The sequence below is a fragment of the Tenrec ecaudatus genome, chromosome 10 (genome assembly GCF_050624435.1).
Source record: "Tenrec ecaudatus isolate mTenEca1 chromosome 10, mTenEca1.hap1, whole genome shotgun sequence".
In the NCBI taxonomy this organism is placed as follows: domain Eukaryota; kingdom Metazoa; phylum Chordata; class Mammalia; order Afrosoricida; family Tenrecidae; genus Tenrec; species Tenrec ecaudatus.
In genome coordinates this window covers 152,604,142-152,667,701 of record NC_134539.1, presented here as the reverse complement: position 1 = coordinate 152,667,701, position 63,560 = coordinate 152,604,142, and the positions used below count along the sequence as shown (strand labels likewise).

Sequence of the window (63,560 nt, the reverse complement as noted above, 5' to 3'; positions counted from 1 at the left end):
GAGAATATAAAAGCCTTGGTTAGCAATAAATAGCTCTCTCTTTCCACATGGACCACCAAATGGGGCTGAGGTGAGCATGCTACCATGAGATGTGTCTGACTCCATTGTTTCAATCTCTCTTCTATCTCTCATGCGCTCTATGACTTTACTATAATCTTTACTTATTCTCGCTGTACAATTGCGCCTACCGGACCTGTGCTGATGTGTTAGGGGCTGGTCCACCCTGACACGGAGCCACCCTCCTGACCAGTGGTAGGGCTCAATCCTTTGCGGCGGTGAGTGAGTCACCACATCTCACTGAGGGTTTCTTTTGCTTCTGATGACCTTGAGCTCATGGGCTGTAGAAATGTAGGCAGTGGCCTACAGGTGTGGTTTGGCTTTCCGTCTGCTTTGCCCAAGGTCCTACCAGCCTCATGAAGGAGCCCTGGTGGTGTCGTGGGTTAGGAGCTGAGCCGCTCAACAGGTCAGCAGTTCAAAACCACCAGGCACGCCATGGGAGAAAGACGAGCTTGTCTATTCCTGTAAATATGTACAGTCTCAGAAACCCACAGAGACAGCTCTGCCCTAGCCTAAAAGTCGGAATAGACTTGATGGCGGCAGTTTTTTTTGACCAACCTCATTACTTATCAATCTACTCCCCCCCATAGTAACAACACATTTATTATATCATCCAGCTGAGGATATAAACACAAAGCACATCTTAGCTTAAGGAGAGAAACAAAACAGCGGGTAATCCTATTCCTAGATCCCTACTCGACCTTCGCAGTAAGATGAAGCGAGTCACTCACTGTGGCCATCACCCCAGTCTTTCTTGCCGCTTACAGGCTTCTTCCCCACAAGCTGGTTTTGTCCTGAGGATCCAAGCCACTCAAAGTCCAGTGACAGCAGCACTGGTAGCCAGTCTGATGGCCTAGTATCTCCCCAGGTAAGTATCCGGATCGCCAGCCTCCAGCATGTCCTTCCCAGCAAGGGCTTCAGCCTCAATATCCAACCCAACACTTTCATTTCCTGCTTCATGGGTTGCTTAAAGCTCAGAGATGATTTAGTTGGCCTGAGCGCCAGCATTTCCCGCCAGGGCCTGGAGACCATCTTTGAAATGCCGCTGCAAGCTTTGTAGCAGCCTACGGTTCAAGTCCAGGACGGGCCTCTCCACGGGACGTGAGCTGTTGACCCACTTGCTCTCTGGGTCCCAGATGTTTGTCCCTGTGGGAACTTGGGGAGTGTGGACATCATCATCTACTGCTCATTCTGCAGCATTCATTAGCACGTCGGTGACACCGCCTTGGAGCACAAGGGTAGAAATGGTACCGTCTTCCTTTTCGTGCCTGAAAACAACCCCCGGGGGGGTCTCTAGCTTCAGAGGGAGACGGTCTGGGCGATGCCCATTTCTTCAGGAACAGGAGCAGCCCATCTGGGAAGAGCGGTGGCACCGGCTGGGTGACATCGTCTTCTGAGATCGAATTCAGTCCCACTAACGGGACGTTTGCTTGCATAATGCAGGACCACGCCTGGGACTTTGCCACCTGTTCCTCTGACCCCCGCGTCAGCACTGGCTTTTGCTTGCACATCCATGAACTTCTCTCTGACGAAAACCCATCCGTTCCTCAGCGTCTGGATCAACACCGTTCCCTTCCACTCTTGCCTTCGTGTCTGTTACCACGCCCATCGAAAGGGCAAGGGTGCACGGCCAGATGTTTGCATCTTGGCTGGATGTTGGCTCCCCTCCGGTTCCTTCTTAAAAACCACGCCCTGTTTACCAGCCTGCTTTTACGTTGACCTGTTTCCCTGAGGCTTCTGCGCCTGAATCTCATTTGGAATGTAACGCAGCTTCTCATGGTAGAGTGCCCATCTCCTCCAGGCTTTAGGTGGCCAAGGTATCTTGGTGCCTCCCTGAGCCTGTCCATGGAGCTTCCCCTGGCTGGCTTAGCCTTCATAGGCCCGGCTCCAGGCAGAGAGCTTTGCTCTGGCTCCACACCTGGCAGGGAGGCATCAGCTCCTGACCTAAGGAATTGTTTACACCACACCCCTTCCTCCAGTCCCGAGCGCCCACATCCACTGCTAACGGTCTGCATTAGCCGTTTGTCATCAGATCCTGTTCACGGTGTCGACTTTCAGTTCCTTTTACATTTCTGACATCTGGAGATTTCCTTTTCTTGACTTTGATTTCAGTTGTGCCTTATTAACCCATGTGGCCTCTTAAATGGAGTTTCTAGGGTTGGAGCAGGAGGCGAATGGTCTTCATGAGCCCAGTCTGCCATATTGGTGGAGACTGGGACGATGGCGGATCATACGGAAAAGAGACTGACTGCGTTGGGCAGAATTCTAAATGTATGCATGTATGTTTCCGTGGATTGTTCCTGTCTTTGATCACTCCCATTTCATTTATTTTATAAACAGTTCCAGAGGTCAGATTGGGAAAGCAGGGGAACAACATAGGAACAGAACTGACGTGGTTGGAGAGCTGTCTGCCCTTGTTGGGAAGACGGAAGCCCCCAGCTGCTGCCTGTACTGAAGAAATGACCCGGCGGGACACGACCTGCGGGGACCATCGGCTCTGCTCATTCTGGGCCTGTCAGATGAGTACTGAGTAAGATATTTAAGACTAGGCCCTATACGTTTTGTTGTCCCATCCAGGATTCAATCCTTTATACCATATTTCATCAGATATGGGAAAAGAGGAGCCAAGTTATTGTCTTACAGTGAAGATGGGGAATGCCAGCATGCAGGTGGAGAGTTTTGAAGGACAGCGAAGGTCAGACTGTGCGCGTGCATCTTGGGAAGAGAAGAAGTTTAAGCCCTCTTTGGAGGTGTCACCGGAGTGCTTATTTCCAGGTCCTTGCAGCTGTTTTTTGGTTTTTTTTGTACTAGCAGCTTAAAGAGAAACAGATGCTTTTGATGTGTAACGGGATCATATACCTGACCGAGACACAAGATGATTTCAATGGTCCAGGCCAATTCTAAAGAGATCGCCCCTTAACTGGGCAGCTACTATGTTCCAGTCACGGGGCCACGCACTTTGCTTGTATTATTTTACTGATGTCCTATGGCGGCAACCTGAGAATCGCTATGATTATTTTATCTTCCATCGCAGGACATGGAGGGCGAGAAGGCTCTAGCAACTTACCGACCGGCACCTGCTTGGCAAGTGAAGAGCGTCAGGTGGGAGTTAGTGTGACTCTGCTGAACTGGGTTGGGAGTCTGCAGCACGATCGATGGCATTCGATGACTCGTATACAGTCAGGTAGTATAAAAATCAGGTTAATGGTATGCCATCAGGGAGAACTTCCCCATCGGGATGTTTGGCCCAGAGTCCAGGCCCAGGCTGGATGTCGGGTTAGAGGAAGGGAGAGAGAGTAAAAGGTTTAGACTAGGGACACGCGGGAAATCCTCACCCCAGAGTTCCAGGTACATTGCCTGCTATAAGGTAAGCATTTTGGTGGTGGTGGCGGTGACGTGCCCGAGGCAGAGGATGGAGGGTCCCCTCTATTGGATGTGATCAACCCACACGGGAGGATCAGAGGGTGTCGGAAACATTGCCCTGCGTTTGCATGAAGGAAATAAGCAGCCATCTCTTCCCCTGCCGTTATTCCATTTCCTGAAGTACCATTTGCTTCTCCTTCCCCTTTTTCTAAATGTGACCGAAAATCAGGAAGTTGCTGAGAGGTTGAAAAGGAAGCAGCTGAGAGAAAGAAAAAAAAAAAAAACACCAAAGGGCGTTGACAAGAGGAAGGTGGGGGCTTCTCCTTTCTGTCGCAAACACCTGGCCTTCGATTTTGCCGGAGAAACAGGACCATGTGGCTGCCCCCAGTGCTGCTCCTCCTCGGTCTCCAAGGTGAGTGGGGCGGGGGGGTGGGGACTTGGCATTTCAGAGGGCAGGAGAGCGGGTAGAAAGTCAGCCCGTGGGTTAAGCCAGAGGTGAAATGCCGGCAGAAAGGAGACGGTTACACCCATTTGACCGTTTTTTGCCTCCTTCTATACATGCGAACACTGTTCTCTAAGTCCTCCCAGCATGGACTAAACAGCAAGTCGGTACCACGCCTAATGCTTATATCTAACATTTACCCCGGAGAGGCTCAAGGTTGGATGAGAGAATTAAGTAACTATGATAGTGGACCTTGCTAGGGTCAATACGAGGCTATGTGGAGCTGACTTTAACAAAGATGCATATACATCTTGGCAAAAAGCGCACCACAGGGGCCCTTCAATCTGAAAAAAGGGAAATGGTCCCCAAAGCGTCATTGCAAGTCGGTCCTGAAGGATGAATGAGTGGCTGTATACAAAAGTGGAGAGAGATTTAAAATCGTGGAAGGTGCACGAATGAGCCAAATAGTTCTGTTTTCCCAGAACTTAGATCAAAGGGGCGGGAAAGCTTCGTGCGGAGGACATACTGAAAGGCCGCCAAGGCCCTCCTAGGCACCTGCCTGCAATCCTTCCCGGAACCAGGGGTGGAGCAATCAAGAAAATAGTGTGCCGATTGGAGCTTCAGAACATGTATTTAAAAAAAGGACATAATTCTTGATTGAGTGAGGGAGCTATTGAATGACAGGATATGTAAATTACTGGCCAATAAAACTGTTTGGGGGAAAAAAGTTGCAAGTGTGAGAATACACATTTTTCTGTGGGAGATACTTTCAGGGTTCAACCCCGAGGAAGTTCTTCACTGTAGCAGAACGATGTTGACTGCGCCAGCGCCTCCCTCATGAAACAGGAGGATGCTGCCCGACACGGTGACCAGACTCTTCCCGCCCGGATGGCGGCTGGAAAAGACAGAGATGGAACCGGGTAGGATTAACTGGTGACATGAACGAGAATAGTGCTTCCTTCTTAGCCAGAGGACAGAGTGGACTGGGTGCTCTTAAGATCCCCGAGGGACGTTCAGTCGATGAGCCCAGACTCAGAAAGACACGGGCGGTGCGCAGTCTCAGAGGAGGAAGGTGCGGATGGCGGGCACTTTGTGAAGCACCCTCATGAGTGACATGGGCACCCCAACAGTGGTGACTGAAGCTCTTATACTAGCTCCTAGAAGCAGGTGATGTTAGACCGGAGCATGTGCACAGGTGCAGATAAGAGATAGGCGGTCACGACACATGGAATCCAAGAACAGGAATGGGAGTAGCGATGCCAGGAGGGTATGGGGAAGGTGGGAAGGTGAGGGGAGGAAGGGGGAACCAATCACAATGATTGACATATAAGCACACCCTCCCCCGCCAGGGGGACCAACAACAGAAACCATGGAGGAATGGAGACATATGTTAGCGTAAGATAAGAAAATAATAATAATTTATAACTTATCAAGGGGTCATGAGGGTGAGAGGGGAGGAGGAGGGAGCTGATACCAAGGGCTCAATAGAAATTAAATGTCTAGAAAAGAATGGTGGCAATATATGCATAAATATGCTCGATGCAATTGATGTATGGCTTGGTGTAAGAGCTGTACGAGTCCCCAATAAAATGGTCTTCTAATAATCATAAAAGCAGGTGGTGGGCATGTCGTCTGAGTCCACATTCAGGGGTGGCATGTTGGCGTGACATCTCTTGTGGTGAGAGTACTTAGACCATAGGAATCGGCAAAGGTCACAAAGCAAGGCCGCCTCTCCCCTCCTCCAGAACAGCTTTCCTGACAGACCTCGGCTTGTGGTGCCCTTCTGCTTAGATCTGGTCACTGTCACCTAAATGTCCTAGCCTCAGTGCACTGAACCGGAAGCTGGAAACCTCTTCCCAGCTGTCTTGGGTGAAGCGGGCTGAGCACTCCAACGCCACAGCCCCACCTTTCATCCGGGGTAATTTGCAGCTGGGGCTCCCTCCGGGCTCCCCTTTGCACCACAGTCCCTCCCCACCCTCCTCAGCCAGGTGGGTGTTACAAACGCTATTGGGAAAATGGTCATCACTTTAAATCTACCAAGGAAATGGCGAGGGTTGTATTGACAGAGAAGGAGGGAAGAGTGTTAGTCCAGGCAGTCAGAGAAATAAATCCAGGGAGACTCGTGTGTATATGAAGGAGTTTTCTATCCAAGAACCATTGTGTATTGAGAAACATCCCAGTCCAGATCAAGTCCACCAGTCCGATATTAGCTCATACGTGCGATACCAGTCTATAAATTCCTCTTCAGACTCATGCAACACACGTAAAGATGCTGAATGCAAGAAGGTCACAGGCCGGTGGGTGGGAAGTCTTTTGGATCCAGTGACAGTGGAAGCATCTCAGCACTGGCCGTGGGTCTCCACGCGGATCCTCCAGCTCCAGGGCTCTGGCTCCATCAGCGTAGCTCCATGTGGCTTGCCCACACGAATGTGTAGCAGAGAGAGTGTGTCTGGCCTCCAGTGAGCTATTTAGCCCTTTCATGCCTCCAAACGAGGTCAACAAGCTGTGACCTGATTGACGGGTTAGATTCCACCCCTTCACAAGTTGACAGATTGTGTAACTGCCACAGACGAGGAAGAGATGAAAAGAAAGACGGAAACATCGGGGGCCGAGGAGAGACAGGACAAAGGAAGTGAACCGTAGGGCCATGTGGAGGAAGGCAGTGAAGGCCGACATAAAACAGACAAACGCCGACTTCCTATGCACCCCTCCGTCCACGAGCACTTTCCAGTCTATGATGCCACCTGACCCTCGGGCAGCGCTGCCATCCAGGCTTGCCCCAGCGATAGCATTATGTCCATTTGATGGGTCAGGTGGTGAAGGGGGCTTAGCCTGCGAAGTGTCAGCTCAGAAGAATTGCTGGCAAGGGCGTCCCAGGCCTGCCTCCTTCCAGCACTTCTTCCCCTGGCCCCGAGGGTCTTTGGAGGAAAGCGAATCTGGCAACGTTCACACACCAGCCGGTGCTGGCTGCTGCTCCCTCTGCCACATCAGCTGGTGTGCCCACTCTAAATCCATTGCTCTCCAAGATCCCTTCACCCTGGAGCCTCAGGGGAAGCGCTGATGCCCCTTTCTCCTTATTCCCCCCCTCCCCCTTTTTTGGTTTCTTTTCCTTAAAAAAAAAATCTATTTATTTATTTTAAAAATCATTTTATTGGGGTTCATACAAATCTTATCACAATCCATCCATTGTGTCAAGCACATTTGTACATTCATTGCCCTCATCATTCTCAAAGCATTTGCTCCCCACTTAAGGCCCTGGCATCAGCTCCTCATTTTTCCACCTCCCTCCCCGCTCCTTCTGCCTCATGAACCCTTGATAATTATAAATTATTATTTTGTCCTGTCTTTCACTGTCCAATGTCTCCCTTCACCCACTTTTCTGTTGTCTGTCCCCAAGGAGGGGGTTATATATAGATCCTTGTAATCAGTTCCCCCTTTCTAACCCATCTTCCCTCTACCCTCCTGGTGTCGCCACTCTCACCACTGGTCCTGAAGGGATCATCTCTCCTGGATTCCCCGTGTTTCCAGTTCCTATCTGTACCAGTGTACATCCTCTGGTCTAGCCAGACTTGTAAGGTAGAATTGGGATCATGATAGTGGGGAAGGAGGAAGCATTTAAGAACTAGAGGAAAGTTGTATGTTTCATCATTGCTACACTGAACCCTAACTGGCTCATCTCCTCATCAATTCCCCGTGACTCTGTAAGGGGGTGTCCAGTTGCCCACAGATGGGCTTTTGGTCTCCACTCCCCCTATTCATAATGATATGATTTTTTTGTTCTTTGATGCCCGATACCCAGTCCCTTTGACACCTTGTGATCACACAGGCTGGCGTGCTTCTTCCATGTGGGTTTGATTACTTCTGAGTTAGATGGCCGCTTGTTTATCTTCAACCCTGTAAGACCCCAGATGCTATATCTTTTGGTAGCTGGGCACCATCAGCTTTCTTCATCACATTTGCTTATGCACCCTCTTTGTCTTCAGTGATCATGTCGAGAAGGTGAGCACCATGGAATGCCAGTTTAATAGAACAAAGTGTTCTTGCATTGAGGGAGTAAGTAATTAAGTGAAGGCCCGATGTCCATCTGCTACCTTAGTACTAAACCTATAAAAAATATATGCACATAGATCTATTTCCCCATCCTCATATATAAATGTATTTACATATGTACATGCCTGTATTTAGACCTCTTTAAGTGCCCTTTGCCTCCTAGCTCTTTCCTCTATTTCCTTTTACTTTCCTCTTATCCCACTATCATGCTCAGCCTCCATTTGGGTTTCAGTAATTCCTCTCAGTAACATTGCCCTTGATCAAGCCCTATCAGGCCGCTTACACCCTCCTTGCCACTGATTTTGGATCACTTGTTCCCTTGTCCCTGGGTTTGTTAACAGCATTTCCTTTGCCCCATTTCCCCCTCTCCCATGTGCCCCCAGAACCATCGGTCCTGTTGTTTTCTCCTCCAGATTGTTTATCCAACCTATCTTATGTAGATAGACCTGCAGAGATAATAATATGCCCCCAAATAAGACAGAGCAAAACAAAATAAAACAACAAAAAATCAATGCCAAAAAAGAGAAAAGCCTGTAAATAGTTCAAGGTCTGTTTGTTGGCCTTTAGGAATGTTTTCTGGTCAAGTGTGATGGGGTGCCAAGCCCCGGCCCCAAAGTCTATTTTTGGTACTTCCTTGCTCTGCTCCCTTTGCTGTTCTGTTGCACACCCATTAGTGTTTTGCCTTCGTGTGGTGGGATCAGATTGGGTGCCATTCCCTCACTGTGTCTGTAGTATTGTCCCCTGTAGGGCTATGGGTCAATGAGGGATGTCATGTTTCATAGAGGGCTTGGCCATATGGTCCTCTCTGTGTATTGGGTGCTCTGAGTGGGCATATCGTCCTCCAGGCTTGGTGGGCCAGGATGTGCTCCAGTCTCTCTTCCTCCCCCTTCATTTGCTCCCGTGTGCTCTGATCAGACGTGTCCCTCTCCTCTGAAGTAAATTCTTCAGGGGGTGGGGAGCTTAATGACCCCTTTTGAATGTCGACCTGGGATGTGGCTTGCTTGTGTCTTCCAGGCTGCCTGCCTCTGACGGGCCCAGACTCTGTGACGGGCGCCCCAGGGGGCTCTGTGAGCGTGCAGTGTCGGTATGAGGAGATGTACAGAGGGTCCAAAAAGTACTGGTGCCGCGGACTGTATGATCTATCCTGCAACACCATTGTGGAGACCAAAGGAGGAGTGGGGAAAGAGAGGAATGGCCGTGCGAGCATCCAAGACCACCCAGAGAACCTCACCTTCACCGTGACCATGGAGAACCTCACCGCCGATGATGACGGGCCCTACTGGTGCAGAATACAGAGCACATGGATCCTGGACATGCTGGCGTACGACCCCTCAGTCCGGGTTAACGTGTCTGTTTCTCCAGGTGACAGCTCCCATTCTCCTGCCACCGAGCGTATGGGTGTGACAGGACGAGGGTGGGGGCGGAGGTCTCGTCCTCAGGCTGGTGCTGTTCAGCTGAGATCAGGGAGGATGTTGACTGACCCGTCAGCCTTGGGATAGACGAGAGAAAGTATAGCTCTTGACACCCGGACTCTCAAAGGGTCTGACTCCCACGCCATTGCGTTTGGAGGTCCCACCAGGCTGAGCCAAAGTCCTTTACACTGTGCCTTGGGACAGCCTTGTCCCAAGGAAACCAACTCTCCCAGGTCTTTGGCTGCTCACAGAACATTCCCTCCGCCCTGTTGCCCTGACATTGACCTCCCTTGGGAAAGCTTCTGTTTAGTAGTCTTCTTGAATGGACGCGCCTCTTTCCCTTACACCTCTTAGGCTCTGGGGCCGGGAAACCAGGTCCACATTCTCCCGGCCCTCCATCACAATTTCCCACTTCTGTTTTTCCTGACAGTGTTATTGACATACCCTTCCCATGTCAATGGCATGCAATTTACATGTCAATTCAGTAGCTCAATCATATTGCAAGAGGTGTACAGTCATTGCCACGATCAAGTTCAGAACGTCCCCCCTTTTCCTCTTAAACTTACTGTCATTAGCCCCCCAGCCCCCGCCCCGGCCCACTTCTCACCTGCTCTCTGGAGAATTTGTGTCCCACGGCCACGCTCATTGTCTGCCTCTTCCTGCCATTCCATCTCCTGGCGTCCAGGCCACTCCCTGACATACAGGGACCCCCGCAACCCTTGTCATCATCTTCAAACCGAAACTCACTGCCATCGAGTCCCTGCTGACTCATAGCAACCCCATAGGGCACAGAGTCGCTGCAACCACTTCAAGAGCAGGGCTCAGTAGTCAAGGCATCTGCTCAGAGACGGGAACAGAAGAGGGGGGGTCACTCCCAGCCAGACCCAACTGTAATACAGCCTCACCAGTCACTATGGAGGAGGCCAAGAGCTCTGGGGCTCCTGGGAGCCCCGAAACACCCTCTAAGCCTCAAGACCCTGGTAGTTCCTTGCCCCCAACACCTCAGATGGAGAGCTACTCAGAGAATGAGGATCTTACTGTTGCCGGAGGTGGCCTGGGCTGGAACAGCTCGAGTCCCCGGGCCCAGAGCCCAGGGGCCTGCTCAGCAGAGGCAGTGCGGGCCGGAAGCTCCACAGGAGTCAGATTCCAACAGGAACCTTTGAGTGCCAACAGGTGCCTTTGAGTGCCGGTAACAAAGCAGTAGCCTGATGTGTGATTTTTTTTTCCCTTCTGCCCCAGGGCACACCATCCTTGCAGCCACACCTCCCACCTTCCTCCTGGGGATCGCTGAACAGAACCTCACCTGCGGGATGTTCACCCACCACCCACAGTAAGGGCCCTCGTCCTGCAGACCATAGTGGGAGGGTGCTTGGCACCTTATGGAACCCCCTGGGGTGGGGCCTGGTGGCAGCGCCCATGTCCTGAAACCGTCATCCTGTGCTGACTTCTGCCCAGCCCTGGTCCTGGCTTCCACATTCTCCAAGGCTGCCGGTGGATTTTGGACCGAAAGTGCCACCTCTACCGTAAGCCCCTGCCCTACCGGGCAGAGACAAGGACACAGGCCAGAGGCTGGTTTGGGGTGCACATCCTACCCCTTAACCCGCCCCTTCTCCTTTCTCCACCCTGGTTCGGAGTTAGGGTCCTGGTTTGAAGGTTCCTAATCTTCAAATGTCTCCGCTCTGCTGGGGACCCCGCTACCCGGAGCTGCTCTTGGGGTGTCTGGGGAGAAAGGCTGGCTCCAGGCTGGAGTTTGGGTCTGGGCTTTCTCTCCTCTCAAAGATATCCAGACAGGGGGGGCTGCTGCCCGGCCCTGTTGGGGGGCCAATGGAGGGGCCAGGACTTTAAAGTCAGGATGAGGACTGGTTTCAAGAAGCTGATTGGCTGGGGGGAGGGACAAAGGCGTGGGCTCGGACATGCTCTGTGAAGCAGCAGATCCCCCGCCCCTCTCCTTTCGTTACTCCTCCAAGCCTCCCTGAAGAGAGTCCCAGGGCAGCTCTTGATTGAGGAGGATGGGGGCAGGGCCCCAGAGAGGGGCTTCCCTGAGGCAGATCCCTTAATGCTTGTGCTGGATTTACATACGTAGCTCAAAAGGAGAGGTGGGGGAGGAGGGCCTTGGGGTTTCACCCAAGGAGGCGGCCTCTCTACCTGCCACTCTGTCCCCCACAGGTCCCTGCTCTGCAGTGTCCACTTCTTGCTGCTGGTCTTCCTGAAGGTGCCCTTGTTCCTGAGCATGCTCACTGCTGTCCTCTGGGTGAGCAGACCCCAGAGGACCTCAAGGAGGCCAGAATCAGCCTGACCGGACGGTCCTTGGGGTCCTTTCCCAGGCATGGTCTGTCCAGGGGCCAGCTTTTGAGACCAGCCGGGACAGACTGTTGGACCCCGGACCCTGGGCAGGAGGAGCATGGGCTGGACTCTCAGGGAGAAGGAGGGATTGGGTCCTGGTGGAGATTGTTTTCTGTACCTGGAGTCGGGCAGGGGAGGGGATTGTTCTGGATTTTGGAAGTTGGGGTCAGGGGGATGAGGGTCTCCTGCGTCCAGCCCCAACACTTGGGGTCCTCCTTTCTCTTCTCTTGCTCCCTCCCAATCCTCCCTGACAGGACACAGGGGTGGCTCTCCCAAATGCCCTAGGTGCCAGGCAGGTAGGATGAAGGGGTTGTTAAGGAGACAGCAGCAGAGTAGCAGACAGAGGGGTGGGGTGGGGACTGCCGTCTGCTGGGTGTGCCTGTCCTCTCTGAGGGGCCGCCATTGGCCAGTTGTCACCACATGGCATTGTGGGCCCACTGTCTGCAGCCATCCCCATTTTCCAGAGAGGCCAGCAGTGGAATTCCCACACTGTTCCCTGTAGACAGCATTTGTCAGCACTAAACATGTCCACCATCCAACGAAACTCATGGGTGGGGGCATGGCCCCGGGGAAGGATGGAGAATTCAGAGCCTCCTTGGATCTGCCTAGTGTTTATGTCTGGGGTCATATGGTGTCCCAGAGGCTGGGAGCTGACCTCACAAGTGCACAGATGGGCCTTTGGAGGTGACCTGTCCTGGTTGGCAACCAGTGCTGCTCCCTGACCTTGAGACAGGTGGTTCCATTCCTCCTCAGGTCTTGTTATTCCTGTTAGTGATGGCAGTCACCGCTCGAAGCTTCTCGCACATGGCACTAATCAACCAGGGCTGCATGTTCTTCGACACTCATCCCATGAAGGGTGACCTTGTCTCCATCCCCTTGAGTCTGGGTGGGCTCTGATTGTGTCAACTAATAGACTAGGACAGTGTTTTTCAACTCCTTTTCCATTACTGGCCCCCTCCCCAGTAGCCTTACTCATTGCAGAGGGGAAAGAGGAATTTCAATAGGTTTTGATAAGGTCATAGTCCTAGAGCCGCCACACCATTTAAAATCTTGACCGGGAGACCATGATCCACGGGTTAGCATTAAAAACAAAAACAACACCCATTAAACTGTACACTGCACGTTTTGTCAATGGCCCCTGAGGTATATAATTACATCTTCATAAAATTATTTAAAAATATCTACAATGATTCTTTAGAAGTAATTTTATGCACACCTAACACTCGCTAGCAAGGAGAGGATATGTAGAGAAAAACAGCGAGTGTGGACCAGGGTGCGGAGTTATTGAAACCTGTGTGCGTTGCTGATGGGATCGTAAAATGGCACAGCCACTGGGCAGAAGCGTTAGGTGGATCCTCGAAATGCTACCCTCAGAATGGCCATGTGGCCCGGCAATTCCTCCTCTAGCTGTCTCCCCATGTCCTCAAATAGATACTTGTATACCAGTCCTTACTGACGCATGATGTAGATGTACCACGCTGAACAGTTGGAAACCACTGGAGTGCTCCTGCACCGATGAACGGGCTGACAGAATGGGGGGTCTCCGTATGATGGGGCATGACCCAGCCAGCAAAAGGAATGAAGTTCTGAGACATGCTACAACCCGGATGCACCGTGGAGACATCGAGTCGCATGAAAAGTCAGACACAAAAGGACATCTCGTAGGATCCTACTGACAGGAACTATGTAGCACAGGCAAAGGCAGAGACAACAGCCCGTTAGTGGTTACTGGGGACTGTGGGGAGGGCCAAGGGGGGGTTCGTGCTTCAGGTCTGGGCGATAGAAAGTTTGCAAAGCGTGGCAATGGTAGCGCAGCCTTGTGACTAAACACTGCCATTGAAGCGAGCCCTTCACCCTGGTTACAGTGTCAAACTGGGATAGGTCTATGCTTCACGGCAATACATTGATTGACTAGTTTTCTTTCCCAACGTCCGACGATCAGTGGAACTTTATATCTATAGACGAGGAGGGAGACTTGGGACAGATGATGGCCCCCAGGTCTTCTTTCTCGATTCACTCCCAACTCCTAATTGCTAGACGGACTAGATTTATTTTTCTCTAGTGTTGGATTTAGAGTGACTCCACGTCCTCTAGAGGGTGTGGGTCCCTCTTTCATATGGAAAAAGTGACAATGTAACACTTACCTGGAGGGGAGGTACCATGGTCATGAAGGTGGTCTTCCCAGGGGGAGACTCATCCATTGCATCCCGGATGTGCTGACCCCTGCGATCTCCCCAAATGTGGGAAACTCGACGGCATAATGTGTGATCGTGGGGGACTGCATTTGCGTTCTCCCATAAAAGAAACAAAAGAGTGACAATGTATCAACGAAGCCACCCCAGAAGAGCACCGGAAGCTCACAGACGTAACTACTACAACAGAGGACGGTCACTTGGAATCAAAGGTCAACCTTGCTTCTCTCAACCCCGCCCAGGCAGGGGCGGCATCATGATCCCTGAGCTCCTCTGCGGTCACGGTGAACTGGTGGCATCTGTGGCGGCCCCTGATGGACACTTGACCTCCTCACCCTCTGCTCTGACCCTGTGGTCAGGAGTTGGCAAGACTCCCAGCCCTCCCCTGACACCCCCAACTTTCTGTGGGTCTCCCACCCTGGCTCAGATCGACACTGCATGGTCAGAGGGCCCCACTCAGCTGGGCACTGCTGCAGGGCCATAGATGGAGGCGAGGCCTGGAAAACAGAATCCAAAATACAGGCCTGGCAACTCCCTGGGGACCAACCAGACCCTCTGATCCATCAGTCGCTCCCCAGAGCCGCTAGACCTCTTTAATACACATCTCAGTCTTGCGATTGCCAGGCTGGACAAAGGTCTGGCCTTTGGTCATTCAGAGTGGAAACTCAGGCAGGTGGATGCCTCGTGGTAAGCAATGCTCCAGAGAGCCCATTGCCCTCTTACTCTGCTGCCTATCTTCCTTTCTGCACCTGAGAGCCTCAGAAGAAAAGTTCTCACTTCTAACCACAACCTAAGAACATTTGTAGAAGCTCTTACACATCACCTGCCTGAGTCCTGGCATGATGGAGTGAGTCAGAGCTGGGTCCCGGGCACCTGTGCTCCTTAAAGGGGACTCAGGATTCATGCACCTCTCCCCTATCTCTCTGTCTACCTATCTACCTACTTTCTATCATCTGTTTGCTATGTATCTGTTCATTGTTTTCCATCTCTCTATCCTATCTAGCTAGTATCTTTCCATCTATCTTTTATCATCAACTATGTATTGTGGGGGGAGAATGGGCCAGCCCCCAACAACTTATCACGGGTTCGATAGGCACAATATATAATTAAAGTCCTAGAGAGCATGAGGGATAGAAGAGAAATTGAAATAATGGAGTCAGACACATTTCATAGTAACATGCTCACCTCAGCCCTACTTCCTACTTGGAAGGAGAACAAGGGGAAAGGGAACAGGGGAGGAGAGGGAGCCGAGGAGAGACCAGGTAGGAGCCCAAGAGAGTTCTTGATTGCTAAACCAGGCCAGTACAAGCCCACTAGTTACAGGTAAAGACATATGTCATAGGAAAGGGTCGTGCCATAGGTAATACAGCAAGGCGAGGGGGACAATCTAGGGACATACACGCAATATGAAGAGGAGGGATTGGGGGTATACATGTGACAAGATGGGCGAATCCTAGATTCAGAATGTCAGCTTAACTTTGGATGTCACTGAGGTGGTTTGACCTGCTCTCTGGATCTCCATAGAAACCATTATCAGTAGAGAGTAAACTCCACCTACAGGGACCAAGCTAATGGTCACAAGTCTTTAGGGGGAAGTAGCCCATAGCCCTTAACAGCAGGGAGCAGGGGCGCCTACCGTAGTCTGGCAACTGACTGCTTTCAGGGAGGTAACTTGACAATCATTTACCATTAGCTGCAAGCAGTGTCCTATGTCTAACATATATTTGGGGGAGAAGACTTGGGAGAAATCTTTCTGTTTCCCTCAATGTATCTGTCCTCTATCAATCTTTTATCTGTGAGTCTATCATCTGTATATCTACCCAACATCCATCTATTTACCTATCATCTGTCTATATTTCTATCAGTCACTCATCTACCTCTATCTATATACCTATGGATGCAGTCATCCATCTGCTCGGGTTGAGAAGCGTTATCTTAGGAAACAAATGTTATTTATTTCCTTTGTTTTTATCTTCTTTCCCTAACACCTTAGTACCTATCAAACAGCAGACACATACATTTTATGTATTCTATGCGTAATGTAAATATGTCTTATATATGTGTAAGTATAAATGTGTAAGTTTTATGTGTAAGTATATTTATGTGTAAGTATAAATGTGTATATATATATATATTCCATGTACAATCCAGTGATGTTAATTCCTTTCACCATGCTATGAGACCATCACCACTGTGTCTCAATTTCTCCATCATCCTGAACAGACATGCAACAGTGACTTCCCCTCCCCCCCTCCGCACCCCTGGTCTCTGCCAACACACTTTGGTCAGTGTAAGTGGGGTTCCATCTAAGTGGGGTTGCATAACCGTCCTTTGGTGATGGGACGTTCACTCAGTGTATTGTTTTCAAGGTCCGTCCACGTTATAGCTCCATTTCTCATTCTGGCTGAGCAGTCTTCCGCTGGGGGTATGGGCCACGTGTTGTTTGTCCATTGTTGCACACTGAAATAGCTAAGGTTTATTGTGCCAACCTGGCTGATAAACACATGTGGGATTAATTGAAGGGCAGAGAGATAAATGGCTCTATGAGCCTCACCTTTCTGCTTCTCAGGTCTCTTGCTCTCTGATGGTTGGACCAGGGTGCAGCTGCCTTAGCCAGTTCCCTGCTTCAGCTGGCAAGACTCACTTCCTGAAAGACATCCCCAAAGAGAAGCCTCATGGACCAGCGTGTGGAGCAGAAGGTGGAGACCCCTGCCAACTCAGAGATGCTTACACGTCCACTGACTCGGCTTTCCTCCTGCAGTCGGCATCATGCTGTGTGTTTTGTGAGATGGAGGAGGACTTTGTGGATTGGTGTCGGACATATGGGCTAATGTTGGACTTGTGGGTTTGGACAGCACTGGGTTGGGATGCTTTCTTGATGTGCACTTACCCTTTATATAAAACTCTCTCATACATATGAGCTTCTGTGGATTTGTTTCCCTAGTTTACCCAGACTGACACACAAGCGCATACAGTTTTTGTTTTTTTAAATCCGTAAAGAACTACGTGGATGACTAAACAGACCTTGCTGTTTCCCCTGATGTGTCTCCTTTCCCTTCTTCGGATCTTCTTGGCCTCCTGCCCCAGGCCTGGGGTTCCAGTTCTGAAAGGCCAGTCCCCAGGGTCCCATCTGCCTTCCCTCTCCCCTGGGAGATCAAATACCAGCCTCCCAAGCCTGCCCAGAGACAAATTGCCTTCGATTGGGATGAGCATGTGTTGTATGTTCCTCAAATGGACTTCCTTTTATTTTGTTGTATAGTTCCTCCCCTGTCTCACAAACTGGGGGCAAGGCCGGCCATCCCTGGGAATGTGGGATGGGGGTTTTGATGTATTCTCATGATTTGGGGAAGGAGAGGGCCCAGGCCAGCAGGCGTGTGGAGGCATGTAACGGGTGGCTGCCAGGAAACCTTGGCGGGAGAGCAGTGAGCCTGAAGAAGGGTCCTAGGAGTGGTGGAGATGCCCCGGCTTTGCACCAGCCTGGTGAGAAGTCTGCGGGCAGGGAGAAACTGCCCATACTTAAATCCCCTTTCAGGAGACTCCCCTAGGGTACCCCAAAATACTCTGCCTGCCCTGGCTGCTCTCCCTCCCTCCTGGACCAGCTCCCTGCTAGAAGGCCTTCCTCCTGGGTCTGAGTCCCCCTGAGCAGAGGCCCATGGTGGGGACACTGTTAGCCTCCTTTGGCCTGGACAGCAGCTGCCAGCTCACTCCACTGAAACTGCCTGTGCAAATGGCCCCCTCCGTGGCTTTGCTGGCCTCTGCCCACTTCCTTCAGCAGTCCCTTCCGTCACCTGCTCTCTTCACCCCCACCCTCTTCTCGACGCTGTCAGTGTCCTCAGTCTCACTCTCGGGGCGCGGGAGGGGGGGGAACGGGGGGGGGGCGCGCCTGGCATCTCCTCGGTTTTCTTTGATGAGCTTTCATTTGGGGCAGTACCCCTTACTCCAGGCTCTGCACCCTTCGGGGACCTGTCCCCCCTGCAGCGCTCAGTCACTCCGATGCTGCCTCCGTTTTCATCTCCATCCCCGGCTGGCAGTTTGGGAGTACGGTGTCCTGTTAGCAGCTCTGACGTGCCCCACGTTAAATGCCCATCACCTCCCCCTAACGTGGGTCCAGGAGATTCGAGAGCCTCTCCATAGTCCCAAGTGCCCCCTCTGAACTCTTGTGCCTGTACTGGCAGTCAGGACCCCATAAAGGGAGGGGACAGGACTGCCAGGGAGCACCAGTTTGTTCCTCCCTCCCTCTCCTGCATCCTCGCTTCTTTCTATCTTCCCACCCCCCTTCTCTTTGCCTTTGCTTTCTTAACCGTTTTATCAAAGCACCCCAAAGGCTGCAAATTCACTGCCATTAGTGGATCTCGTCTCACAGCTGCCCTGTCAGATAGCGTGGAGCTGCCTCTTGGGGTTTCTGAGGCTGTAAGTCTTTCCAGGAGTGGAAAGCCTCATCTGGCACTCGTGGGGAGGCTGATGGTCTCGAACTGCGGACCTTGTGGTTAGCAGCCCAACACACGCCACCAGAGCTAAAGGAAACGGCAGGATTTTAAAATGTACAATCTGAGCTTTGCCGCCGTCCCCCCCACTGCACACTTCCGTGAGTTTCAACTCCTGCCACCACCACAGAAGTCAAAACCACCCAACCCGCACTCCCCCAGCCCCCAAGGTCATTCACGATGGATGGAACCCCCTTGACAGCAGGCGGCCAAGCTGGTGGGGCTCAGACCGCTTGCTGGTGGTTTCTGTAGACTGCGCGATTCCAACGGTTTTCCAAAGACCCGAGTTTCCCAGGTCTTTGCAGCGCGGTTCAGTCCTGCTGTGCCCGTGCGCCCGCTCAGTGGCCAGCTTGCGACCTGCCTGCTGGCCCTCAGGGAGATGTCCTCTTTGCGGTTAGACTGCAGCCACGGCTGGGGGGTGAACCCTGTTCCTAGGACCAGGCCCCCACCGCCTTGGTCCCCTTCCTCTTTTTCGCTGTCCCTCCGCTTTACTAAGCCTGATGTCCTTCTCCGGGGACTGGCCTCTGGTCAACCCGAGACAGAGTCTCGGCATCCTGGCTTCTAGGGAGCATACGGGCTGTACTTCGCTTTGGTCTATTGGCGGTCCATGGCGCTCTTCCTCTTCCTCGTCGATGCCATGATTCGAGCGCATTGTTTCTTCTTTGGTCGTCTTTATTCCGGGGGCAGCTGTCACCGGCATATGAGGTCTTGCGGAGGAGCGAGCGGGGAGACACGTGGGAAGCCCCGCAGGAGGTCAGGCGAGAAGGCAGAGCTCCCGTGGAGGAGGGCTGGGGCTGCTGCGGGTCACTGCACCGTACCCAGATGACACCGCAGGAGAGAGTTTACTTTCTCCAAAACCCGACCAAGGGTCACTGTGGGTCACTGGCAGTGGGTTTGGTTTCGTGGTTTTTGGGTGGAGCAAGAGGGGCACAGAGGTGGGGACGGGGGCTATGCAAACTAGGAGGAAGAGCGCAATTTCCTGCCACAAGCCGCCCCATGGTGGCCTGCAGCGTGGTTTGGGGGTGCCCCGCAGTGGGGCCTGTGAGGACGTGGGGGAGCTCCTCCTCACCCAGCAGTGACAGAGCCCCAGCCCCGTCTTAGATCGTCTCCTGCAGAACGTGGTCAGCTCCCCCAGCTTCCCACCCTGGCCAGGTCAGCCCTTCCTCTGCCCATCTGCGGGCAGGACTAGAGGAAGCCCCACTGCCCACCATGGCCCAGCTTTCTCAAAGAGCGTCTCCCTGCTTCTCCTAATTTCTAAAACCGGGAAGTAGCCGTGGAGACGCTAGGGGGCGAACAAGAGAAACTCAAGGGTGATCAAGCAGGCTCAGCGTGCTCATTTCTGAGGTTGGCTTCAAATCTTTGGGGGGTGGGGTGGGGATGCTTTGGCACCTGTTATACCACGTGGCTGCCCCTGGCCCAGGTGAGTGGGGCTTGGACTTCTGGAATCGGAACCCCTGGGTCTGGCTGGTAGGACCAATCCATTGACCCACTGTGGTGGTTACATAATCTGGTGTCAACCTGCAAACGAGTGGAGTCTAGCCTGCCAATCAGGTCGCACCTTGATGACCTTATCTGGAGGCGCCACAGAAATAAATAGCTCCCTAGATATCTCTCTCTCTCTCTCTTTCTCTCTGTGCTTTATCTTCCTGCTGACAAGACACATTGAGCTGTGCTGATAGAACCAGAGCCCTGGAGCTGGAGGAGCCATGTGAGGACCCCTGCCAGTGTTGAGGTTCTTCCACCATTGCCACTGGGTCCACAAGACTTTCTACCCACAAGCCTGTGATCTTCCTGCATTTGGCTTTATTGCATGGCTGCATGAGTCTAAAGAGGAATTTATGGGCTAGTATTGGACATATGGGCCAATGTTGGACTTATAGACTTGATCTGGACTGGGCAGGGATGTTTCTCAATATACTTTTGCTCTTTTATATAAAGCTCTCTCTTATACACATAAGTGTCTCCTTAGATTTGTTTCTCTAGTCCACCCTGACTAACATGCCCATGCATGCAAGTTTATTAATAAATGCCATGTCTGTTTTCTAACATGATCTGCGTTGGGTACCAGGGAAATAGACAGAAACAAAAGCACCTCCTGTTGGAGAGAATGCTTCTCTACCTCTCCAGGGATGAATGAATGAGCCGAGGCTGGACTGGGCCTTGACAAACTTAAGGAGCTTCACCTCAGACCCTCTTGGTCATGAGGAGTCAGGTATCTGACTGGCTGCTGTTGACTTGCAGCCAGAGTTGAGAACAGGAAGGAAGACAGGCAGCAGAACAAGGACGTAACAGGTTCTCTGGAGTGTTGATCCCCTCTCACCCACTGGGCTGCTGGAGTTTCTGCTCTGGGAGAGCCCAAGACCAGGCTGTTGTTAGCGTAGCATGTGCAATCCCTCGGAGATGTACAGAGTCATTTGGTGGCATCAGGGCAGGGTGTGTTGGCCAGAGATGAGAAGGTCTTCATTATAAGCCCTTGATGGGTGGCTGGCCCCGGGCACTCAGAGAACTAGGGAAGAAGGACCCAGTGGTTGCTCCCAGCTTTGCTCCTGGGTGAGTTCAGCTGGGGCTTTTGAGGACTGGAACCACAGGGATGGAGGGCAGAATGCGGAGAGGCTGTCTTCTCTCCCATGAAGGAAACAAGAGGATCACATTGACTTCTGCATCAAAGATGCTGGATGCCAAACTCTGACGTGAAGATTTGCTGACTGGGGACACTTTCATGACGTTGTTGTCTACATGTGGAAGTTCACCCAGGTGGAAGGGCTATGGATGCTGAGCTGACAAAGGGGTGACCAGTAATAGCACATCTGCCAGCAAGTTGACATTCCCATCACCGGCCTCTGAGGTTCTGTTTTGCACCAGAGAGGGGCATTCAAGAGCTGTGTTTCCCCAAACCACAGGCTCTCGATAGCAGCACTTCTCAACCTATGGGTTGCAACCCCTTTGGGGGTCAAGCGAAACTCTCACAGGGGTCGCTTGATTCATAACAGTAGCAAACTGACAGTTATGAAGAAGCAACGAAAGTAATTTTATGGTTGGGAGTCACCACAACATGAGGAACTGTATTAAAGGTTGAGAACCACTGCTCTAGTTTCCCAATGAGAAGTACTTGCCAGCAATTGGAGGGTGGAAGAGAAGCTGTTATTCCTTGGGTCAGAGGAAGCAGGCAGGGGATTTGAGAGACCCAGAGAAGCTTCTTGACAAGCTCTTGGGCACCTCTCTCTGTAGGTGTAGACTGAGATCGTTGGTGATGGTTTCTCAGAGAACTTTTAGAATGGCACCGGCCCTAGTGAGCTCTTGAGGAAAACCTACATTGGAGTTTCCTGCTATCATCGCGGCACATCAGAACGACATGAGGACAAGTCTCACCATCTTAGCTTCTGAGGAGCATTCTGGCTGCTCTTCTTCCAAGACGGCCTGGTCCCTTCTTCCGGCCGTTCATGGCATATTCAATGTTCTTCCTTAACACCATAACTCAAAGACAGGAATTCTTCTTTGGTCTTCCATAGTCCTTGTTCATCATTCACATACACATTAAGTGACTGAAAATACTGTGGCTTGGGCGAAGACCACCTTAGTCCTCAAGCCCTCAAAATGACATCTTTGCTTTGTGTGTCAGTCTGGGTACTTTAGAGAAACAAAGCATTTAGGGGAGAACTAATACCAATCCTACACAAACTTTTCCAGAACATAGGAAAAGATGGCAAACTCCCAAACTCCTTCTATGAAGCTAGTATAACTCTGATACTCAAACCGGGCAAGGTTCCCACAAGAATCGAGAACTACAGACCAATATCCCTAATGAATATTGATGCAAAAATCCTTAACTTTTGTTTCCCTCTCCTCTCTATCCCCCCAAAGTCTCAGAGGGCTTATTTTTTTCCCTCCTCTTTCTCTCTTCTTTGTTCTCTCACACTCCACTGCTGACCTCCAGACCACTCCCCCTAGCCTTGGGCATTTACGCCAGCCCCACACCCAGTTAGGTGAACTCCACCCTGTGCAGCATAGCCCGAGGCTGGTGAAAGCCCTGCCAAGCCCCGCCAGGGGATACTCTGCCCAACTTCTTACTTGGGAATTCTTGCCTGTGTGGCTAGGGAAGTTCCTATTTTTCTTCTGTTGTCCCACGTGACTGAGGGAACTTCCTCCCACTTACCTTAGTGCCTCACATGGCCGAAGGCAGCTCGGCCAGCACTCAGCAACATTCCAAGCTGCTGCAGGAACCTCTGCCCAACCTCCGCAGTGATCAATCTAGCCAAGGCAATTCCGCCCACCATTTGCAGTGTTCTACACCAAAGCAGGCAATCCACCAGTCTTCTGGGGCATTTTTCTGAGAGGGAAGCCACAGGAGGATAAAGTGGTAGGCTAATTCCATAGTGAAATTGGCTGTAGGCAGTTCGAAGAAGCATTCCCACATGTCTCCCAGAAAGAGCCAGTGCTCTTTGATTCCCTAGAAAATGGCACCTGGCTCCTCTAAAACAATGAAACACAAACAGCCATCAGCCCCGACGACTTCAATGGAAAAACAGGAGAAACAAAAGGCAATAGCAAAAGATGTCCCGAACATAACGACATGCACAGAAGTAGCAGACATTGAGCTCCCACAGAAAGAAAAATTTAGCATGCTGCTTGGAGTCATACAGGATATGAGAAAAATAATACAGAAAAAGGATGAAATGATAGAAGCGTTAAAGTCCATACACCAAGGGAAATACAAGAGTTTAGGGAGGAGATAACAAAAACCAGTAGCAGACTCACAGACTTTGAGAATTGACTGGAGGAAGCAGTGAACCACACCAGTGACTTGGAGGACAGCCAAGCACACTTTAACAAACATGAACAAAAATCTAATAAGATCATCAGAGAAGCTAAAGGAAACCTAAGAGCTATGTCTGATTCTATGAAGAGGATCAACATTAGAATTATTGGATTAACAGAGGAAGACACACAAAGAAGTCATCTACAACAATAGTGAGAGAATTCTAGGAGGAAAACTTCCCAAGCTTAATGAATGAAAACCAGGCAACCATTCTGGAGGCTGAAAGAACACCAACTAGACTGAATACTAAGAAGTCACCAAGGAACATCATAGTTAAACTATCCAAATTTGAGGAAAAGGAGAAAATCATGCGAGCAGCTAGGGAAAAACAAGCAATCACATATAAAGGTTCCCAAATAAGAATATGCTCAGACCTATCAGCAGAAACTATGAAGAAGAGGAGAGAGTTGAGTAACACATTCCAAAAATTGAAGGAAAATAATGTCAACCCAAGAATACTCTACCCAGCCAAATTATCAATCAGGATAAATTGAGAAGTAAGAGTCTTCCCAGACAAGGAAAAACTCAAAGAATATGTTAGAAAAAACCCAGCCTTACAAAAAGATCCTTGCCGACACAGTATGGGCAGAAGAACAACACCCACCAAGCATAAATAAGAGACCACCACATAGAACAACCTCACCCAGAGGGCAACAAAGAGAAAACAGACCCCAAGATAGCATTGGCTTAAGGATGTAAAGAACTCAAGAATGACACACATATGCACACACACACACACACACACACATGCACAACATACTAATAAGAAAGGAAGCTAGGAAAACACCCAACATAAAATGTATAAAATGACATCACAGAGTCCACAGATGGAGATAATAACCCTGCATATCAGTGGCCTGAACTCAGGCATTAAAAGACTGAGACTAGCAGACTGGCTTAGAAAACATAACCCATCAATCTTCTGCCTACAAGAGTCACAGCTCAATACTACAAACAAAAATAGGCTGAGATTCAAAGGTTGGAGAAAGGCATACCAAGAAAACAGCAATTCGAAAAAAAAAGAAGCAGTGGTTGCAATCCTAATCTTGGATGAAATTGGCCTCAAAATGAAAATCATAATAATAGATAAGGAGGGACACTGTATAATGCTCAAGGGAATGCAGACAATGAACCACTAAGCATTGTAAACATATATCCCTGAATGATAGACCCACTGAATATGCCAACTAAACACTCCAAGAGATGAAAAACGAAATCACAGCCTCAACAATTATAGTGGGGGACTTCAATACACTGCTCTCAGAGAAAGATAAATTACAGGGAAAGAAACTCAATAAGGAGTCTAGAGCTCTAAATACTACAATTAGACAATTTGACCTGATAGATAGTTACAGAGCTTTTCATTCAAATACAAAAAATTCACATTCTTTTCAAGTTCACATGGCACATATTTGAAAATAGACAACATGCTGGGGCATAGATGAATCTACATAAAGTTAAGCACATTGATATCATACAGACCTTTCTCTCTGACCACTGTGCCATAAGGCTGGAAATCAACAAAAGGAAGACGAAGAAAGTAAGAGCAAACAATTGGCGGATGAATAACTCTACCACAAAGGAGTGTGTACTGGTGCAGATCAGAGATGAAATTAGGAAATTTCTATAAACCAATGAGAATGAGAACACGACATACCAAAACTTACGGGACACAGCAAAGGCAGCTTTCAGAGAAAGTTTCATAGCAATACATGCACACCTGAAAAAAGGAAGAGACTCATGATTGATATGTTGGCACAAAATTTACAACTAGAGCTGAGTCCGCAGGACAATCCTACTAATAGCAAAGGAAAATAAATTATAAAAATCATTTAGGAGAGGGAAAAAAGAAAACCATGAAATTTAGGAGAGGGAAAAAAGAAAACCATGGAAAAAATTAATGCTGCTAAAAGTTGGTTCTTTGAAAGGATAAACAGAAGCAACAGACTGCTGGCAAACCTAAACAAAGAAAGGAGGAAACAAATTTCAATAGCAAGAATGAGGGATGAAAGAGGGGACACTACAACAGACCGTAATGACATCAAAAGGATAATTACACAGTACTACAAAGGATTGTACTCCAGTGAATTCAACAATTTGGAAGACATAGACACATTCTTGGAAAAACAATCCCTCCCTAGACTATCCTCGATGGACGTTAAGAATCTCAACAGACCCATAGCAATAGAAGAAATAGACAAGGTAATCAATGGATTAGCAGCAAAGAAATCCCCTGGACCAGATGGCTTCACTGGAGAATTCTACCAAGCACTTAGGGAAGAGCTAACACCAATCCTACACAAACTTTTCCAGAACATAGAAAAAGATGGCAAACTCCCAAACTCCTTCTATGAAGCTAGTATAACTCTGATACCCAAACCGGGCAAGGATCCCACAAGTATCGAGAATTACAGACCAATATCCCTAATGAACATTGATGCAAAAATCCTTAATAAAATACTGGCCAATAGAATACAAAAGTATATAAAACAAATAATTCACCATGACAAAGTGGGATTCATACCAGGGATGCAGGCATGGTTCAACATATGAAAGACCATTAGTATAATTCACCACATTGACATGAAAAACTATAAGAACCACATGATAATATAGATAGATGCAGGAAATGCTTTCGACAACATTCAAAACCAATTCCTATTTAAGACACTTGAGAAGATAGGAATGGAAGGAAAATTACTCAAGACAATACAAGCTATATATGAAAAACCAACAGCCAACGTGGCAGTCAATGGAGAAAAGATGAACACAATCCCACTGAAAAAGGGGACCAGACAAGGATCCCCTTGTCCCCACTTTTATTTAATGTAGTACTGGAGGTTTTAGCTAACAGCATAATGCAAAGAAAAGACATCCAAGGTATTCGTCTGGGGAACGAAGAGGTGAAACTATCGTTATTTGCAGATGACATGATTTTATATATGGAAAATCCCAAAAGCCCCACAAGGGGAGTACTGGAAGCAATAGAGGACTTTGGCAGAGTGGTAGGATCCAAGATCAACAAAGTCTATCTGACTGCTGTACACATTGGATAAGACCACAGAAGAGGAGATCAAAAAGGTGGTACCCTTCACAATAGCAAAAAGAAAATGAAATATCTAGGAATATACCTGACTAAAAGAAAAAAATATCTATGTGAGGAAAACTACAGAACACTATTACAAAAACCCAAGAGTGGTTTCTCAACAAATTCAAGAATATCTCATGCTCATGGATTGGAAGACTCACTATAGTAAAGATGTCAGTTCTGCCCAAGGCACCATATAAGTTTAATGCAATCCTGATTCAGTTACCCTCGTCTTTTTTCAAAGAAATGGAAAAACTGATTACCAACTTCATATGGTGAAGGAAGAAGCCCAGAATTAGCAGAAAACTCAAGAAGGACACAGTTGGGAGGGCTTGCTTTACCTGACTTTAGCACATACTATACAGCCACAGTTGTCAAAACCGCATGGTATTGGTACAATGACAGATACTCAGACCAATGGAAAAGAACTGAAAACCCAGAAATAAAATAATCAGCATACAGACAACTAATCTTTGATAAGGGCCCCAAAAATATCCAGTGGGAAGCAGATGTCCTTTTTAACAAGTGGGGCTGTAAAAATATGGATATTTACCTGCAGCAAAATGAAGCAAGACCCTTATCTCACTCCATGCACAAGAATAACCTCAAGGTGGATCACAGACCTTGAAGTTAAACCCCTAACTATTAGGAGCATCGATGAGGGAATTGGGTCCAACTTGAGAACTTTGGCACAGGGAATACATAGGCGATCAGAAATAAGGAAAGACACAAACACAGAGGAGGCACAAATTGACACATGGGATATACTGAAGATAAAACACCTGTGTTCATCGAAAGAATTCACCAAGAGAGTAATAAGAGAGTCCACGGACTGGGAAAACATCTTTAGCAATGACACATCAGACGAAAGTCTTATTACTAAAATCTACAATATTCTGCTAGCTTCCAAAAAGAAAAGAACTAATTGCCCACTGAAGAGGTGGGCAAAGGATCCGAACAGAAGTTTCACTGGGACAGAAATCTGAATGACCAATAAGCATATGAGGAAATGTTCCTGATCTTTAGCCATAAGAGAAATGCAAATTAAAACAACAATGAGGTACCACCTGACACCCTCAAAGGTAGCCCAATTCAAAAAATCAGAAAGCAACAAGTGTTGGAGGGGCTGTGGGGAGACAGGAATTCTCATCCACTACTGGTGGACTTGTAAGTATGTATGACCACTATGGAAATCAATCTGGTGATATCTAAAATTGATGGAAACTGAGCTACCATACGGCCCAGCAATCCCCCTGCTGGGCACATACTCAGAAGAGTCCAGAAACAAACAATGGCCAGTCATCTGTGCTCCAAGGTTCATTGCGGAACAATTCACAATTGCAAGGAGTTGGAAACAACCCACATTTCCATCAGCTGGCGAGTGGACTAAAAAGCTGTGGTACATACATACAATGGAGTACTACGCAGCGCTAAAAAGCAGTGATGAAGATATGAAGCACATCGCTGCATGGGAAGAACTGAAGGAAATCACACTAGGCGAAGTAAGCCAAGCACAAAAGGACAAATACAACATGAGTCCGCTGAGGTAAGCTTAAAAAAATGCAAGAGGGACATAGGGATAAAGCTACTGTATACAAACATTCCCGGGATGAGGACCAGTCAGTATGGCAGGGGCCAGACGAATTCCAGGGATACATATGATAGCCAACTAAAAAGCAGGTGGGGGGGGCGGGGAAGGAAAAAATTTTAATTTGAGTAGTGGAGGCCCAGGGCATTAACCCACCCAAGGGGAGGGTATTGTTTATATCTCCACAGAGAAAGAGGGACTAGACTTCAACCCAGTCCTCCTAGATGTGAATGAAACATGCTGGCTTGGAATAGGGAACCAGTGGAGAGGTCTGAGGGGGTGGCCCCAACTACATGGTCACCTGCCCCTGCCCCCAGAAGAATTTACTTTAGAGGACAGCACTGAATCTGCAACTCTGGGAGAGGGACATGTCTGATCAGAGCACATGGGAGCAAACGAAGGGGGAGGAAGAGAGAGTGGAGCACATCCTGGCCCACCAAGCCTTGAGGACTATATTCCCACTCAGAGCAGCCAATCCACAGAGAAGACCATATGGCCACCCCACTATGAGACATGACATCCCTCACTGACCTATAGCCCTACAGGGGACAACACTGGAGACACAGTGTGGGAATTGTGCCCGATCTGATCCCATAACACGGAGGCAAACACTAAGGGCGTGGAACAGAACAGTAAGGGGAGCAGAGCAACGAAGTCCCCAGGGAAAACCAAAAATAGACTTTGGGGCCAGTATGTGGCACCCCATCAGACTTGACTGGAAAATAATCCTAAAGGCCAACAGTCTTGAACTAACTATAAGCTTTTCTTTCTTTTTGTTGTGTTTTGTTTGGGTCATTGGCTTGTTGTTTAGTTTTATTTCGTTGCTTGGTATTGTTCTGTCTTGTTTTTGTGCATGCTATTATCTCCAGAAGCCAGTCTAAGTATGATTGGTTGGATGAACAATCTGAAGGAGAAAACAATGGGACTGACAGCTCCGGGGGATATGGGAGACGGGGAGGTGGGGGGAAGGAAGTGGTGTTAACAAACCCAGGGACAAGGGAACACAAGTGATCCAAATCGGTGGTGAAGAGGGTATAGGAGGCCTGGTAGGGCGTGACCAAGGGTCATGTAACTGAGAGGAATTGCTGAAACCCAAATGAAACCTGAATATGATAGTGGGACAAGAGGAAAGTAAAAGGAAATAGAGGAAAGTGCTAGGAGGCAAATCACATTTATAGAGGTCTAAATAAAGACATACATATCAAATATATTTATATATGAGGATGTGGAAACAGATTGATGAGCATATAAGTATAGATTTAGTATTAAGGTAGCAGATGGACATTGGGCCTCCACTCAAGCACTCCCTCAATGCCAGAATACTTTGTTCTATTAAACTGGCATTTCATGATGCTCACCTTCCTGACACAATCGCTGAAGACAAAGTGGGTGAATAAGCAAATGTGGTGAAGAAAGTTGATGATGCCCGGCTATCAAAAGATATCGTGTCTGGGGTCTTAAAGGCAAACAAGTGGCCATCTAGCTCAGAAGCAACAAAGCCCACATGGAAGAAGCACACCAGCCTGCGTGATCACAAGGTGCCAAAGGGACCAGGTATCAGGCATCAAAGAACAAAAAATCATATCATTATGAATGAGGGGGAGTGCGGCGTGGAGACCCAAAGCCCATCTGTAGGAAACTGGACACCCCCCTACAGAAGGGTCACGGGAGGAGATGAACCAGTCAGGGTGCAATGTAGCAACGATGAAACATACAACTTTCCTCTAGTTCCTAAATGCTCTACCCCCCCCCCCCCAACACACTATCATGATCCAATTCTACCTTACAAATCTGGCTAGACCAGAGGATGTACACTGGTACAGACAGGAACTGGAAACACAGGGAATCCAGTGCGGATGATCCCTTCAGGATCAGTGGTGAGAGTGGTGATTCTGGGAGGGTGGGGTAAAAACGGGGAACTGATAACTGGGATTTACATATAACCTCCTCCCTGGAGGATGAGTGGGTGAAGGGAGACATCAATGTAAGATATCACAAAATAATATTTTATAAATTATCAAGTGTTCATGAGGGAGTGGGGAGGGGAAGGGAGGGCGGAAAATGAGGAGCTGATGCCCAGGGCTTACGTGGAGAGCAAATGTTTTTAGAATTATGGGGTAATGAATGTACTAATGTGCTTTACACAATTGATGTATGTATGGGTTGTGATAGGAGTTGTATGAGCCCCCAATAAAATGATTAAAAAAGAAACAGCATCTTGGTATCATTTCTGTCTGTCTCATTCTCTCACTCACTCACTCACACACACACACACACACACACACACACAGTTATTGCATTGGAAATTGTGTCTTGGTATCATGTCTGTCTCTCTGTCTCTCTCTCTCTCTCTGAAACACACAGACACACACTCTGATCTTGACCTGCTCTGGGGTTCTCTCTCTCTCACAGAATTATTACATTAGAAATAGTGTCTTGGTATCGTTTCTGTCTGCCTGTCAGTCTGTTTCTCTAACCCCACACAGACACGCACACACCCTCCGGTGTTGACCTGCTTTGGTCTGTACTTTGGGCACCCTCAGCACCCCTTTCTACCTCTGACACGAGGGAATGCCTCACCCCCAGGACAATGAGGGGCCTGAGTACTGACCCCGGGGTGCGGTTGACCCAGCCCGTCCAGGTGGGGAGTTGGGACTTGGCTTGTGTTTTCCAGGCTCCCTTGTGCAATGGGTCCCAGTACCGTGATGGGCTCTGGGCCTCCTCTCACATCCTCCCTACAGCCAGCCACTTGAGTATGTCTCCAGTCCTGTGTTAAAGACAACTGTCCTTCCACTGGGGCTGTCTCTTCTGTGGAGCCTCTCAGGTTTGGTCTCATTGAGGATTCTTGTAGACACAGGATATGGGCTCATGGAGGGGTGAAGAGGGGACTAAGGTCTCTTCCCTGGAGGCAACTCACTGTCTGTCCCTGTGTCCTCACAGGTCTCTGCTCAGCAGCGTCCACTTCCTGCTCCTGGTCTTCCTGAAGGTGCCCCTGTTCCTGAGCATGCTCGGTGCTGTCCTCTGGGTGACCAGACCCTAGAGGGCCCCTGCGGGGAGGGTGGATCAGTCTGACTATGTGAGCCAGCAGCCCTGGTGCCCAGGATGCCTTGTCCAGTGAAGGGCTCAGAGTGATCTTGTCAGCAGTAGATCCTGTGTCGTTTCTATCAGAAAACTCTGTAATCCTTCTTGAAGTTCTCTCATGCAACAATGTATCTGATAAATAAGTATACTGTTAACAAAGCATATTCCGCAGCACCTGTTTGCCCACCTCCCATCCTGAGAGTGTCACCTTTCCATGTCTTTTTGTGTCTAGCCTGAGAGAGGAGCCCACCTTCTCTCCATGTTTACATCATCTCCTGTCAACTTGCGAAGGGGTGGAGTCTAGCCTGTCAATCAGGTAGCAGCTTGATGACCTCATTTGGAGGCACGGAGAAGATAACTAGCTCTCTGCAGGCCAGACACTCTCACTCCCTGGGAGACATTCCTGCTGACAAGCCACATGGAGCTGCGCTGATGGAGCCAGAGCCCTGGAGCTGGAGGAGCCACATGGAGCCCCACACCAGCACTGAGATGCTTCCCCTGCCACTGGATCCACATGACTTTCTACCCACTGGCCTGTGATCTTCCTGCATTCGGCGTGATTGCATGGCTGTGTGAGTCTAAAGAGGAATTTTTGGAATCGTATCGACCTATGCGGTAATATCAGGTATACAGACTTGATCTGGGTGTGCTGGGATGTTTTCTTAATGTATAATTGCTCTTTGCTATAAAGTTCTCTCCTACACACATATGAGTGTCTACGAATTTGTTTATCTATTCAACCCAGACTAACACACCATTATTGTCAATCACCTATTTTCCTGATCTGCTTTGCAACTTCTGACACACAGTGATGTCTATGTATTTGGGTTCTTATCTATTTTCTTATCTCTGGACCAATGCAACTATGTCCTAGTAGCTACAGTTTAGGGAAAAAATTTATATCGGATTAGTACTGTATTTTGCTCCATTGAATCAGGCACATCTTTGCAAATATTGATCCTTTCCTCTTCCAAATTTAGAAGTCACCATTCAAATGTTTGGAAGAGGAAAGAAAACCCTTGCAATGTTTAATACAACTAAATCAAATTCACCTGTATGATAATGAATTTTCCTATCCATGAACATAGTAAGTAAAAAAGTACTACTCCCAATGTTCCAGTTCTCACGTGCCTAGGTTTATTCTAAATAAAATGTGTTTAAGCATGTCTCTGTGATTAGTGTTTGAGTGTAGACAAGTTCTGTCAGTAAGCTGCCTATTAGTCTCCTTAGGATGACATATATGTCTGTCTTCCACAGACAGCAGGGTGGATCAGCAACAGTCAGTCGCATGAGAGTTTACCAAAGCAGGCCCAGATGGAATCTTGAACGCTGCACACTGACAGGATCCACACCAGCCTCAAGCTCAAGCGATGTACGTACCAGCAGCATGGCAAGCCTCTAAGGAGCCTCAAGCTCTAGTGACACAATCCACAGGTTGGCTTGGCCCACAGGTAGTGTAGCATACCGGTTGAGGCAGAGGATTCGCTAAAGCAGCTGGTCTGATCACCAGCTGGTCTGATCACCAGGGAGCAAGAGATATATAGGATGCCGGCTGTCTTCATTGATCTCGGTTGCCCTCCAATCGAGCTGTGACCTGATCAGACTCTGCCCACATATTTCTATGGGTCTAGTTGGCACAATAAACCTATCACACCTTGATCTAAAAAATTTTATGATAACAGTGATCTCTTACAGTCTTTGTCATTTTGGGATGGACCGCCTTCATGAAGCATGTTGTTGTTAGGTGGTAGTAAATTCTGACTCAAGGTGACCCTGTGGACAACCGAAGGAAACACTGCCTGGTTCCATGCCACCTTCACAGTTGTTCTGTTTGAGACCAGTGTTGCAGCCACCGTGTCAATCCAACTTGCTGAGGGTCTTCCTCTTTTTCACTGACCTCCTGCTTTACCAAGCATGATGCTCTTCTCCAGAGACTGGTCTCTTGATAACATGTCCAAAAACGTGGGAGATGAAATATTGCTATCGCTTGCTTCTAAGGAGCAGTCTGGCTTTAATTCTTTCAAGACAGATTTGCTTGTTCTTTTGGCAGTTCATGGTACTTTCAATATTCTTCACCAGCACGGCAATTCACTCCGCATTATGTCCTCCAAATCCATCCATGTCTCAGGCACCTCACAGTTTCATCATTGTTCTTTAGTGATGTGTCATATTTCCTTGTGCGTTTGTGCCAAAGTTTATCCATTCTTCCACTGGTTGGCATTTAGATTGCTCTCATCTTCTTGCTCTTGTGAATAGTGCAGTGATAAGCATGTGTGTGCACATACCTGCTCATGCTATGTTCTTTATTTCCTTAGGGTATATACCAAGTCGAGGGATTGCTTGGTCATATGGCTTTTTCACTCGCAATTGTTTGAGGAAAACTTTCCACAATAGTTTCACCAGGTTTGTAGGCCTCCAGTTTCTGTACAACCTCCCCAGTATGTGTTCTTTTCTGTTTGTTAAAAAAAAATCTTTAAAAAATGAGCTTGGATATTAATACAGGGATGAAATGGCAGCTCATTATTGATTGGTGATTTGACACTCCCACCCCCACTGCCCTGCCCAGAAGTTTCTTGGAAGATCAGCCTAGTGATTTCCTCCTTGAAAATCTTCATGAGTTGTGCTACTCTGCCCAGGAGAGGTCGCCAAGAGTTGGAATCACTCAGACAGAATAAAATTTAATAGAAAGACATTTTAGCTGTAAGAAGATATTATGCTGAGGAAATTATCCAAGAAACTGGATTATAGAAAGAAGAATGTGGCATCAGATTGGAGGAAGACTCATGAACAACCTTCAACATGTAGAGGAAGCACACTTGCTTGCTGAAAGTGAAGGAGACATGAAGCATTTATTGATTGTGTTAGTCTGGGTGGACTAGAGAAACAAATCCTTAGAAACTCATATGTGTATAAGACAGACTTTTAGGTAAAGGGTAATTTTACATTAAGAAAGCAGCTCAACCCAGTCCAGTCCAAGCCCATAAGTCTGATATTAGCCCACATGTCTGATATCAATCTATAAATTCCTCTTCAGGCTCATGAAATGCATGCAATGATGCAGGATGATCACAGGTCAGTGGATAGAAAGTCTTTGGATCCAGTGGTGTTGTAAGCCTCTCAGTGATGTAAAGGGTCTCCATGTGGCTTCTCCAGCACCCAGGGCTATATCAGGGTAAGTCTATGTGGCTTCTCTTCAGGGATGTCTTGCAGGGTGTCAGCCTTGTCAGTAGAGTCTCCAAAGGAGTGAACCGAGAGAGATAGTGTTTCCCATCTCCAAGAAGGAATACCGGATTTCCCAGAATTCTCAGGAGAAGACCCTTCCCACACAGAGACCTCATTGGCTATGATCCAATTGACAGACTAGACCCCACCCCTTCACTCATAATCCTCTCAAATTGACACCAGGTTATGTAACTACCACACTGATGAAGACAAAAGACTACAGCCTTCACAATGGATTGCACCTCAACACAAAGAAACAAAAATCCATAGAACTGAGTCAACACGTATGTTCAGACAGGTTGTCTAAAGGAACATATCTAGGGACTTTCATATGTATAAGACAGAGATTTATATAAAGAATTAACTATATAGAAAGAAGGCATCCCAGCCCAGTCAAACTCAGGTCCTTAAGACCAACGCTAGTCGATAAGTGCCTCTTCCGACTCATGCAGTCACAGGCTAGAGATGCAGAGAGACGGACCAGGAAGCAGGAGGCCCACAGACCGGTGGGTGCAGAGTCACGTGGATCCACAGTTGGTGGAAACATGGCAGGCGGAGTTCCAGCGAAGTAGCAGAGAGCAGGGTCTCTCCCTCTTTTTGGGGTGTGTGTGTGTCTCTCACTAGTATACCAAAAGGCTATGACACCACGGAGGTGTCATTAAACTATGGCCTGATTGACTGGTTTGGTTCCACCCCTACCCTGGAGTGTCTAGTTGGCGGAATCCCTAACTACAATATCAAGATAAGTGAAGAAAATATTGATGATGTCAAGGATCTGATTTTACTTGGATCTACAATCAATGCCCATAGGAGCAGCAGTCAGTAAATCAAAGGGCATCTTCCTTTGGGAAAATAAGCTGCAAACGATCTCTTTGAAGCGTTAGCAAGCCCCAATCATGGTATTTTCAATCACCTCACGTGTATGCAAACACTAGACAACGAATAAGGAAGATTGAGGAATTAATGTCTTTGAAATATGGTGTTGACTAATACTGACTATCCCATGAAATGCCAGGAAAATGAACAAAAATCTGTCTTGGAAAGTCTGTCCATGCTACATGCCCTTTAGACGCAAGAACAGTGAGATTTTGTCCTGTTTACTTTGGAGATGTTATCAGGAGGGGCCCATCTCTGGAGAAGGACATTATACTTGGTTAACGGTAAAAAAGAAGATACTCAACACAATGGATGGACATAGTGTGGTGATAACGGGCCCCGGCAGTGGGCCGAGCAGCTGCAATCGTGAAGATGTTGCAGAGCCAGGCAGTGTTTTGTTCTGTTGGGCAAAGGGTCTGATTGGGAACTGATGTGATAACACGTAAAAACAACAAAAGCGACTCAGAACGACCTTCTTAAAACAGCCAGAAGTTCGCCAGCAAACGATCCCTGAACTAACTACAAGCTTTTCTCTTGTGAAAAAACAAAACAAAACAAAACAAAAAAACAGCCAGAAGTTTATATGTGGTCAAGAAAGATCAGTAGCTCTATCGCTTAGAAAGGAAATGTTAAGTACGAATATTCTGATTGACAAAAGTGACCAGAACATTACACACACACACACACACACACACACACACACACACACACACCAGAAACAAGATCAAAAGAAAATACTCAGACACAACATCAACAGGGAAAGGATGGAGGGAAAGTATTTGCAAAACATTTGTCACTGATCTGAGCCCTTTGGGTAAATACTTTTGATTCAAAGAGGAACCTTCCTGGTTGGGCCTAGGATCAGAGGGCTGGTCCACAGGCAGGGCTTCTAGAAACTCAAAGGCTGTGCCCTCCTTGCTGTCCACCCCCAAGAAGACAGGGTTTTCCCACAGCTCTGAAAGCAATTGCCCTCTCTCCTCCAGGGCTGTTGGTCCTCTGGGTTACCCTGCCCTTTCCCCTGGGAGTTGGAGCATCCCGTTGGCAGAGGACAGTATTTCTCAGTGTCACTGTCCAACCAGAGTGGGGAACAAACCCTCTCCCATCACTTAGCTCATTTTATGGTTAGACACATGCAAAGGGACAATGTGTCTCAGCCACCGTTCTGCAACACCACCATCTTATCAAGATTTGCTCTTCTAGGCCAATAATCCTCCTGCACACCAACCAGTTCCTGATTAGAATGAGAAGGGAAACGTATGCCCACCTGGGGCTCACAGACTCCTCAAGATGTCTGAGAAAATGTGCTATGCAGAGTCAACCCGGTTCCAGGTGCAAAATGTGACGAAGCCTTTCATAGCTCCAGAGCCTGATCCCCAGGGCTTGCTGGGACCTTGCTGGAGGCAGGGAGAGAGGGGTGTGGGCAAGGTTGTCAGAAAGACGGAAACAAGGCAGGGAAAGGTGTTATCTTTGGTATGTCAATATTTTATTACAAGGCTGGGGTCTGGGTGGCAGGGCGATGGTCATGAAAGTGAGCTAGTTTCTTCAGGGTGAGCCTCGACACGGAGTTTTTTAAATAAATTGTCTTCCCCTTCCCCAAGCAAACTCTCATCTCCCATCTAGAGACCATTTCCGTATGCTCTCTGGAGATGTGCCCCTCTTGTCCACTGGACCCATCGTTCTTGGCTTGCACCCCACTCCTCTTGAAGTTCTTGTCTGTGTAGTCTAGGCTTCGGTGCCCTCTTAGGCTTCTCCCTCCCTCCTTCCAATTCCTGGTACAGAATTTGTCCTCTGTTGTCCTCAAGTCTCCCATGATCCCATGGAGCTGCTGACAAACTCGGCTCTCGAGAATCTGGCTACAATGGAAGTTCCAGGGCCTTGACTCCCCAAGATTCCCTTTGGTGGAGCTGGGTCCCACAACCAGAGCCTTCCTACCAGGGGAAGATCAGGCAAGAAGTATCCCCAAACAGTGGGTCTGTGTCTGCAGACACCCACAGGCAGGGGAGAGACTGCACAGTTATCTATCTATCTATCTATCTATCTATCTATCTATCTATCTATCTATCTATCTATCTATCTCTGTCTCTATCCCTCTCTCCCCTATCCCTCTTCCCAATAGAGAATGTCTCAAAAGATCACAATCACCTTGACTTTTTGCATCACTCACAGCCTTGACATGTCACCAGTTCCACCTCCTTCCTCTTTAGTTGAGCTCACCAGCGATGAGTGACCGCAAGAGGAAGCCCATGAGTGAGAGTGAGCGAACGCAGAGCGGGAAGATGAAGGAGTCGAGTCTGCAGTGTGTTCTTGCTGACTGGCCCCAGCGCAGGGGAGAGGAGCCAAGAGGAGATGCACCTGCTGCTGCTCAGCCCTTTCCTCTGTTGGCTTCCAGTTAAGCACCAGGACCTGGGTCTCTACCCATGAAGGAAGCATTTCCAGAAAGGAGGGACTGCCAGAGGGGAAAGGAACTCTGAAGGCAGGGAGCCTGCTAAGAAGTTGGCCTTTTTTTCCCTATGCAGTCCTTTAAAGCAATTGTACAAGCCTTGCGTTTTACCTCCTGACTCACTCACTCACTCACCCACTCACAGCTTAAGCTTACAATCACCAAGGTAGAAATATGGAGCGTGAAGCCGGCACCAGGCATACAGGCTCTGACATTATGACATGGACGGACCTATCAGCCCTCCTGGTCTGGGAAATGAGGAGGAAGGTCTACTTCCTGTCACCTTAGGTAACGACTTACCTGCTGTAGCCTCAGGTAATGACTTGCAAATAAGGCGAGACTTGAAGGGAGAGGTGAGCAGGTAGGGAGCTTTGAAGAAAGGATAGAGAGAGTTTCCAGTTCAAGGATGGGTGAGGTTTTTGGATTTTAGGTACTTGGGGTATTTAGGGAAACAATGGAAGTGGCTGAGGGATCAGAAAAGTCAGGAACAGAGGGCAGAGGAGGTTCTTGAGATGTGGGAGGAGATTGAGGATTGAAGTAACCTTTAAGTTGATGGATACAATTGTGATGTAAAAATGAGATTTCCTTAAGCCCTTGGTGAATCCCCTTTGACCAGGGGGGGACCAGGGATGGGGATAGCCTTGCTATCATGCAGAATGCTTTGGAAAGTGGATTGTCAAAGATGCAGTGAGGTTAAAATTTAGCACCCCATCATTTGATCTCCCTTATAATCCATTTAAATTTGTTCCAGTGTTTGCTATTTTCCGACTTTTAAAATTTATTGTGTGCTATCAAAGAGAATGCCCAGAAACACGAAGTACCCTCTGTCTGTGACATTGTTTTACAAAAGTTCCCAGTGGAGTGTGACTATTTCAGGCGTCACTTACTAACAGTGAGGTTTGGGTGAACCGATGCAATACTTGAAAATCAGAAATTCAGACAACCTTATAAAGGAAAAAAGAACTGCCGTTCTCATTCCGACTCTGTTGCTTGGAGTCATGACCGTTGGCTAAGGGTCAACTCTCCGGACAGCAGGGATCGATGCGGGTCTTCACATTGGGTGACATGGGCATCTCAGATGTAGGCGCATGTTTGAAGTCTCACACAACATCGGTTGGTGTCACGTAAGCCACACAATGGGGCAGCGTTTGTTTCATGGGTACATTCCGTTGAAGGAACGGGAGTCCAGTAAACAACCTGTCTGCGTGTTATGTGTGCGTACGCTCTTGGCCTGGCCTGGCTTCGAGAGCTTGGAAACCGGGTTAAAGGACAATTCTACCAAGGAGACACCAGGCTGTTCTCAGTTGCTACTGCTGCTGAGCGCCCCCCTCTGTGCTGATGTGTGTCTCACTTAGTCTTACCCGGGTTAGGCCGGGGTCTTCTTGGTGTACTGTTTGGCTCAAGTGCCTTGAACTGGGCTTGGGGGTCCATTTTCCCATTTCTCGGCCTCGGGATAGGTGGGGTACTTGGCTGTTTCGATCTTCTCCCGAACTTTGTAGGAGGGATAGAGGCCCGTCCTTCTCAGTTTTCGGTTGACGCCTTTGGAATAGCCGTTCCAGTGGTTTCCAGCCACACCGATAACGTCTCCCGGGTCCATGGGGATTTCGCCCGTGGTTCGAGGCTGGTGAGGATAGAGGGCGATCTGGTTGTGGGCATTCTGGCCCCCAAAGTAGTAGATGTCATCCAAAGAATGGAAATTTGCAGAGGCGTCCGGATGCAGCGTTTGCATGATTTCGTAAGCAACTCGACAGACCTGGGATGAGAAGGTACACACAAGGAAGTCAGCCTGGGAGAGAAAGTGCACATCCAGGATCAACCCCCGCAGCGAATGCTCCGAGTACCGCCTGAGCGGTACAGCTGCCCAGGAGATGGAGTTATTGCTAATGAATTCATAATCGGGGTACTTTTTTTGTGCCTCCTTTAATAAAAAAGGGTCGTCCGTGGCCAAGTACACTCTCTTGGTGTCTACTTGCATCCTGCACGCGAGAAGCTGAAAATGTGCTTCGACATGCACCATGTACTCCTCAATTTCATGAAAGTCGGCTTCTGCTCCCACTTTGTCCGTGCGTCGGACGTGGACGCCCACCACCGGATGCTTGAAGCCGAGCTTCTCCGTGGCCACCGCTATTTCCTTTTCCAGCCAAGGTTGGGGGCGGATCAAGTATTTGACAAACTGGGCCACCCACCACACTGCAGGGTCCCCGTGGACACGAACCAGTCGCTCTGCAAGGTCTTCCGGGATGGCCAGGGGTAAATACGGAGGACGGGGAGCAAGCTTGTCCACGACGGGCAGCTCCACGACCTGCACGTCTTTGTCCTTCACTTCGCCGGACCAGAGTCCAGTGGAGGCGCCGGATCGATCCGTGCACGTCTCGCTGACAGGTCTAAACACGGTCTCCCATCTGCCGGTCGCGAAGGCCCAATTCTGAGATTCCAAGATGAGGGTCCTCTGGGTGCCATAGGCAATCATGAAGCAGTAGGCCATGTGGTGGAGCTGGCAGCCGTAGCCACAGTCCTTGTTAGCATCGCACACCAGCTTCTTGGCGGTGCTGCAGTTTCTGGGATTTTGGAGATAGGCCATTCTCCTCTGGACCAGCTCCGTGAGATCATTGGCCTCTCGTTCTCGCCAATCGCCTGCACCCTCCGTTTGACTCAGGTGGTAGAGATCCGTCATGATGGACCTTTCACGGTGGCCCAAGTCTGACAGAAATTCATCAGCCCGCCTCCGGCTGTCATTCTCCCCTACGTTTTGGAATGTCTGCAGTCCACTCTGCAGGAAGAACCAGAGCTCTTTCATGCCCTGTTCGATCCTGCGCCGCAGGACTTCGTGGTCTTTCCCAAGACCGCTTCTGCTGGGGTTCTTGTAACTGTCAATCTGTTCCTTGGCTTTCGCCAGCTGTGCTTCTAAAGCGCTCACCCTCCGCGCAGCTGGTCCCCCATCAAGGGGGCCTCCCGGGACCCCCAGGGATGCAGCCTTTCGCCTCAAATCTTGGTGCTGCTGTTTTAAGCGTTCAAGCTCCGCCAGAATCGCGGGCAGTTCTCGGCTGGAGGGATCAGGGTGGTGGTTATCTCGCACCCAGCGACCCCCTAAGTAACACAGCAAAGCTCCCCAGGCAAACAGAACGGGCGGAATCCAACGCCAAGAAGCAGCCCGGGGCCGCATCTCAGATTTCCCCGCGGTCCCCTGGCTTCCCGGAGCTCAGGGCACCCACGCCACCCCCACCGGGGTTCTCACTGGTGCCTCCTGGTGCTTCAACGCGATGTCTCCCTGGGCGCCCCGAGGTGAAGCTTTCAAAGAGGGGGCTGGGAGGGGTAGCAAGGTGGAGGGGCTGCCGCTTAACGGAGCTTTGGGAGCCACTGACCAAGGAAGAGCGTGAGGCCCCGCGTGCGTGCGCGCTCGCTCCAGAAGGGTGGGTGGGGGTGGGTGGGGCTTCCGCCAGAGTGGCTGCGGGCTGGGCTTCTGCTTTCTGTTCCTTTGAGGTTTTTAATCTGTGTGACTTTGTTATTGTTGTTATACAACTCTCACTACAATCCATACATACATCAATTGTGTAAAGCACATCTGTACATTCATTACCCTCATCATTCTCAAAACAGGACGAGGGTGGGCAGGACGAAGAAAGGGGAAAAGAAGGGGGACAGGGTGAAGGGAGAAGGTTGGCTGAGAAGTGGGGAGGGGCTAAGTACAGTAGGGTTGACAGCAGGGGTCAGAGTGAAGGAGGGGGGGGTTAGGGGAGGGTCCAGGAGCTGGGGTGAGAGGAAGCCTGAGAGCTGGGCCCAAAGGGGGAGTGAAGGAGAGAGGAGGGGCTGCTGAGACCACCCAGGAGCGATCAGCAACTGCCTGGAGGACATGAGGACCTGGGCCCATGTTCTGGACGCTTGTCTCAAGGCACTTGGCACCAAGGAGCCCCAATGAGAGTCAATGCCTATAGGTCATCACCGTCCACATGACCTCAGACATGACGTTGTGGTTGATGGCAATATATGTACAAATGTGCTTGATACAACTGATGGATGGTTATAAGAGCTGTAGGAACCCACAATAAAATGATTTATTAAAAATAATGATAAAAAAGAAATGATGTTGTGGTGTATTATGTGAGTCATGTATCTGTGGACTCTCTGAATCTCTCTCCATTCCCTCCGCCTCCCCCCACCCCCGCTACACACACACACACACACACACACACACACACACACACACACACACACCCCCTGGGCTCTGCTTGTCTCATGGACACTTTGGGCCTTTGGGTCCTTATTTACACTGATGTGAGGAAGGGACCACCGGGATGGGAGGACAAGTCCCTGACTCCTGTCCCCTCCAGACGTGGAGCCGCACCAGGGACTCCAGCCCAAATCAGCTGACACCGGGCTCGTGTTTTTCAGACTCAGCGACTCCGAGTGGCCCAGGACCATGAAGACCCTTGTGGTGGGATCTCTGAGCAGTCATAGTGGATACGAGGAGAAATTCAAGGAAAATAATAAACAACAGTGCAACTATCTGTGTTTGTCATCATGGGGAGGACAGTGGAGACCAGTGGGTCAGAGAGAGGGGAGAGGAGAAACGGAGTGTCCATCAAGGGTCATCCTGCCCAGCTCAGCTTCAGAGAGAGGCTGAGGACCCTCACTGGGGTGGGTCAGACAAATGCTTGGGTGGGATCAGCATGTCACGAGCAGCATTTCTGCACAGACTTCAAGTTGGTGATGTGTGCAGAGGTCTACCTAGGGAAGGCAGCACCTGTGGCAAGCCTTGAACTTGTGCCCTCTGCAAACATCAGACTCCCATTTCTTAGACAATGTCACCATAATATGCACTCAAAGATACAAGTCAGGGTTTTCAATTTGTGACTGAACACACCATAGCACCCCATGGAAATCACCACAGCACCTTCTGTGCTTTCACCGATTGGTCTACAATGTGTTCAAGGTCATGCAATTAGGCTGCGTTTTCCAGAGGAACAAAGCCAGGCTCACCCATGTATGTATAAGAAATAATTTTATATCCAGAAAGAAATTTGCGTCAAGGAAAGCAGCCCGGCCCAGATCAACCCAAGCCCATGATCAGATGCTCGCTAGCGCCCGTCCACACTCACTCAGTTGCAGGCTGAACAAGCAGGAAGGAGCAGTGGGAAGCAGGAGATCACAGGCCAGTGGTTGTAGAGTTGAGTGGATCCCATGTTGACAGGAATATGGCAGGATGCTGACAGCTCTCACAGTTGGGCCCCATGTGGGTCCCCACCCCCAGAGCCAGACATAGAACCAAGCAACCAACCAGGAAGATGAAGAGGGAGACAAGAGGGAGACCAGTTCTCCACGGCATCTCTTGTAAAAGACCATGCTGCCAACGGGGCATTGTCAGACTGTGACTTGACTGACAGACTGCACACTGCACTCCTCCCTTCACACAGGTGCATCAAGTTGACATAAAATCCATCCATCACAGGCAGTGTCCACCCACGCCCAGTTCTTCTGTTTCCAGCACAACTGACTCACTCTGCCTTGATCATGGGGTCTCTCCACTGAGAAAGCTTTAACTTGTTGAATGGTCACTCACAGCTGGCAAAGGACACAGTGGTGGTTATGTTGTCTGGGGGTTAGTGATTTGGGGACTGAGTTGTGTGTTCATATGTACGTGTGTGCGTTTGTGCTATGTTTCTGGGGATTGCTCTCTGAGTTCTCACTGATCTGTTTCCTGATCTTTAAATCGACGCGACACCATTTTAATCATTACAACTTGTTAAAGAGATTGATACATTACCACATAGGGTTCTTTGATCTCAGTATGTCTTTGCCAATCTTTGCCCTTTCCTCTTCCAAATGTAAAATTAGCCAGTCAAGTATTTTTTATTTTAAAAAAGAAAGACGAGCAACCGCTGAGATGTTTAATGCAGCCATATAAAGCTCATCTTTAAGACAATCAATTTTCCTCTGAATGAACATAGCACATGGGTAAGTAAAGCATACATTGTGGCCAGAGTCATGCCCCATGTGTCTATCAGTTTGTCCTGCTGCTGTGACTTGCTTGTCACTATGATGCTGACGTTGATGTCACTGACATTCCAGCAGGGTCTCCCAAAGCCTGCAGGTCTCAAAAGAGCTTCCAGACTAAGAGCAGACCACACAGAAGGACTAGATTGTCCATTTCTGAGAGACTCAACACCCAAAGCATTATGGATACCGTGGGAACGTCGTCAGGTGTCCTGAGCATCTTGTGAGTATAGGGAAGCGTGGTCAGATATAGAGAGCACCGAAGGAGGAGGATGCCTGGATCACTCAAAACATGACTGAGGAGGAGTTGCCTCTTCAAAGTGGAGTCGATCTCAATGATGCTAACGGAGGGACGCTTTCCCAGCCTGCATTTGCTGATGAGACATGACCCAAAATGTGCAGAAACGGCTGCCAACCCCAATGACAACTCAGAATGTGGAATGTATGAAGTATGGATCTAGGACAATCGGAAGTGATAAAAAAATAAAATGGAATGCATTAATATCCTAGGTATTCATGAGCTGCGATGAATTGGTATCGACGGCTTTGAATGAGATGATTACCTGGTTACTGTTTATGGAAGGAAAAAAATTGAATAGCAATGGGCTTGCATTCATCATCAAAAGGAATGTTTCAAGCTATGTCTTGCAGTAGACTGCTGTCTTTGAATGGGTGATATCTGTACATCTATGTTGGGAGCCAACCCAGCCGTGCTGTCTAGCAAAGCTCCAGCCTGGTGGAAGAAGCTTCTGCAGAGCAGAGCTTCCCAGGGAGGGATTCCAACATCTCTCAAATATTTGCTGTTGTAAAATCCATTCTTGAGAATTTCGTGCATTGTCATGTTTACCGCACCTGGAGCGGATGTGAGGGCAGTCTTGAGAAGTACGAATGAAACCAGATCTGAAACTTGCTTCAATATGACGGGGCTTTCCTGAACTGAAGCACCGGAGAGGCTTAGACAGGGAGACATCTTTGGGAATTCTGAGGAGGATATGTGTGAATTGAGTGAGGAAGACTGAAAAGTAAGGAGGTCACTTTAGCACTAAGGGGTGCCTGTCCCAAGCCATGGTATTTTCAAAGAAACCCCAAAGTTGAGGTCAGAGGAGAAAATGAAAGCCACCGAAAAATCCTGGATTCCACTCAGATTCGGTAGTGGGAGACGCTTTTGGCCTCCCCAATATAGAGGACCTTATAGACTGCTCCCCCAACTGATGCCCCTTTACCTTGGACAGGGGCTTACATAGAAGGAGAGAGAATGGTTAACATAAATAGAAAATATGTAAAGGGGGAAACATTAATTCTTTGACAAAGAATCAGACGGTTTGGCTCCCCATGGTGCCTCAGGAGTATACAAAATAAAAGAGACATCGGTAGACAATGGAGCAGTTACCATGGGAGAGCTTACCCTAATTGTGCAAATTGCTTGATGAAATGGGATAATGGAGCCATTGAAGAATAGAGGAAAATATTTGAGAAGCATTTGACTCTGTAGACATTTTTTAGAATACTGTAGGCTTTGAAGTAGCACATGAAGCAATCTTGTTAACTTAGTCAACAAGGAAAGGAGCACTGTGAGCAGAAAAGAGGGCAGTGAGTAGGATATGAGTCTAACCAAATTTTCTGAACACCTCAATCAGGAATAGCATGTGACCTAGGAAACAGACAGTACAGGAAGAAAGAGCCAGGAAGAGGACAGAAAGTGACAGAAAAACGTACAGACCTTATAATGGTCTTTGATCGGGTTTTAGTGGAAACAATAAGGATGATTTGGGGTTAATCATAGGGCATTGTTTTTATGTAGTGGTTTGCGAAACTTTTTATGGGGTTACAGTGACACTAGTGTCCCCCACGGAGACCATGTCTCAGCGGAGCCTCCAGACTAAGGACAGAGGACAAGGAAGGACCTGACTCCCGTGCTCAGGAAGCAGCAGGCAGGAGGTGAAGGAGGAGCTGCAGTGGTAAGTTTGTTGCACACGACGTCTTCGGAGGATAGAAAAGCAAGGAGGTGACTTTAGCACTAAGGTGTGCCTGTCCCACGCCATGGTATGTTCTATGGCCTCACATGCATGTGACGGCTGCACATGGAATAAAGGAGGCTGAGGAAGAATTGAGGCATTGAGTGATGGTGCTGGGGATGAGTATTGAGGGTAAAGTTGATTAAGGCAGACGTCGTTAGGTTAGACGTAATCTCATATCATGTGATCTCCCATTTTAACCCTTTCTAAATGGTCTCAGATTTTAATATTTTCTGCTTTCTCTTTGATGGTGGTTGTTCTAAAATTTGTCTTATTGTTGTCATTGTGGTTGTTGGCTTGCTCCTGTCTGCCTTTTGTGTGATTTTTCTGTACGTGATATCTGGACAGGTGGGTCTCTGGAGACAGGGACTGGATTGATCATTGCCTAGGGGCCTGGCAGGGGGAGATGGCGGAAGGGGGGCACAGGTGCCACCGAGGAAGGGAATAAAATTCTCTGCAGTTCACTCTAACGCGAATTGCACAGGTCTCCTTACCATGATGGAATGATCGAGCTGAATGTCATGGGAAGTAAATGCCAATGAGGCTGGATGTCTTTTAAAAAGCCCAGTGATACTGAAGGGAGAATTTCAAGCTGTGTTGAAAGCATTCGTCATAAACAGGGCTCCAGGAGTTGATGTATTTCAGCAAGCACGTGAAGCACCCCAGCAACACCTGTTTTTCTATGAAAATAATTCTCTTTTACACCTACTCACTCCTGATTAAGAAGAAACAGGTCTGGTCTCCCCTTTCCCACCCCATGGAGTTCACTGGCTCTTCAACCTGTCCCTGGATGTGTGACACGTACCACACACGGATCCATGTGTGAAGCATGAAAATAAAAATGAGGAGGGAAGCTTATATGACGTCATGAAGTCTGAGACTGAATCCCAGGTCTTGCTGAGATCTTGATGGGGGAATGGGAGAATTAGGAACAGGCAAGGTTTTCAATAAGCAGGACATAAGATAGCAAAAGGTGTGACGTCTTTCTTGCTTAAGCAAATACATCATTACAAAGCTGGGGGTTGGGTGGGTGGAAGGACTCGAGGTAGATGCTTCTACGTGGGCACCTAGTTCAGTACCTTCAGGATCCAGGGTGCATTGGGTCACTGGGGTCTCACCTGTGAGCTGGGCACAGCAGTGAGCATTTCCAGTGTGTTCTTTGTATGGGGACCTTCTTGCCCAGTGGACCAGGAGCTCCGGTCAGCATCTCACAGCCCCTTCCCGGAGTCCAGCCCTCGCTACTGTCTTAGGTTTCTCCCTTCCTCATTTCAATCTCTGATTTAGAATTTATCCTCTTGTGTGTTGACCTTGACCGCAAGCCTCCCACAATCCCTGGAAGTGACCACGGGATTTTTCTAGAATCTGGCTCCACTTGAAGTCCTAGGTTCTTGACACCCCATGACCCCAGCTGTTGGAACTAGCACCAATGTCTGCGTGATTCGAGGGTAAAGAATTAGGCAAGAACTGTGTAGGCCCAATGTATCTGCAGGCTCCACTAAAGCGGGGGGTTGGGGGAGGCTGTGCAGTTCTCGCTTTTGCTTTATTTATTTATCTTTTTACAGTTCTCTTTTTTAGCTGAAGCTTTGATGCTTCATTAGTTACATCTCCTTCCTCTTTTAGTTTAATTCACCACTGGCAAGTGACCACAAGAGGAAGCCCAAGAGTAGGAGCGAGAGAGAAGGGAGAAGACTGAGGAGCTGCATGTGTCCTGTGCCCCTGCAGACAGACTCCTCCACTGGAGATGGGCGAAGAGGAGATGCCCCTGCTGCTGCTCCTCCCCCTGCTCTTCTGGCCTCCAGGTGAGTGGGGGGCCGGGGGCTCTACAAAGGGCTGAGCTCTTTCAACAAGGAAAGACAGAGGGGGAGGGGACTCATCACGATGGTATCTGGCAAAATAGTTGAGCCTGTTTCTAAGTAGTTCTTCCTAATAACCTGAGAAGCCTTGTGTGATTCATCTATGCGCCATTCAAACCTATAGTCAACAATGCAGAAAACCAGGACCAGGCCTACTGCCTGACCACTTGGGGGCTTGTGATATTAAATGGTCAGATTGACCAGCCCTCTGATCTGGGAAATGAGGAGCAGCCTGGATACTCGAGAGGATGTGGGGGTCCCTGCACCTGGGACCTTTGTTCACGGTCCTGGAGCTTTGTCATGATGTCCAAGCAAGGAAGGGCTTGGAGGAAGTTAGGGAGACAGAGGTGAATGCAGGCACCTGGGGCAGAAGGATCAGTGGAAGTTTCTGAGGGATCAGAAAAGTGAAGGAGAGGAGACTCGGTGGGAACACAGGGCAGAGGAGGCGCTGAGCTGTGGGGGGAGAAAGAAGGAGGAAGTAATTTTTAAGGTGATGAGAAAAGGAGATTTCCTGAATTTGTAAGTGTTGAAGCTCAGAGCTTGTTTGCTTGCCTTTCTTTCTCCTTTCTCATTTCTGTCACTTTCTTGTGGACCCGTCGTCTCTGTGGATTTAAAAAGATCATCTCCACATAGATGCCTCCCAGTTTTGTGTCCTTCGCGGGAGCATTGCTGTGGATTCCAGAATCGCATATCTAACTCAGCAGCTCCTCAGGGACACCCACTATGCATACACACATGACCCGATTCGACCTCACGTCCTCATCCTCTGTCCAGCCCCGTTCCTCCCCAGTCTTCCCAGCGTCAGCCTTTAGCCTCACCGTCCTCCTAGTTGCTCAGTCCAGAAACATGGGGTCATCCGTCTTCTTCCCTCACACTCACGCTCCTTGAAAATGGGAAGTGTGATTAATGAATTTATAGATAAATTGAATGCGGTACAGCTATACAATAGACCACTATTCAGCCATGAAAAGAAATGAATTTCTGATACATGCTACCACATGAATGAAAACTGACAATGCTCCGTGAAATAAGTCATTTATTTCATGGGCTTCTGTGCACATGAATCGCCCAGATGGACATGTAACTCTGCAGACTTAACAGGTAGATGAGTCATTTGCAGGAACTGGGGGCAAGCAGGGAGGGAGCGTGACTGCGAATTGACACCACGTTACTCTTGGGGGCGATGCATATCTTCTGGGATGATATAGAGATTATGGCGGCACAATTTGGGAATATGTTCAAAAGCATTGGGTCCTTAAGAGGCTGAATTACATGGTGTGTGAATTATATCCTGAAAAAACTGTTGAGAGGAGGGGGATTTGAAAAGCAGGAGTATTTGGGATGCTTGTGGATGTGCAGCTGTGGAAGGGGGTGGCCATGGCAACTTGGCAGCCCTTGATGGCTTGCAACTGCTATGTGATCTAACTGAGGGTCTAAAGCAAACGAGGTGAGTAAACAGTGTCAAAGGGCAGCTTGAGAAGACAAGGTAGAGAATCATAAGAAAAGGGGCAAAGACCCCGGGTGAGAAAGCCGAAAAGGAAAAGCATGCTTAACGTGTGTCAAGCTGACAGAGGCGAAGAAGATATGTAAGGCTTGTGTGCAATACTGACGGATTTCATGGGCAAAATACCCAGGATTTGGAAGCATCAAAAGAAGATGAAATGAATAAGACAGAGTCGCCGTACCAAGATGAATAGTTGGCATTCAGTCACTCCAAGAAGTAGCATGTGACCAAGAATCCATAGTGCTGAAGACGTTAGCCTGAGAAAATAAATAAAGGCCTTAGGAATTGATGGACAATCCAAGCAATCATTCCCAGATGCCAAAAAAAATTGGGAAAGAGCTACCTGGAAATCTACCGGAAGAGACCCATATTTGTACCCTTTCTAGAGACAGATGATTCAAGAGAATGTAGAAACGATTGAGCAGTATCAGTATTTTTGTCCCATTAACGGAGGCTCTGATTTCAAGAGGAAGACCATCAACAAGATGGGTTGTCATAAGAGCTTTAACAATGGGCTCAGACACAACATGTGTGAGAATGGCACAGGACCGGGCAGTGTTTCATTCAGCTGTACACAAGGTCACTATGAGTCAGAACTGACTCAACAGCATCTTACAAAAGCTCAGTGACTGCCATGGAGTCAGTTCTTACTCATTCAGGGACACTAGAGGACATAGTATGACTGCCCTGTGGGTTTCCAACGCTGTAAAGCTTTACAGGAGCAGAAAGCCTCCTCTTTCTCCCTCTGAGTGGCTAGTGGGCTTGAACTGCTGTCCTAGTGTTTAGTAGACAAACACATAACAACCCACCATGCCAATAAAGCTCCTTGAAGAACAATGTATTTGTTGGCTTGTTGAATGTCTTCTTCGGTGAAATGTGAAGTGTCTGCTCATGTGTTCTGACTATTTTTCAAATTGTATTGTGTTTTTATTGTTGAATTGTTCAAAATTTCTGTAACTGTATAGGCTAGTCCTTCATTAGATATGTTGTTGCCATTTTTTTCCCTAGTCTGTAGGTGCTCTTGTTACTCTTTTGGTAAAGTGTTTTCATGTTTATAAGTGTCTAACTCTTGTATCTGATATATATGCATATTTACATATATATGAAATTTGAAATGTTTCATATATAAATAAATATATATATTTATATATATACATATTCTAAATCATAGAGACACTCTGAGGTAGTGGGGACCCCGGCAATGTGCAGAGAAAAGACTCATCCAAAGTCACAACCCAAATTCCACTTCAACCCTTTGCCTCCTATAGAGGTTGGCTCTGGAACTTCAGATCATTTAATATTCATTTTCAAGAAAAAGCAGAAGTCATTTTTAAAACATTGGCCAAAAAAGCATTAGATGTAGTCATTTCTCTCTTTAGTAAATTTCTAAGAAAGCTACCTGGACAATGGATTTAAAGAGCCCCTCATTTGTACACATTCCAGAAAAAGGTGATGCAACAGATGGCAGAAATTAGGCATTAATATTATTAATATAAGAGCAAGTATAATTTTGCTGATGATCAATCAGCAATGGATGCAGCATCGACAAGGAGCTGCCAGAAATTCTAGTGGGTTCAGTAGAAGACATGGGATGAGAACATCATTGCTGGTATCGTATGGATCGTGGCTGGAAGCAGAGAAGACCAGAAAGATGTGCACTTGTGTTTTTTTAGCCTTTAAATTTTTATTTTATTATTTTTTCATGTTTTTTTAATCGTTTTATTAGAGGCTCATACAACTCTTATCACAATCCACATATACATCAATTTTGTAAAGCACATTTGTACAGTCATTGCCCTCATCATTCTCAAAATATTTGCTCTCCACTTAAGCCTCTGGCATCAGGTCCTCATTTTTTCCCCTACCTCCCTATTCCCCCTACCTCATGAACCCTTGATAATTTATAAATTATTATTTTGTCATATATTACACTGTCCCACGTCTCCATTCACCCACTTTTCTGTTGTCCATCCCCCAGGGAGGAGGTCACATGAAGATCCTTGTAATCAGTTCCCCCTTTCCAAACCACTCACCTACCACCCTCCCGGTATCGCCACTCACAGCACTGGTCCTGAAGGGATCATCCGTCCTGAACTCCCTGTGTTTCCAGTTCCTATCTCTACTAGTGTACATCCTCTTTGTTACATTATCCTTGATCATGCCCAAGGAGGCCTCTCAAACCCTCTTCACCACCAATTTGGATCACTTGTTCTCTTGTCCCTGCGTTTGTTAACACCACTTCCTTTCTCCCCACCTCCTCCTTTCCCATGTCCCCCTGGAGCTGTCGGTCCCGTTGTTTTCTCCTCCAGATTGTTCACCCAGGCTATCTTATTTAGACAAACCTGAGGACATAATAACATGCTCAAAACAAGACAAAGCAAATCTAAGCAACAATATACAACAAAACAGCAACAACAAAGACAAACCAATGACAAAAAAACAAAACAAAGCACAACAAGAAAGAAAAGCTTGTAGTTAGTTCAAGGATCGTGTGTTGGCCTTTAGGAGTGTTTTCCAGTCCAGTCTGTTGGGGCACCACGCCCTGGCCCCAAAGTCCACCTTCAGTATTCCCTGGGGACCTCACCGCTCCAGTCCCTTGCTGTTCAGTTGCACCCCCTTATTGTTTTGCCTCGGTGTGGCAGATCAGGTTGGGTGCAATTCCCACACTGTGTCACCCTAATAGTTTGAGGTTTCACTTCAAGGTCTGTGATCCACCTTGAGTTTATTCTTGTGCATTGAGTGAGATAAGGGTCTTGCTTCAGTTTTCTGCAGGTAAATATAATTTTTTTCCAATACCACATGTTAAAGAAGGCATTTGCTTCCCATTGCATATTTCCTGGGCCCTTATCAAAGATCAGTTGTCTTTGTGCTGATGATTCTATTACTGGGTTTTCAGTTCTTTTCCATTGGTCTGAGTATCTGTCGTTGTACCAATACCAAGTGGTTTTGACATCTGTGGCTGCATAATATTTGCAACAGTCAGGTAAGGCAAGCCCTCCCACTGTGCCCTTCTTCTTGAGGAGTTCTCTGCTAATTCTGGGCTTCTTCCCTCTCCATATGAAGTTGGTAATCAGTTTTCTCCATTTCTTAGAAGAAAGTTGAGGGTAATTGTATCAGGATTGCATTAAACTTATATAGTGCCTGCGATAGTTTATTGTGCCAGCCTGGCCGTTAAACACAAGTAGGATTAACTGAAGGGCAGAGGGATAAATGGCTTGGTGAGCCTCACCTTGGTTGTTCTGTGCCTCAGTTTAGAGGGGTACACTACCTGTGGGATGCCTAGCCTGTGGACTGTGTCACTGTAAGTTGAGGTCCCTTTAAGCCCACACGATTGGAATGTTCATCTCTGGAGTTGGGGACTGACAGTTGATGACAGTTGGTTACCTGCCTTGCTGTTTGCTGCCTGGATATATATAGCCCAGCTCTCTCAACAGAAAGGGACTGGCAACTGGCAGCTCTCAAGCCTTAAAGGACTGCTAGTGTCTCACTGCTTTATAATTTAACTGTTAATTTCTTGTATTATCAATCTGTATATAATTTAATGGTTCGTTTCTTGTATTATATCTCTATCTTTATAAATATATTTATATATAATTACTAGCAATCTGGTTTGTCTCTCTAGGGAACTCTGTCTAACACAGTGCCTTTGGCAGAACTGACATCTTGACTAAATTGAGTCTTCCCATCCATGAGCATGGGATATTCTTCCACTTGTTGAGGTTGCTCTTGGTCTCTTGTAATAGTTTTCTGTATTTTCCCCATATAGACCTTTTGTTCTTTTAGTCAGGTCTATTCCTAGATATTTCAATTTGTGTTTCGTGCTTGTCAACGGTACCACCTTTTTGATCTCCTCTTCTGTGGTCTTATCCAATGCATATAATAGTATGATGGAATTCTGTTTCTTGATCTTGTATCCTGCCACTTTGCCATACTCCTCTATTTCTTCCATTACTCCCCCTTGTGGAACTTTTGGGATATTTCCTATAAAGAATCATATCATCTGTAAATAACGATAGTTTCACCTCTTTCTTTCCCAGACGCATACCTTTGATATCTCTTCTTTCCCTTCTGCTGTGAGCTAAAACCTCCAGCATGATATTAAATAAGAGTGGGGACAAGTGGTATCCTTGTCTGGTCCCCTTTTTCAGTGGGATTGTGTTAGTCTTTTCTCCATTGACTACCACGTTGGCTGTTGTGTTTTCATATATAGATCGTATGGTCTTGAGTAATTTTCCTTTCATTCCTATAATCTCAAGTGTCTTAAACAGGAGTTGGTGTTAGATGTTGTCAAATGCTTTTTCTGCCTCTATCGATATTATCATGTGGTCCTTCTAGTTTTTCATGTCAATGTGATGAATAATACTAATGGCCTTTCTTATGTTGAACCATGGCTGCATCCTTGGTAAGAACCCCACTTGGTCATTGTGAATTATTTATTTTATATACTTTTGTATTCTGTTGGTTGGTATTTTGTTAAAGATTTTTGCATTGATGTTCATTAGGGATATTGGTCTGTAGTTCTCTATTCTTGTTGGATCCTTGCCCAGTTTTGGTATCAGAATTGTACTAGCTTCATAAAATGAGTTTTGGAGTTTGACACCTTTTTCTATGTTCTGGAAGAGTTTGTGTAGGATTGGTGTTAGTTCTTCCCTAAATGCTTGGTAGAATTCTCCAGTGAAGCCATCTGGTCCAGGGGATTTGTTTGTTGCTAATTCCTTGATAACCTTTTCTATTTCTTCTATTGCTATGGGACTGTTGAGATTCTTGACATCCATCAAGAGCAGTCTAGGGAGGGATTGTTTTTCCAAGAGTTTGTCCATGTCTTCCAAATTGTTGAATTCACTGGAGTACAATCCTTCGTAGTACTGTGTAATTATCCTTTTGATTTCATTAGAGTCTGTTGTAATGTCCCCTCTTTCATCCTTTATTCTTGCTATTGAAATTTGTTCCCTCCTTTCTTTGGTTAGGTTTGCGAGCGGTCTGCTGCTTCTGTTTATCCTTTCAAAGAAGCAACTTTTAGCAGCATTAATTTTTCCCATAATTTTCTTATTTTCCTTCTCATGAACATCAGTCCTGTTTTTATTATTTGTTTTCATTTGCTATTAGTAGGAGTGTCCTGCTGACTCTGCTCTACTTGTTGTAAATTTTGTGGCAGCATATCAATCATGAGTCTCTCTTCCTTTCTCAGGTGTGAATGAATTGCTATGAAATTTCCTATGATAACTGCCTTTGCTGTGTCCCATAAGTTTGGGTACATCGTGTGCTCATTCTCTCAGTTTCTAGAAATTTCCTAATTTCATCTCTGATCTGCACCAGTATGCACTCCTTTTGCAGTAGAGAGTTATTCATCCTCCAATTGTTTGCTCTTGTTTTCTTTGTCTTCCTTTTGTTGTTTTCCAGCCTTATGGCACAGAGGTCAGAGAGAGAGGTCTGTATGATATCAATGTGCTTAAGTTTATGTAAATTCGCCTTATGCCCAACACGTAGTCTATCTTTGAATATTTGCCATGCGGGATTGAAAAGAATGTGAATTTTTATGTATTTGGATGAAAAGGTCTGTAAATATCTATCAGATAAAATTATCTCATTGTATTTAGATCTGAAGTCTCCTTGTTGAGTTTGTTTCCCTTTGATGTATGTTTTTCAGAGAGCAGTGTATTGAAGTCATCCACTATAATTGTTGAGGCTGTAGTTTCTTTTTTCATTTTTGGGAGTGTTTGGTTGATGTATTCAGTGGGTATCTCATTCGTGGAATATATGTTTTAAATGCTTAGTGGTTTTTTGTCTGTTGTTCCCTTGAGCATTATATAGTGTCCATCCTTATCTCTTTTTATGGTTTTCACCTTGAGGTCAATTTTATCGAGATTAGTATTGCAAACCCTGCTTTTTTTGAATTGCTGTTTGCCTGGTATACCTTTCGGCAGCCTAAGATTCTCAGCCTATTTTTGTCTGTAGTCTTGAGATGAGTCTCCTTTAGGTAGAAGATTGATGGATTGTGTTTCCTAAGCCATTCTGCTAGTCTCAGTCATTTAATGCCTGAGTTCAGACCATTGATATTCATGGTTATTATCTCCATCTGTGGACTCTGTGATGTCATCTTATACCTTCTGTGTTGGGTGTTTTCTTACCTTCATTTCTTATTAGTGTGTTGTGCATGTGTGTGTGAGTGGATCATTTTTGACTTATTTCCATCCTTAAGCCAATGCTAACTTGGGGTCTGTTTTCTCTTTGTTGCCCTCTGAGTGAGGTTGTTCTATGTGGTGGTCTCTTATTTATGCTTGGTGAGTGTTGTTCTTCTGCCCTTCTGTGTCAGCAAGGATCTTTCGTAGGGCTGGGTTTCTTCTAACATATTCTTTGAGATTTTTCCTTCTCTGGAAAGACTCTTACTTCTCAATCTATCCTGATTGATAATTTGGCTGGGTAGAGTATTCTTGGGTTGACATTGTTTTCCTTCAATTTTTGGAATATGTTACTTCACTCTCTCCTCTTCTTCATAGTTTCTGCTGATAGGTCTGAGCATATTCTTATTTGGGAACCTTTATATGTTATTGCTTGTTTTTCCCTAGCTGCTCGCATGAATTTCTCCTTTTCCTCAAAGTTGGATAGTTTAACTATGATGTTCCTTGGTGACTTCTTCTTGGGATTCAGTCTAGTTGGTGTTCTTTCATCCTCCTGAATGGTTGCCTGGTTTTCAATCGTTAACCTGGGGGAAGATTTTCTCCAAGAATTCTCTCACTATTGTTGCAGTTGACTTCTTTGTTTTGTCTTCCTCTGGTAATCCAATTATTCTAATGTTGGTGCTCTTCATAAATGAGCCATAGCTCTTAGGTTTCCTTTTGCTTCTGTGATGATCTTATTAGATTTTTGTTCATGTTTGTTAAAGTGTGCTTGGCTGTCCTCCAAGTTACTGGTGTGGTTCACTGCTTCCTCCAGTCAATTCTAGAGATCTGTGTTTTGCTACTGGTTTTTGTTATCTCCTTCCTAACATCCGGTATTTCCCTTTGGTGTATGGGCTTTATCTCCTCTATCATTTCATCCTTTTTCTGTATTGTTTCTCTCATATCCTGTGTGACTCCAAGCAGCATTCTGAAAATTTTTTTCTGTGGCAGCTCAATGTCTGCTTCTTCTATGCATGTCGTGATGTTCAGGACATCTTCTGCCATTGCCTTTTGTTTCTCCTGATTTTTCGTTGAGGTCATTGGGGCTGATGGCTGTTTGCGTTTCGTTGTTTTAAAGGAGCCATATGACAATTTCCATGGAGTTGAAGAGCACTGGCTCTCTCTCTGGGTACTTGTAGGAATGCTCTTTCAAGCTGCCTACAGCTAATTTTCACTATGGAATTAACCTATCACTTAATCCTCCTGTGACTTCCCTCTTAGGGGAGTGCCCAGAAGCCTGGTGGTTTGCCTGCTTTGGTGTTGAGAGGTTGGGCAGAGGTACCTGAAACAGCTTGCAATGTTGAGTGTTGGTTGAGCTGTCTGATGTCCCAGGTACACAGGCAGGAATCCCTGGCAAGAGTTGGGCAGAGTATCCCCTGGAGGGAAAGCAAAGTTTTCCCCAGGCCCGGGCTATTTACAGAGGGTGGAGCTCACCTAGCTGGGTGTCGTGCAGGTGTAAGTGCCCTTGGCTAAGGGGAATGGTCTGGAGGTTAGCAGTGGACTGTGAGAGAACAGAAAAGAGAAAAAGAGGAGAGAAACATTAAAAAATAAGACGCCTAGACTGAGTGGGGATATAGAGAAGAGAGGGAAACAAAAGGAACAATGTAGCTGTGTCCCGATCCTGGCCCATGTTACTTCAAGGGTTTAGTCCCTGCCCCGAGGCGGTGGTAGCAAGCAGAGGCTGAGCCAAAACTAGCCCCCGTGCAGCCCTCCAAGACCTCCTGATAGAGAGGAGAGATGGAAACAAAAGCAATGATGTAGCTGAATCCCAATCCCTGCCGGTGGAGCTGTGAGGGTTTAGTCTCCGCCCTGAAGTGGCGGTGGTAAACGGTGGCTGTGTTGACACCAAGCCCCCCTACAGGTCCAAATGGCCCTGGCTCTGGCAGAGACAGTGGCGGGGCGAAGGTCAAGGCCCAGCTGGCTTCCACTGAGGCAAGCCAAAAGCCCCTAGCCCCTTAAAACCCCGTGAGAGTGTATCTACTTATCTTTATGATGCTCCTACAACGTTCCAGCTGTGTTAAAGTTCCCTCTTAGCCATTCTCCTAGGCTGAATTCTGCAGAGTCCCTCTGGTATGTGTCACTCCGTTAGCATCTTCCTGGATGTCGCACTTGTGTTTATTGGCTATGCAAAGGCATTCAACTGTGTGGAGCATAAGAAACTCTAGATACCATTGAGAAGAACTGGAATTCCAGGGTACTTCTCTGTGGTCACATGGAAACTATGCATGTGTTAGAGCAGTTGCAGGAACAACACAAGAGAATACTATGTGGTTTAAAATCAGAAAAGGTGTGAGTCAGAATTGTATATTTTCACTATGCTTATTCAATCTGCATATGGAACAAAAGATCAGAGAAACTGGATTACACGAACAAGAACTTGATGTCAGGATTGGAAGAAGGCTCGTTGACAACCATTGATGTGCAGAAGACACAACCTTGCTTGCTGAATGTGAGTTCAATCAAGTCACACACTTGACGGGGTGGGGGTACATCAGAGCAATCAATCAGGTCACTCAACTGATGGTGCGCCCTTGTGAGTGTGGCCTTCTGATCAGGATGCTCCTGGGAGAGAGAAGGGCCCTTGTCCTCTGGCCTCCCTCTGCTCCCTGCTTGCTGGCCATCTTGAGAGCTGCTGGACTCCTGCCATGTCCCCACCGACCTTGAACCACACCCTCCGGCCTGTGATCTTCCTGCACTCTTCCTCTTTGTATGTGGCTGTGTGAATCTTAAGAAGGACCAACAGGCTAGTATTGGACTTATGGACTTGAGTTGAAATGGGCTAGGCTGTTTTGTCGCTATATCATTACTTCCTGAGATAAAGGTCTTTCTTATATGTATGTGAGTGCTATTGGATTTGTTTATCTAGTCACCTCGGACCAACACAATGGTGAGACTGTCTGATATACTGTGGGCATGTTATCAGTAGGGACCAGTCCCTGGAGACAGACAGCATGTTTGGGAATGTGAGGAGGGGGTGGCAAAATCCCACAAGTAAATGCATTGACACAGTGGATACACAAATGAGCCCAAGTTCAGGAACAGTTGTGACATAGAGGGACATGGGTTTGTGTTTTCCAGGCTCCTGTGCCGTATGGGGTCCAAGTACAGTGAGTGCCCTGGAGGGAGGCTCATTGTCTGTGCAGTGTCGTTATGATGAAATGTTGAAGACCAACAAGAAGTGGTGGTGTCGAGGGGCAGTTTGGAGTAGCTGCCGACTCTTCGTTGAAACCAGTGGTTCAGAGCAGGAGGTGAAGAAGGACCGAGTGTCCATCAAGGACAACCATAAAACCTTCACATTCACGGTGACCATGGAGAAGCTCAGGAAAGCTGATGCAGGTGTTTACTGGTGTGGGATTGACAGAACGGAAACTGATGTTGCAGTCTGGATGACAGTCTCAGTTGGCCCAGGTAAGAGTGAGTGCCTGTGAGGATGTGTCTTTCCAGGCCTGCTCAGTTCTGGTCCCTGAGGACTCTCTTCAGTGACTGAACTGTGGCCAGACCAGAGAGTGGCTGAGACCTGGAGTGTCACTGAACCCCACTCTTGGGGATTTGGGGAGGGGTCCCTGGGCTGATTGCAGTGTGGAACAAAGTTTTATGGGCTCATCGTGTCTGTGCAGCTTGGTCTCTTGCCCACAGAGTTCAGTCACACAGGTGATGTTGAATAAGACACATGGGAGAGGACCTCATCTGACGCACTCTCCCCTCTCAGACCCGACCCCAGTGTCCAGCCCTGTGACCTTCAGAATGACCACTGGACCTCCCATGTTCATGCCAGCGACCAGCAGGCCCAGAACAACTAGCAAGGAGACTCCGGATCCCGGATCACACTCACGGTAAGAGTCCATCATCTAGGACTTTACCACCAGGATGGCCTCACTAAGGGCAGAGCAGAATTCCTTCTCTGTCCTCCCTCACTTAATTACAAACCCCATACTGGAGTTTAGGTGCTACTGGTCCAGGGGCTCCCCAGGCATTGGGGAACAGTGGCAAAGATGCAGGTCCCACTGGGATTTGTCCATTCCTCGTACACCCCTCCCGCAGTCAGGCCCTTTGTCATGTCTCAAGTGCAAAGTGAGGGGTCTGGGAGAGCAGTCCTTCAAGTGAGGCTAAACTGTCCTTGAACTCTGACAGTGTTTGTCTTCATGTGGATTATTGTGGACACAGAACACTAGCTCATGGGCAGGGCAAAGCACATGCTCAGGGTCATCTCCTGGGGATGCAACTCACTGTCTGTCCCTGTGTCCCTCCAGGCCTCTGCTCAGCAGCGTGCACTTCCTGCTCCTGGTCTTCCTGAAGGTGCCCTTGTTCCTGATTTTGCTCAGTGCTGTCTTGTGGGTGAACAGACCTCAGAGGGTCCCTGGGACAGTGATGTCCCATCCCAACCAGGAGAGCCTCTAGAGCTGCCGCTCAGGATGCTCGGACCACAGGTGCCAGCGCTTATCTGGACTCAGAATGATCCTGTCAACAGTAACCCCTGTGTCACCGTCTGTGTTTACATTAAAGCATCCTGTTTGTTCATTTCTTAACTTTTTTACTTTCACGTGAGCCTCACACAAAAGCTAACAATAAAATATATCTTCTCTGCACAGAATGTGCCCCTTGAAAATGAGTACAGCACTTCCAAAGGAAAACACCACCTCATTAGTGCTTTGGGAGGAGCTCTGGGGGTGTGGTGTTTATGAGTTGGGCTGTGATCCGCATGGTGGGCAGTTCAAATCTTCCAGCAGCTCCATTGGAGAGACACTGGTCTGTCTCCTCTCTTAAGCAGCCATAGGCTCTGAGAGTTGCATGGTCTCTATCAGTCAGGACGGACTTGATGGTAGCAAGTCTCCTTTTTGGAATGCCTTAGAGGCCTGAGCTATTCCCCATGGTGTCTACGATTCTTCCACAAGGTGGTGTGGCCTGTGCCATTCACTGATTTTGCATGTGAGTCAGGCCCATGGCTTCCTCTTGGTTGCTCCTGCCCATTATCCCACATAGCAGAGCACTAGCAAGAATATTCTGCCATGGGCTGGGTATGGTCCATGGATGCTGAAACTTAGGACAAAGCAGTGATATATAAGGATCATTTGCTGGCGCTGCTCCACACTCAGTTGCAGGCTGAAGAAGCAGGAAGGAGCAGTGGAAAGCAGGAGATCACAGGCCAATGGTTGTACAGTCCAGTGGCTCCCATGTTGACAGGAACATGGCAGGATGCTGACAGCTCTCACAGTTGGGCCCCATGTGGGTCCCCACTCCTAGAGCCAGACATAGAACCAATCAGGAAGGTGAAGAGGGAGAAGGGAGGGAGACCAGTTCTCCAAGGCATCTCTTATAAAAGACCATGCTGCCAAGGGGGTATCGTCAGACTGTGACTTGATTGACAGGCTGCACTGCACTCCTCCCTTCACACAGGTGCATCAAGTTGACATAAAATCTATCCATCACAGTCAGTGTCCAAGCATACCTCGTTCTTCTGTTTCCAGCACAACTGACTAGTCTGCCTTGACCACGGGGTTTCTGCAACGAGAAAGCTGTAACTTGCTGAATGGTTGCTCACAGCTGGTCAATGACCCAGTGATGGTTCATAGGAGCCACTCAGTCACATCAGGACACATCTCATATCTGCCACGCCTTCGACACAGCCCCAAGTGTTGAGAACCCAGGTCAACCTCTCCCCTGAACCAGCACCAGGGCGACCGAGGTGCTAATTTTTCTTTGAAGAATGACTTGGGAGAGAGAGAGAGAAAGATTGACCAGAGGATCTTTTTGGTGGCTTGGGTGAGTGGCTTGGGAACTGGGTTGTATTTTTATATGTACGTGTGTGAGTGTGTGCGTGTGTGCATGCTTCTTTTTGTGGATCTCTCTTTGAGTTCTCACTGATCTGGTTCCTGATCCCTGGAGTCAACGCGACATATTTTCATCACTACAGCTTCTTAAAGAGCTTGATATATTACCCAAAGTGTTCTTTTATATCAAGTATGTCTTTGGAAATGGTGGACTTTCCTTCTTTGAAAGTTAAACTCAGTCAGTCGTTTTTTTTTTCAATAAAGAAGAAAAAACAACCCTTGAGATGTTTAATGCAGATATACCAAGTCCATCTTTATTATAATCAGTTATCCTATGAATGAACATAGCATAGAAGAAAAACATGTATTGCAACCAGCATCGTGCCGCATACGCCCACCAGTTTGTCCTGCTGCTGTGACTTGGTGTTGCTGTGCTGCTGACATTGATGTCACTGGTATTTCACACTCCAACAGGGGACCCCAGAGCCTACCAGTCTCAGCAGAGCTGTTAGACAAGCCGTTCTCGGTCTTTGTGCCGAAAGACCCTTTTACAGGGGTCGCCTGATTCCTCACAAGAGCAAAATGACAATGATGAAGCAGCAAGGAAAATACTTTGATGGTTGAGAGTGTCACCACAACATGAGGAACTGTACGAAAGGGTCGCGGCATCAGGAAGGCTGAGAACCCCTGCTCTAAACTAAGAGCGGGCTACAAAGAAGGACCAAACTATCCCCCTTTGAGCTACTCAACACCCAAAGCTTTATGGATACCGTGGAAATGTCCTCAGGTGTCCTGAGCATCTTGTGCGTATAGGGAAGCATGGTCAGATATAGAGAGCACTGAAGGAGGAGGATGCTTGGATCACTGAAAACATGACGGAGGAGGAGCTGCCTCTTCAAAGTGGACTCAAGCACAATGATGTCAGCAGAGGGACGCTTTCCCAGCCTGCCTTTGCTGATGAGCCACGACTCACCACACTCAACCTCAGTGACCACTCAGAATGTGGAATGCGTGCAGTGTGGATCCAGGACAATGGGAAGTGATCAATTATGAACTGGAATGCATAGAGCGAGGTGGGTCTCCTGGGTGTTCCTGAGCTGAGATGGATTGGTACAGACTGTCTGGGATCAGATGATCATCTGGTTACTGTTTGTGGAAGGAAACAGTGAAGAATGATGGGCTCGCATCATTTTCAAAAGAACGTTTCCAGCTGTGTCTTGCAGTGGACTGCTGTCTGTGGATGCACAATAGCTACACATGCACACAGACATCCAGACAACGCCTCACTCTTCATGTTCATCCTCCAACCACTTAAGGCTACTCCGTGTCTGTCTGTCTTACTGTGGTTTCTGTGCTGCTGGAAGCGATGTCAGTGGGGTTGCAGTGACACTAGTGTCCCCCACGGAGACCATGTCTCAGCGGAGCCTCCAGACTAAGGACAGAGGACAAGGAAGGACCTGACTCCCGTGCTCAGGAAGCAGCAGGGAGGAGGTGAAGGAGGAGCTGCAGTGGTAAGTTTGTTGCACAAGACGTCTTCGGAGGATAGAAAAGCAAGGAGGTGACTTTAGCACTAAGGTGTGCCTGTCCCACGCCATGGTATGTTCTATGGCCTCACATGCATGTGACGGCTGCACATGGAATAAAGGAGGCTGAGGAAGAATCGAGGCATTGAGCGGTGGTGCTGGGGACGAGTATTGAGGGTAAAGTTGACTAAGGCACATGTTGTTAGGTTAGAACATCATCGCATATCAGCTAATCTCCCTTTTAACCCATTCTAAAGGTCTCAGTAATTATTGTTGTCTGCTTTCTCTTTGATTGAGTTTGTTCTGTTTTGTCTTGTCATTGTTGTTGTTGGCTTGCTCCTGTCTGCCTTTTGTGTGATTTTCTGTACGTGACATCTGGACAGGTGGGTCTCTAGCGACAGGGACTGGATTGATCATTGCCTAGGGGCCTGGCAGGGGGAGATGGCGGAAGGGGGGCACAGGTGCCACTGAGGAAGGGAATAAAGGGCTCTTCAGTTCACTCTAGTGAGGATTGCACCAGTCTCCTTACCATGATGGATTGATCGAGCTGAATGGCATGGGAAGTAAATGTCAGTGAAACTTGATGACATCTAAAAAGGCCAGGGAAGGAGCGGGACAAGTTTGATCTGAGCACATGGAGCACATGAAGGGGGAGGAAGAGAGACAGGATCACATCCTGGCCCACCAAGCCGGACGATATTCTGGCTCAGAGAAGCCAATGCACAGAGAAGACCATAAGACCGGCCCCACTAAGAGACACGACATCCTCACTGACCAATAGTCCTACAGGGGACAGCACCGGAGACACAGTGTGGGAATTGCACCCAATCTGATCCCACTTCACCAAGGCAAAACACTAAGGGCCTGCAACACAACAGCATGGGAACAAAGCAATGAAATTTCCAGGGAATACCAAAAATAGACTTTGGGGCCAGGGAATGGCACCCCATGAGACTGGAATTGAAAACATTCCTACAGGTTAACAAGCAGACCTTGAACTAATTACAGGCTTTTATTTTCTTTTTGTTGTTGTTGTTTTGTTGCTTTGTTTTGCTCTGTCTTGTTTTTGTGCATATTATTATCTCTGCAAATCTATCTGGATAAGATAGGGTGAATAAACAGTTTGGAGGAGAAACCATGGGACCGATGGTTCCTGGGGGACATGGGAGAGGGGAAGGTGGAGGAAAGGTAGTGGTGTTAACAAGCTCAGGGACAGGGGAAAAGCTAATGATCCAAATTCAGTGTTGAGGAGGGTGTAAACGGCCTGGTAGGGTTGATTAAGGGCAATATAACC

The 63,560-nt window shown here is 47.8% G+C and overlaps 1 protein-coding gene, 1 non-coding gene and 1 pseudogene across 2 annotated transcripts; 2 read left to right on the top strand and 1 right to left on the bottom strand.

Moving 5' to 3' along the window:
- Positions 1 to 3,792: 3,792 nt before the first annotated feature.
- LOC142458778 (CMRF35-like molecule 2) lies at positions 3,793 to 30,875 on the top strand. The gene is made up of 6 exons (XM_075559690.1): positions 3,793 to 3,832; positions 8,927 to 9,304; positions 10,564 to 10,654; positions 11,491 to 11,575; positions 11,649 to 11,653; positions 30,776 to 30,875. The coding sequence occupies exons 1-6, from the start codon at positions 3,793 to 3,795 to the stop codon at positions 30,873 to 30,875; spliced, it is 699 nt and encodes a 232-aa protein (XP_075415805.1).
- On the top strand, positions 13,804 to 13,964 carry LOC142460280 (U1 spliceosomal RNA). Its single transcript, XR_012786522.1, has one exon. It is a non-coding gene; the product is annotated as a U1 spliceosomal RNA (small nuclear RNA).
- Positions 30,876 to 38,853: 7,978 nt separating the features above from the next.
- LOC142458777 (alpha-(1,6)-fucosyltransferase pseudogene) lies at positions 38,854 to 40,617 on the bottom strand (annotated as a pseudogene).
- Positions 40,618 to 63,560: the final 22,943 nt, after the last annotated feature.

What these genes read in the sequence shown, in the direction of transcription:
- LOC142458778 (XM_075559690.1), top strand. Translation starts at nt 3,793, where the DNA reads ATGTGGCTGCCCCCAGTGCTGCTCCTCCTCGGTCTCCAAG. An exon ending in GCTCCTCCTCGGTCTCCAAG is followed by an intron (nt 3,833 to 8,926) that starts GTGAGTGGGGCG and finishes TGTGTCTTCCAG; the next exon opens with GCTGCCTGCCTCTGACGGGC. An exon ending in ATGTTCACCCACCACCCACA is followed by an intron (nt 10,655 to 11,490) that starts GTAAGGGCCCTC and finishes TGTCCCCCACAG; the next exon opens with GTCCCTGCTCTGCAGTGTCC.